Source organism: Sinocyclocheilus rhinocerous, unplaced genomic scaffold, assembly GCF_001515625.1.
Source record: "Sinocyclocheilus rhinocerous isolate Xijiao unplaced genomic scaffold, SAMN03320098_v1.1 scaffold4183, whole genome shotgun sequence".
Classification (NCBI taxonomy): Eukaryota; Metazoa; Chordata; class Actinopteri; order Cypriniformes; family Cyprinidae; genus Sinocyclocheilus; species Sinocyclocheilus rhinocerous.
Genome location: NW_015634469.1, coordinates 69,761 through 137,440, shown reverse-complemented (window position 1 = coordinate 137,440; position 67,680 = coordinate 69,761). Strand labels below are relative to the sequence as shown.

General features: G+C 36.5%; 2 protein-coding genes and 1 non-coding gene across 4 annotated transcripts in view; 2 read left to right on the top strand and 1 right to left on the bottom strand.

Moving 5' to 3' along the window:
• Positions 1-12,561, bottom strand: part of LOC107745612 (long-chain-fatty-acid--CoA ligase 3-like) — a 24,353-nt gene extending 11,792 nt beyond the window's left edge. Inside the window, exons 1-7 of one of the 2 annotated variants that reach the window (XM_016559515.1) lie at positions 12,368-12,561; positions 6,362-6,597; positions 6,100-6,250; positions 4,710-4,910; positions 3,318-3,495; positions 2,048-2,157; positions 1,797-1,935 (exon numbers count right to left, since the gene is read on the bottom strand). In XM_016559515.1, the coding sequence (XP_016415001.1) occupies positions 1,797-1,935; positions 2,048-2,157; positions 3,318-3,495; positions 4,710-4,910; positions 6,100-6,249 (778 nt within the window). In that variant the 5' untranslated portion in view covers position 6,250; positions 6,362-6,597; positions 12,368-12,561. Of the gene's footprint in view, positions 1-1,796; positions 1,936-2,047; positions 2,158-3,317; positions 3,496-4,709; positions 4,911-6,099; positions 6,251-6,361; positions 7,599-12,367 lie in introns of those variants that run through there. The other variant, XM_016559516.1, reaches the window with a different exon arrangement.
• Positions 12,562-13,393: 832 nt separating this feature from the next.
• trnag-ccc (transfer RNA glycine (anticodon CCC)) lies at positions 13,394-13,464 on the top strand. The gene has a single exon. It is a non-coding gene; the product is annotated as a tRNA-Gly (tRNA).
• Positions 13,465-29,486: 16,022 nt separating this feature from the next.
• LOC107745618 (paired box protein Pax-3-like) lies at positions 29,487-58,710 on the top strand. Its single transcript, XM_016559536.1, has 9 exons — positions 29,487-29,638; positions 30,542-30,777; positions 31,455-31,584; positions 31,877-32,020; positions 46,602-46,801; positions 47,499-47,664; positions 47,920-48,143; positions 56,343-56,588; positions 58,654-58,710. The coding sequence occupies exons 1-9, from the start codon at positions 29,554-29,556 to the stop codon at positions 58,669-58,671; spliced, it is 1,449 nt and encodes a 482-aa protein (XP_016415022.1). The 5' UTR covers positions 29,487-29,553; the 3' UTR covers positions 58,672-58,710.
• Positions 58,711-67,680: the final 8,970 nt, after the last annotated feature.

Here is a 67,680-nt window from a genome sequence, read left to right as displayed (position 1 = left end):
CAGCTTCGGGGGATGACGTAAGATGTCGGCGTTGCGCATGCGCTGGTGAGTCTCGTGAAAACCAACGTTTGTTAACAGGAGCAAAGGAAGCAAAGTTTCCTTACTTTAGCAAAGGAAAACCAGTCTCCTCTTGGCTTTTACAAATCTTCTTTACAAATCCTCGTTCTGTGCTTCTAATTAGTGACCGTTGTTTTGTTTTGATCTCTCCGCTGCGTTTCCGCGTTCATCACTTCTGAGTGGTGCATGCGCAACGCCATCCGCCCGGAACTGCTTCCGTGTAGGACTGTTGGCGCAAGCTACATTAAAGTGATTATTACGTTTGAATATGGATATTTTTCTTACAAAAACGCATCGATTCGCTACAGGAGGCCTTTGTTCACCCCCCGGAGCCGTGTGAGACACTTTTTTTTATGGATGGGAGCTTTTTATTTAACTTCTTTTGGACTGATGCACTGCAACACCCACTGAGTGCCATTAAACAGCTTGAAAGATCAAAGACAAATTTTAATATAACTCCTATTGGATTCGTCTGAAAGAAGAAAGTCATATACACCTAAGTAATTTATGGGCTAATTTTCATTTTTGGGTGAACTAACCCTTTAATATTTAAGTTAACTATACATTTTTATTTATTTTAATTTATTTTTTATAAATATATGTTCACAAAGGCTGCATTTATTCGATCAAAAATAACAGTTAAAAACAGCAATATTGTGAAATGTTATTTTAATTTGAAGTAACTGTTTACTATTTTAATATTTTAAAATGTAATCTAAATATAAATGTAATTAAATGTAAGCTCATTTTTTGTCACGTCACATTATCCTTCAGAAATCATTCTAATATTAAACTTTTCTTATTATTACCAATGTTGAAAACAGTTGTGCTGCTTAATATTTTTGTGGAAACCGTGCTAAATTATTTCTGGATTTTTTTGATGAATATAAAGTTCAAAAGAATAGCATTTATCTGAAACAGATGTGTTTAGTAACATTATAAATGTCACTTTAATGTCACTTTTGATCAATTTAATGTCTTTGCTGAATTAAGTATTAAGTTGTGTTGGCTTGGAAAGTTAAAGTGCCGAATTACTTTTATTTTTGATTCCTTCCCCTTCAACCCTCCAAAGCTCTCTCTATGGAGAGTGAAGCCTTCAGAGAGAATATGCACATATGAGGGACAAAGACATGATTATTTAAAATCGAATGCACCTAGTATCATTCATCCTGCTGTCTCAAATGTGTGAGCGCTAGACAGGCAACACATAAAAACAAAGGTCTAATGCTCCAGTGAAATGTCTAAACCTCTTATCTCAGTCTTTTTGAACGGAGAAAACCTGCTCTAATAATGATAACATCTCCCTCTCTTATCTCCAAAGGGCTTTTCTGAACACTTGCTCTTATCTGACACAAAGGCTGAGCGTGTGGGTTCTCAACACCGGTCCGCATGCCCTCAAAAGTCTTAGAAGATCCTGCTGTCTTTCTTTTTCCCAACAAACTATGTTTATGACTTTCGGTCATTATTGTGTTAGTACACTTCAAAACATAACAAAAGATGCTGTTTTTATCGTCAACGAGCAAGAGCCCATCTGTTTTTGGGAACCCGAGGCTATGTTTGGACTGTTTGGTATATGCTATAAACTAAAAGTAGTATGTGAAACCATATGCATCATGCAAATATAACTATGCGAACCGGCTTTCTGACAAGATGCGCGTTAAATATCGCATGCGATTTATCGTGCAGCCCTAGTATGCATATAAACATTTCAAACAAAGCAGCATGCCACTTAGACTTACTATTTTCAGGTTTGGCTCCCAGTTCTTGCACAGCAGCCACGTTGTGAACCATGATGCCTCTGGGGAGATCAGGCAAACTCTTGGGCTTCTTATCAACCACTATAATGTGCTTCAGTCTGGGCACATCCATCAGAATGGCCTGAGAGAGAGTGTGATTGAGAGCATGAGTGACAGCAGCTCTTGATCGTTGATGAGCCCACTGGCGTGTCATGCGTCTTATACTGTATATATGGAGTGTGTGGTGTTTTCACCTTGAGGCGGCTCTGCAGCAGGTCTTTGCTCGTGATGATGTGTGTAACCTCAGTCTCATTTAGCCCATGAGCTATAGCTGCTCCTCCCAATGTAGAGTATAGAGTCACCACTGAGACCAAGAGAAAGAAAATCATTTAGATTTTGATTTATAACTGTGCCTTTAAATATCAAAGAGTGAGTCAGAGGCAGAGGCTACACACAAATGTTCATATTTCTACATAAGGTATGTACTTCACTATAGGCTATAGTTTGAATATGCAGTAAGGCAGTATTCATATAATGAATAACAGTATAATAATAATAATATTATATATATTTTTAATTTAAATAAAAACAAATCAATAAAAATATTACCATTTCAATTAAACGGTACTGTAAAATAAAGTAGAGAATTTAATAAAAATAATGACAATAATAATAATGATATATTATTATTATTTTATTTAAATGTTAAAACCTAAACAAATCAATAAACAATTACTATTTCAATAAAATTTTACTGTAAAATAAAAAGCTGAGTATTTAATAATAACATCAAGAAACCCTGAATTCTTTAAATAATAATAATAAATTATTATTATTGTTATGATTTCAATTAAAAACATATAAATACATATATTGCTATTTCTTTGTATTGTAAAATAAAAAGTATTTAATAATAAATAAAGTTTCAATATATACAGTAAGAGTATTAATTTAATATGACTATACAATAAAAATAAATTATTAATAATATTTTTTATTATTATTTAAATGTTAAAATTAAGATCAATAAAATAAAGAAAGAAAGAAAAAAATAAACATATTACAAATTCAATCAAATTGTACTGTAAAATAAAAAGCCAAGTTTTTGATAACAATAATAATCACTTTATTTTCAGTAACAGTAAAATTACTGTTGTTCACCTTCTCTTCTGTAATTCCCAAGAGGGTAATATCAGTCTAAAAAAGCATGCACAAAAAAAAACTATCCAGATACCTTTGGCATACTATATTCATCTTTTAAATTATAGATACACATCATAGTGAGATGCACTAATTCAAATTCACTGTTAACATGTGAACTGTGATAAAACCAGAGACGTTGTGAATCAGATTTCCTGCAGCATGCATGTGTGTGTGCTTGAATCGAACAGTTCTCAATTCTTCAGTGTGATGGTAGTCTTTCATCTAGTTCTACAGCAGTTGCTGCTATTTTTGGCCTGGCATTTTCTCCTAGTCAGCATAATGCAGCAGACAATACTCTGTGTTTGTGATTTAATTGCTCACAGGGGAAGTTGTACATGAAGCAAGCCTGCGCCGCTATGATCCATTCTGCACGAGTCTCGCAGAAAATGGCGATGTTACAAAGAGGCTTCTGGCCCAGTGCAGCCAACCCGCTACCAAACCTCTGAGACAGATGGAAAGTGTCTTCATACGACAACCAGTTATAATCGCCCAGAATCACCTAGAGAGAAAGACAGAGGCAGAGCTGCATTGTATTAAAACTCCTAGCGGCTTTCACATAAGCATGTGACTTCTTTTCAGTTTCATGTAAACAGTTCTGGACAACAACAGGCCAGAGATAAAAACAGTTTACAAAGAGACGGCCACTGAACTTTCAAGAAAGTTCAAGAGAGTTTGTGGGTGAGTTCTCTCTGGATCTGGCCCCTTAGCCTTAGACAGACTCGATATATACTTGAATATTGTTTAAGTATGTGTTTAGAAAAATATGTTTTAAACCATTTCTGAGGGTATAAAAAAGGGTCTTTGTAAACACTAAAAGCCTAAATATGTTTTTAGGCATACACAATGTTTAAAGGTTTGTGGTATTAAGAAAAATAAATAAATAAAATAAAATTTATACTTTTTTTTCCCCACTAAGGACGCATTAAATTGGTCAAAAGTGACAGTAAATACATTTATAACTTTCAAAAAAGAATCCTGAAAAAAATATCAGTTTCCACAAAAATTAAGCAGTACAACCATTGATATTAATAAGAAATGTTTCTTGAGCTGCAAATCAGCATATTAGAATGATTTCTGAAGGATCATGTGACACTGAAGACTGAAGTAATGATGCTGAAAATTCAGCTTTGCATCACAGGAATAAATTATATATTTTAAAATATATTAAAACGGAAAACAGTTGTTTTAAATTGTCATAATATTTCTCATTATTATTGATTTTACAGTATTTTTGATCAAATAAATGCAGCTATGCTCATTGTCATCAAATTATAAATATTAATTCTGCTGTTTAAAACAAATAAAGAAACATAAGAATGGTTATTATGCGCACACAGTGGGAAACTCTCTATGTTCGTGCAGTGTGCACAAAACAAATCAATTCCAATCCACACTTCAAATGGATCACTTTATTTAGCGTTCATGTAAACACTACATTCAGATTCATCAATCAGAATTAATTCAGTCCGACTGAAACAAAAATTGTGCATGTAAACAGCCACTGACAGCTTGCTTTTTTATGTAATTTAAGAAGAAAGTCTCTTGACATTGACATAATATAGCAACTAATATGGATATACTGCAATTTGAAAACACTTTTTAGATTTGCAGACTGGATTCAATAAATCAGTATCACTTGCAGTGTGAACAAAGTTCCAAAGCCCTTGAGAGTATGTGACAATACGAGTCTGTGTGTGTGTGTGTGTGTCTCACCTTTTTAAAGACCTTGCCGTTAGGCTGTATCTCATCCTCCTCGCTCAGCAGCTCTCTAGTGCCCAGGCAGTCTCGTTGAGGGAAGTGTACTACAGCGTATTCAAATACTTTATCCAAAGTATTAACACCCTCATGCAGCAGGGACACCAATTTCTGCTGGCTGTTCACGGCCCGGTACGACCCTGCCGGACTCCCGCTTACCTGACGGGACAGGAGATCAGAATGAGGTCATGGGGAACGATCTGGACATATGTGACAAAGCACAGGGTGACAAAATGTGTCAGGGAACACTATTGCAAGACGGGAAAGAGTCCAAATCCAAACATACTTGTGACCTGATTGATCACATTTGTTTCTCTCAATGGTTTTTTTTTAACCAGCAATTTTATTAAGTGATGTTGATCAGTAATGAACGTGACTCAAATCCCTCCATCGCAGTTGAATTATCCTCTTTTGCATGCATTATGTGTTGAGGTACGCTACTGTTAAAAAGTTTGGGGTCAGTTCAATTTTTTTTTCTATTAAAATATTACTTTTATAATAAGTAATGGTGCATTAAATTGAAAAGTGGCAGTAAAGACATTTATGTTACAAAATATTTGTACTTCAAACGAACGCTGTTCTCTAGGACTTTCTATGTGGTGAAAAAATGTGGTTTCCATAAAAACATTAAGCAGCACAACTGTTTTCAACATTGACAATAATAAATGTTTCTTGAGCAGCAAATCAGCATATTATGATTTCTGAAGGATCATGTGACACTGAAGACTGGAGTAATGATGCTGAAAATTCAGCTTTGCATCACATGAAAAAAATACATTTTAAAATATATTACAATAGAAAAGTTGTTTTAAATTGTAATAATTTCACAATTTTACTTTATTTATTATCAAATAAATGCAGTCTTTAATGCAGTCAGAGACTTCTTTAAAAAAAATCATACTGACCCCAAACGTTTGAACAGTAGTGTATGTCAAATGAATCATTCTCTCATATATTTGAAGATCTCAAAGATCAAGAAAAAAACTTAGGAAAATTGAAAAATAAATTACAGTTCATTGCTGTTTACTATAAAAGCAGTGAATCTAACAGACAGCTGAAGGATCATGTGACCCTGAAGACTGAAGTAATGATGCTGAAAATTCAGCTTTGCATCACATGAAAAAAATACATTTTAAAATATATTACAATAGAAAACAGTTGTTTTAAATTGTAATAATATTTCACAATTTTACTTTATTTATTATCCAAATAAAGCAGTCTTTAATGCAGTCAGAGACTTCTTTAAAAAAAAATCATACTGACCCCAAACGTTTGAACAGTAGTGTATGTCAAATGAATCTGTTCTGAATGAATGTTTAGGGCTTATTACTCCTACTGTTGTACTCACAGAGCACGCTTTGACCCGTTTAGCACAGGCCTGCCTCTCGCTGGCTCCGGAGAGCAGGTACCAGGGCAGGAACGTGATGACGGAATAAACCCAGACGACTGATCGAAAGACCTGCAGCAGGAGAGGAGACATGTCCTCCTTCAACTTCATCCTGAGAGGAACGAGAGATCGGAGGATGAGAAGACAGAAAGAAAGAGAAGGTAGTGATTTACTGCCCTCAGAACCACACTAGCTTTAGCTTGGACTATTGTCCTCCACTCACTTTGTGCTGTTCTTTACTTTCCTCCAAGTATGTGATAGTATTCCTCTTCTTCTGAAGGTCTTACGGAGTTCTTCTGCGTTCTTGAAGTGTTTTAAGGTCTAGATGGTACTTGTTGGCCGTACTACTGCCTTTTGTCAAACCTGCTGGCTAAGAGGGCAACTTCTTGTTCCATTTCTTTTTCCCACTCTTGCTTCCTGCTATGACGGTGTGCAAAGCCTCCTGGGAATAAGGATGAGCTGTGGGGGAATACAAGCAGCAAAGAGTGTTCACACCATTCACTGTGCTTCATGGGAGTGAGTGGGCGCTAAAGAGTTCTTTGGTGTGATTTGCTCATTTCAGTTCCCTCATTGGTGGACATATTTTTGCAGAATCATGGGTAATGTAGTTTTTATCAGTAATTTTGTTGTTAAAAACAGTTGTTGAAATAACACGGATCGATTTAGGTTTAGGAAACGATGCTATCTAGACTCAAACTTACGCTACCCATCTCTGACAGGGTCATTGTGATTTAACTGGGCATGGCTGGCAGACAGTGAACGCCGTGAGCTCAGACGACAAACAAGACAGGCTTTGTCGCTCTGGAAGGATGAAGCTCACACTAAAACAGTGTTCTGTTTGAGAGGAGGATATGCTTATGAATACATGTGTGTGTTGAGGAGGGGAGAGATGGGGGGTGGACGAGCATATCCAGAACAGGAAATACAAACAGGGATATTTGGCCAATTTCTGAAATCCCAAAATAAAGACTGACCTGATATACCAGTGGCCCATATGATAGAATAAGCAGTGTTGAACTTAAAAATTATGTTGGAAAGAAATAGGTTAATAATTCTCAAGTGCAACCCCCCTAAACCCCTCTGGGAAGATGCACGTTTTACAGATAAACACAACACTCTTGTACAAGAAAAAGCAAAGGAGGAAACAACCCTTTCCTATTTTCTTGCTGGGAAAAATACAAGCTGCAGACTTTTTTCTTTGGTTTTGATACTTTAGAGGAAGGTCAAAATGAAAATCCAGGATATAGACGTTCTCAAATATCATCTACCCAGCAGAAACGCGCTCTCCTTGAAGCTTCGATTGTAGACTCCATCACAACAGAGGTTTAGAGGCAGTCAGAAGTTTATCAGGTCAGGTCACTTTGCATGTCTAGAAAGCAGGGTGGTCTATATACGATATATAATATAACTTAATGATAGCAAATGAGACCCTGAAATGATTACATGAACATTTGAAAAACAGAAAAATGAGCTCAAAAGAAGGTATTTGAAGAATGTTGGGAACCTGACAACATTTGAGCCCATTGACTTCTATTGTATTGTAATTGACATTTCTCAAACATCTTCTTTTATGTTCCACAGAAGAAAAGTCCTACTGGTTTACAACAACATGAGGGTGAGTTAATGAGTTTTGGGTGAACTATCTTACTAAAAATTCCAATATTGCAACACAAACTCTTTAACATTCCTCTATGTGAGGAAAAATAGACTTCTTAAACTACTTGTGGATAGTGGATTGCAAGCAGAATGTTGCTGTGATAAACATCATATGGTAAAGTCGTTGGCCTCAAGCTGTGTGAAAGGGTTGAGTATGGAGCAGCAATAACAGATAGCACATTCCCTGACTCCCAAAAAAAATCCCAGACATATTCGCCTGGAGACCAGTTGCATATGGACGTGAAAACCTTTTCCGGCCAGAGGAATGTCACAGACTAAAGAGACGTGTATTATGAAGACATGACTCTAACGTTCACATCTCTCTCCCAAGTCCACACAGACCATTTATAGAAACTATGCTGCAAAAACTAGGTCGTTCAGAAATCAGTTGTGTCATAAGCATTATTAGCACATTAACATATGAGGAGTTTGACCACTATGTAAAGGCCTATTCACTTATCAACAAATATTCTGATGGACAACCGTGTGAAATATACAGAATGAGGTTAGTCAATCATAAAAAAAAGTATCCATCTTATTTTCCATGGATCCAAAGCATCCATTTCTTATTTTTTAGAATTCATTAATGAACAGAAAGTTTGAAGAACAGCATTTATTTTTAAAAATGAGTAACATTACATGATGTTTAGTAACATTACAAATGTCTTTTCCCTGTCATTTTTGATCAATTTAATGTGTCCTTGCTGAATTAAAGTATCAATTATTTTAAAAACATTTTACTGACCCCAAACTTTGGAACAGTAGTATTATTATGAAATTACAAAATTATGATTTCAATTGGTAGGCCAGAAACTTGAAACATAACATTCATTCTCACTATGACTTATCAGTCAATAGTGAAATATATACGAGACTCGAACGCGCAACCTTGGGTTACGAGTCCGACTCTCTAACCATTAGGCCACGACTTCCCCAATATAGGGGGAATTTTGACAGGTTGTGACTTGCCGTGCCAGACATATCTCGTGTAGACAGAGTAAGTAAAGGGTGGAAAATGGCCAATTCAGAATTTAAACATGTACAAGATAAAAATACAGAGGTCCCAAAAATTTATTGGGTAGTGGACACTAAACCCGAAGAAAAATATCAGTTATCATTTAGCAACCAATGACTCCTTATAGATGTGTAGAAATTCTAAAATGTATTTTTATGCATCAAAATATTTAGCTTAAATCCACATTTACAACTCCAAAATGCTGGATGGGCATAACCAGGTAACGCCAAACCCCTTCTACCATTGAAATATGTTTAACAAATGTGTAATCATCCTCTGTACATTCACTCTAAATGGTTTCAATCCATATTTCATAAGGCCCAATACTGGTGATGGACTAGTGCATCTGAATGAGGCACAGTAGTTAGTTTTAGATGGTCATCTGAGAAGCAGTCAGTGTAGTGAAGATCTTCAGCCAAACTCAGGTATTAAATATCATCTCTCCTGAGCAACCTGATCCAAACTCACCTGCACTGTCTGCCACAACACAGAGCTGAAAGAAAGAGTGTGTTGCTCAAGGGCACAATGTGTACAGATCACCTGCATTAATTTAATACCTGTAACTTGAATGCTTTAAAATTTCGACTTAATCAAAATGGTTTCAATCCATATTTCATAAGGCCCAATACTGGTGATGGACTAGTGCATCTGAATGAGGCACAGTAGTTAGTTTTAGATGGTCATCTGAGAAGCAGTCAGTGTAGTGAAGATCTTCAGCCAAACTCAGGTATTAAATATCATCTCTCCTGAGCAACCTGATCCAAACTCACCTGCACTGTCTGCCACAACACAGAGCTGAAAGAAAGAGTGTGTGTTGCTCAAGGGCACAATGTGTACAGATCACCTGCATTAATTTAATACCTGTAACTTGAATGCTTTAAAATTTCGACTTAATCATGCTTGCTTTATTAATATTCATTATTGAACGAGTGAAAAAAATCCCACTGACTTACACCGAAGGACGGACCGAGAAATAATCAACCAGCCAGAACATGCTAGAAACTGCATATAGCAGAGTGCAAATAACCACTCAGAACGCCTTAGCTACCAAATAGCAACACCCTGGTGAACACTCAACAGCCTAGCATTGTGATGTTGAGTTTCGCACGGGCAAGAACCAACATGTTTTGTGTGTGAATAACGGAGCACACTAAAGGCCAGTGACAAATGTGCCATCTTTAACACGGAGAGGAGGAACCAGTAAAGGGGACTTAACTACTAACAACAGAGGCTTAAAGTGAAAACAAAACGTTTTTGGAAAGTGTTCTCTTCCTTTTTCCTCTTGTGATCAAACTCCCCCGCACAAAAACACAGACAACGGTTGCAGAAGTGAAGGAACAGGAATATCTTCCAGACACACCTACCAGGAATTCTAATCAGAGCCCCATCATTCATTACCCATAATCCCCTTTATACACCACTTGAAGAACCAGGGTGTGTTCGGACCTGTTCGGCTGGTCCATCACCTCGTGCTCAGGGTGTGAGAATAGAGGACATTAGTCATGCACTCCTGTACCGGGACAATCGTGAAGAATCCAGCCCATAGGGAAGGAGCAAATCAATTCACACTCAAGAACTGCTGAATACTCGAACACTCACAATCTATGATGCATTTTAAGTATGTAAATCGTGTTTCCAGTGGCAGCATAAACCATCATTGCGCGCTCTACAAACCTGAAGATCACACTGAAATCTCTTTGTAATCATGCTTGGTGCATCTTTTTCTGCTTGTAATGTGTTTCTGAAATAAATGTCATTAAATGCATCTTGCTTATGATGATTTATAGCGTTACAGGGATAGTTTTCCCAAAAAATGAAACCCTCTTGTCACCACAAACCCTCAAGACTTTGATTAATATTCAAACACACAAATTGAGAGTTTTTAAATTCTTTTATTCTCTTTATAACCAGAAAGGCTATAAAGGCATTGTAAAAACGAGCCGACTTGTTTTATAAAAAAAAAGGCCCTCTAACACTAGCATTCCCTATTCTATCTACTTGTTTTCTTTTTATTTATTATTAAAAATAAAACTTGCTACGTGTACTGCGTTAGGCTAACCGAGACTTCACAGCACTTACATATTATTGCCCTTTTGTTGGTTTTGAGTGCTTCTATTGTCCTCATTTGTAAGTCGCTTTGGATAAAAGCATCTGTTGAATGACTAAATGTGAATGTAAATAAAAGCCTAAATTAAATCTGTTTATCATACAAAGCAATTACATCGCTTCCCAAGACTTGGATTAAACCATATGCTCAGTTCATATGGATTTGTTTTATGGTGCCTTTATAACCTTTTATGTTTTGGTGCCTCGACTTTCCATTGAGGGAAAGAAACCTCTTAGGTTTCATTAAAAATATCTTAATTCACCAAAGTCTTATGGGTTTGGAACAACATGAGGGTGAGTAAATGACAGAATTTTCATATTTGTGGATGAACTATTCCTTAATGGTTCACCCAAAAATACTGTCACCATTCACTCTCTCACATCATTCATATACACGTTATTGTGTTTTGGGGTAGTCTGACAACCAGTGTTTACTTACTGACTTTCATTGCATGGAAAAGAAAATCATCTTAAATAGTAAGCTTTACCTTTCTGGTTGAAGCATTCATTTAAATTGTGGCAATATCGTGGATTGTGAGCCGTTATTAAGCACCAGTGTGTTTTGGACTTCATTAGAATGTCAAGACACAGAAGAACACGGTTGAGTAACATAAAGATTTGATGCACCTAAAAGAATAGATGGAGGCTACTCTTGAAGAAATGACAATGATTGGTGTGTTTATGACATGAATATGCTATGCATATGGATGAAAAATGTCAATAAATGTATGTTCCTATTAACATACATACATACATAAATCTAGCCCACATAAGAAACCTTCTCATTATCATACAATTTCAAGTTAAAGTCCAGTCATCTAGTGCCTAACCTGCATGGTCACCATTCAAACACACTGCATTTGCAGATACTTATTCTTAGTGCTGGCCTTCAACTGATAGCACATAATCCAGCAGGATTATCTCAACGCATGTCAACCCACTATCTTCCCTATCACCCAACAACAAACTGCAGTCCCATGCCACCAGCACACTCATCTGCGACCTCATTTAAGCAAAACATCTTCTTCATGACAAAATATGCTCATCTGCCTTTCCATAACACAGAGAATCTAAGCTGATGGGGTGTGAAATGTGTAAATGTCATGTTTGTTTATGTGAGATTGTGTGCTTAGTGTGCATGCAGGTGTATGGAGTACGAGAGATGTGTATGATCATGGCTAAAAAGCACAAAATATTTTGTATATGAATGCGTGTGTCATTGCAGGCTGGGAGCAGAAGAGGCCTGAGAGATGATCAGTATCAAGAGATTAATGCGATGTCATATATCCTACATTCCTCCGGTTGCGAGGTGTCAGAGCATGCAAACCCTCTTCATACCCGAGTAATAACACGCACGATGCTTTGCTATATGCATGTGTGTCTTTCACATGTAAATCAACGTTCTCCGCGCGCATCTGCACCACACGACCCGTACAGACAATAAACACTCACCTTATTCTTCCAAGATGACGCCGCTGATTCAGTTAGACTCGCAACATCCTATTTAAAATGTGTTATAGAAGAGCTAGACGCGGCAAATACAGAGCGATGATTGTTATTTTTTTCTGGGTCGGTGTATATTGCGATCGCTGACTCGCGCCGGCCGTCGCTCTCAGCCCGGAAGTGATGGAAGCGTTGTCATGGCAGGGGCCGGTTTCCCCGTGCTCCCATTGGCTGACGCCGGGTGGCGCGTGTTGGAGGCTGGCGTGACATCACGCTCGGGTTACCAGCGGTCATTATCGATTTGGCTGATTAATTTGATTTATATAAAATTGCATCGATATTTGTTTTATGTATTTATATTTTGCGGTCCATCGAGCCTTTGTGAAGTGAATTTGAGCGGTAGAGGGAAATGGTGATGTGTAAGAATGGACAGCGTCATTGGTTCTTTTGTTGACTCGATGAGAGCAGTGCTGCAGCGCCCCGAACAGCTGGCAGGCGGCTATTGAGGAGAAGTTCGAGTCATTTCCGCGAATTGATTCTTTTGAACAGTTCATTTCAAAGAACTGGTTCAAAAAAGCGATTCAGTTATTCATTACGTCACCTGACATCCCAGCGTGGCGTGCTCTAAAAAAGTTATACTAAAATTAATTTATATATCATGGCTGAATAATATATCGTTTTCTTCTCACCAGACGTGGCCGAAAGTGACGGTTCTCGGTTTAATGGATCAGTGAGTTGTTCACTCGAGAACGGATTCAGTCAACGAATTTTCCAGACTGGCTTTGTGAATCGGTTCAATCCACGATTGAAAAGATCTGGCTCAGAAGAATGAGTCATTCACATTAAGCGATGTCGCTAGAGCAGATTCCCATTTAACGGTTCTGTGAATGTCAGGTTCAAATATCCCCTCATGTAAATTGAAAAAGCATCCTAAATAATATTACGGAGGCGTAAGGATTTGAATGGAAGGGTGTGATTTTCTTTACGTTTCAGGTAACTTGGGAAGGGTGGGATTTTTCCCCTTTCATCACATAGGCGCCGCTGGTGTAGTGGTATCATGCAAGATTCCCATTCTTGCGACCCGGGTTCGATTCCCGGGCGGCGCATTACTTTTTAAAGTGGAGTAATTGACAAATTATAAAAAAAAAAAATCCGCTCAGTAGTGTATTTGTGTCTGCATAAGCGCAAAACGGCTTTGCTGTATGAAAAATGAATTTATAGAAGAACAAATATACCATGTCTTGACTACCTGAAAGTCATAAAACCTTCATAATAATTTGACTATTTTTTACTATTTTAGTTGGTTTTAGATGGAGTAGCCTATAGCACACTGCACCAAAAAATATGTCGTCAATAAAAAATATTTCATGTCAGTTACTGTATGTTCATGCAGAATCAGAAGTATAGTCAACGTTCTACTTTTTAAATATGCAAAAACAAACAAACAACAATACTGTTGATGACAATTAAACATGCATACCGTTTATAAGTGTATAAACCGTTAAATGGTTTATACACTTATTAAATGGTGTGTGGAATTATATGGTGCTCTGCCTCTGGCTGTCAGAAACAAACAAACCAAAACCATATAACATACACTGAATTAAATAAGAAATGAAAAATAAAAATTAATTACAAAAAAAATGTAATAGAAATTTAAGAGTATTGACAAAATACACAGTAAACACATGCACTAAAGTGTTTATTTTGTACACCATGTGGTCCAGAAGTCTGATACCACCAGTGAAAATGTTTTTTTTTTTCTTTTTCAGTCTTAAAATTCTAAAACATATTTTGTCTTTATTTCTAGGTTTAAAAAGGATTTTAAATCACAAATTTTCAGTGTGGTCTCAGACGTTTGGTCCCCACTGTATACTTACCATAAAGAGGTTGCAGATTCAGGTTTGCAAAAGGCATTTTATGACTCTGTCCTCTTCCTGTCAAATACCATTACAAAATCATAAACATTCCTCATGTGAGAAATCAAAAAAGTCATCTGTAAGCTGAACGGTGTTACGTCATCAACCAGTTTCACCACACTCTTATAATTTAGCTAAGGATCACCATTGACTGTGAAACAGGTTTGGTATATATGTGTTGGTAAAGTAGTAACAGTAGTAAAGTATTGTCTTGTCTTCATATGTCCTTTAGGTGGCACACAGCACCATCATTTGGACAAGTCTTTTAGATGGAAGGCCTTGCAGCTGTATGATCTATGGATTGAGGCCAGTAGAGGTCACTCACTTTATGATCCCTGAACCAAAGGTGTGTTTGTTTAGATTTATTTACATTTGCATATTGTAATACAACTGTGAGTTATAAGTCATTATCAAGGCATATGTTTACTTCACCGATGAATCTATGTCACTTCTGTGGAAAGGCCATAAAATGTATATTTTACTCCTGCAAGTGAGTTTGCAGTCTGATTCGAATATAAGGAGAAAAAAAAAACCATCTACTGCAAAATGATGGCAGGAAAACATGTATTTCTATTCAGTTGTCCTCGCGAGTTACGTGAAAAAACAAACACACAGCATGACAGTGTAGTCAGATTCACCTGCTCTAATGAGTGATGCCTTCTTATGTCAGATTCATGAGCAGGTCATTGATTGTTCAAAAAGACTTATGAACTATCTAGTTACCAGTTAAGTCGACGAATCCTTTACTGAATGAATTCGGAGCGGTTACTGAATCAGTCAACATCCGACTCACTGGATTCCAAGTTATTATTGAAGGAAGGTTTGTGTACTTATGTTATGACCAGCGAAGAAGAGGCTATGAAAGCCTATCATATGATAGCATTTTTCTTTTTTAAATTACAGATCAGCAGGGAAGAACCAAAAATATGCTGAAAGAAAACAAAAAGTTTTCTGAGGTGAAAGCTAAAAAATGTAGCATTTCATTTATCTATGTTGTTTGAGCGGTTTCAAATATGTTATTATTAGTAGTAGTAGAAGTAGTAGTAAAATATGTAAAATATGCTTTATTTATTCAATTTGTTGAATTATCAGAATCCACATAAGATCAGAAAAAGTATTTGCTTTATGCATAAGAGGAGCAGAAAATGTATGTTATGTAAGCCAGATGTAATGTGGGTTTTTATGCTATTGATGTTTATAGCCATATATGCACTAGTGTCTAGCTTTACTACGTGATTTAAATTAAAACTGTGACTTTAATCAATATAGCAACAATATGAGTAGTGGGAGCACAAACTCAGACTATAGAGAGAGAGGTAGGTGTAATAGGTGATAGGTGTGTTGTGATTTGTTTAATTTAAGAACAACAGAAGTCTATGGGAGGACACACTACTATTGGTGTGTGTGTGTGTGTGTGTTTGTTCTGAGCCACTTCACCTCTCATGGCCACTTAACCTTCAGTGCTCTTTCCGTATGTTCAGTGGTGTCTGTTTACACACACTCAAGCCTGAACACATGTAAGTGACCTTTCAGCTTTGTACATGCCATTTTTTTGTGTCTGCCTGTGGCTCAATATTATTGTCGATTCAATATGATTGTAAGTGTTGCCCACTAGGATGCCTCAGGACATTTATAAGAGAGAAAAAAAAGGTTCAATTAAGTACAGTAATTGTACATTTAAAATGTTAAATGTGATTTTGTATACTACCATTAAATAGTTTGGGTCAGGGTTTTTTTTTTGTGTGAAAAAAAAATTCAATTAAGTACATTAAATGTAAGTAATTGTACATTTAAAATGTTAAATTTGTTTTTTTTTATATATACTATCAGGTTTTTTGTGAAAGAAAATAATACATTTATTCAGTAAGTATGCATTAAATTGACATTAAGGACTGATAATGATAAAGATAATAATGCTACAAAAGATTTCTGTTTCAAATTTCTTTTGAACTCTCTATTCAACATTGATAATAATCAGAAATGTTTCTTGAGAAGTAAATCAGCATATTAGAATGATTTCTGAAGGATCATGTGACACTGAAGATTGGAATAATGATGCTGAAAATTCAGCTTTGTCATCACAGCAATAAATTACATTTTAAAATGTATTACAATAGAAAACAGTTATTTTAAATTGTAATAATATTTTTCAATACTACTGTTTTACTCTATTTTTGATCAAATAAATGCAGTCTTAGAAGATCTTCTTTCAACACATATAGTGCATCATTTTTCTCTTTGAGGTCTCTTTGAGGTCATCGTGTGAGACAGTCAGTTGTGTGTGATGCTAGAGGGCAGATGAAATCTTTTTAAAAACTCTTTCATCTTTTTTGTCATGTCATGTGTGTGTCAAATTTGCTGATTACTGGCTGGACGACACAAGGGAACAAACCTTCTGTTCTCAACCAGCAGCCTGAAGGTTGGTTCACACTGGTAAGATTGTGTAAGCTTTTCCACGCCAGAATCACATTCTAATCCTAACACTGAGAATTTGATCTACAAGTTTTATTCAGTTGATCATGCAAATGGCTAGATTTTTAAATTTTTGAAGAGATGTGAGCAGTGACATGTGTAAAACCTGCCGTCATGATGCTAGGGTGTATAGTGTATGGTTGCTAAGGTGTTGTTAGGGTGTTACTTACTGGTCCAATATTCTGGTCTCTGATATGTCTCAAGTCCCTACTACAATGTATGTCTTTGGGATTTTTTTGCCTTGTTTTATTTTGACCACCATTCCTAAAAATAATAGCCAAACAAGCACCACTAAAAATCCCTTGACATAATACTATAGGTATTAGTGGAGACATATAGTTATGGTGAGGTAAAGAGTCATTCAAGCACAAGTCTTGATACTCCTCTCTCACTTTTTTCCATGCACTGATACATTTTGAGATTTTGGGCTATTTAGGGCTTCCATAACATGTCTTCTTTCAGACTAGTGGAAAGAAAACCTCCAAAAATACACTTTTAAGTGTTTATTTTATTACACTTTATGAATCTGTTTCTGTATTACAATTACAATACATACCCCCGGTTTTACAGACAAGGCTTAAAGGGATAGTTCACCCAAAAATGAAAATTTGATGTTTATCTGCTTACCCCCAGGGCATCCAAGATGTAGGTGACTTTGTTTCTTCAGTAGAACACAAAATGGTACTTACTTGCGCTTATCCGGATTGTTCAAACCGACTTAAAACTAAAAGATTACGTTCTCTCGCGCGAACTCATTTGGGAGTGGTGACTTTCCACGTATTCCCAACTTCTGAGCCTGCTCGCCTGAAGTTATGGTTGATTGCTCTTCGGCTGGATATCAACACACCCTTTAACGTAAACTACGCCAGAGCGCGTACACACCTCACGCACCGGATGCCGTACGCTCGCTCAAGGCAGTTGGACATAGTGGTGTATTAGAGGTCAAAAATTATATAAATACTGTTCGGTTTCTGGCACAAACCGATCGTTTCGTGTCTTAGGACATCAATGTGTCGTCACGAGCCGCAGGGTTTAATTTGGATTTGTCTGTGCATGTTTTTTTTACTCTCATAGATTTTGTTACCATTGCCATGCATTATACGACTGATAGACTGCAACGCTTGGAGTTAAAAATCATCATATGTGTTCTACTGAAGTTTTTTCTAAGGCATAATTATAAAAATTACTTTAAAATACTAATTGAACTATGGCCTAGTCCTGGCTTAAGCTAAACCCCGTCTGTGAAACCGGGTCATAGTATTTTTAAAGGCCATCTTCTCCAAATGAGTTTTTTTCTCTGGCACTGAATCAGAAATTTCCACTTTATAGTACTTGCATACACCAAAACAGTCCAATTATCTATATTCTGAAGGTTTTTACAGAGGGATTTGATCATATATCATTTGCCTGGTTAACGTAACTAAAATTATGATTATTCTATACACATAGAACATAACTATACTCCTAAAAAAATTCATTTTTTTCCTGGCTTTTGTCAGTATTTTCTGATTTATGGAGTTATAAAAAGAGAGATTCAAAATTCCCCTTCGTAAAAACATTTAATATGCCAACAAAATAAAACAAAAATTATCCAACATTATTCAATGTTCACATTTCTGTTCTAGAAATGTATGCAAATGTGTGCATATTTAATTAGACAATGCCTCATTTGCGTATTAAAAATTTCAGAAAACTTGAAAATGTAATCAATAGGGGAGGTGAGGTGATATCTATTCAAATTTCAGCCTATTCACCTGTGGTGTTTTGCCTTAATAATATATTCCTTATTGTTGGAGGTAACCTGCAGTGAAAGTCAAGCGTACTGACTTCCAACTTGTGAGGAACTCTGAACTTTGTAACTGAACAAGCGGTTTGAGACGCACGAGGGCAGATTCCTCTGCGTTCGGGACGAGCGAGGGTGGGGAAGAATGCCTCCATTGAGACCCCGAGCTTCAGCACAGCCTCTCTTTGAGGTCCAGTTGGGCTTAAAATGTTTAAGACCAGAGAAGGATTAGAGAACAAAAAGATCCTTCTCTGTCATCAAAGAGGATCTTCTCCGGGACTCATCTAACCGCTCTCCACGCCTGCCCGCAGGTGTGAACGAAGGCGAGAGAGAGGAGCAGAGTTATAGGGAGAGAGGAGGGGTGCAGATTTCAAAGGTAATCTTTAACTCTAAGCCCGGCAGACTGGCTGAAACAGACTCCCTCCTCCCAGTCTGAGCCAGCATGTTGTCCATCCCTCCCAGTGGGTTCGCCGCTCCCCCAGTCGCCGGCATTCTTCCTGCCCTTTTGTTCCGAGGGCACTGAAGTGGCTGTATTCATGGCCGGGCCGAGCCGAGGAGAGAGGAGGATTTTGCATGACCTAGAAAGGGGGTGACTTTAACTCGAGTCTCTTCCTAAAACAACACTGCCTTGAAACAAATACCTGCTTTGTTCCAGCATCTCTTTCAGGGCAGCGGCGGGCAGGCTATTAACACAAAAAGAGGGCCGTCCAGGAGAGAGCGTCCACTGTGGTCAACCGACATGATCTCAAAACAGATATGGCTTGTGTTGGCGTATAGATGACCTTCTCTGAAAGTCTACGCATAAGGAGCACACTTTGTTTGATTAAACTCCCCTCGGATGACATGGGTCTTTTGAAGCCTGGATTGTTGATCGTTAGCTTTTGTGAAAAATTCAGAGGCATTACCAAGAGTTTTCTGGTTTTGTTTAGTTTAGCGCATACGTGAGAATAGCCTGTTATGTTTGATTGAATCAGGGATGTGCTGGACTAAGCAGCTTCTCTTTTATGCTCTTTTTGCTTTCTGTTTGTACTTGTATAGACATTTATTTATGTATTTAAAAGGACACTTACAATGTAGCTTACAATACAGATCAACTGGTAGCAACACCAAGGTTATGGGTTTAATTCCCAGGGAATATACATAATGATGCTTATAGCCCAGTTGACTTCTAATGCATCGTATCGTGCCTTTCCATGATAGAAACATACATAAGCTGTTATCAGTTTTGTTTGACATGCAATAAAAACAACTGTTATCAGGATTTGCCATAATGAAACAGATGTTGTGGCATTGCAGCTAACACTCAGGCCTTGTAGCAGGATGGTAGCTGGTCACGGGCCATCAACACTGTGCCCTTGAGCAAGACAATTAACCTCAGTTTGCTCCATGGGGATTGTGTCTATATATTACTGATCTACTTTGAAGAAAAGCTTCTGCTAAGTGACTACTTGCTTAACTTTCGCACGTGAGTTTAAAATATTCTAGCTGAGCCCCCAGCGTGAGTTTTTTTAGGCGACCGTTATTTTAGAATGTATCGCCTTATTGTTTCCATGGCGACGCGTCATAATATCTGATATTCCGATTCTGAAATATGTGCAATTAAATCTATTTGGTAGTTTAAACACTTTTATATCGATCGTGTTAGTTGATCTATAACGGGTGATGGGCGCCGCCATGTTAGCTCGTGCTGTATCCGAGCTGTGGGATTTACCGAAACACGTTAAAGTAGGTCTCCGGTAAACTGGGAGAAGAGCAGAGTAAACGTAATAGTTACCTACACAATCTGTATATGATATCAATAAAACATGTCGTCAGATTATATTTGTAAGGATCATTATTGCCGTTTCCATAGACATCAGCGTGTATTTTACAAACTATAAATGTATGGTTTTGCTAAAGCCAAAGCCAGAAAGCAGATTTAAATTCAGCAGTTGATGATGTGACGCACTGAACGTTCTAATCACACCAGTGTGATCGTACGCTTCAGGGACCAGCCAAGACTGATCAGACCGGTGTGATCGTACGTGTCAAAGGGTTAAACATTTTTTGTACATTTTGAGGTGTACAGTACAAAGACTTTTTGTCATTTTCGTGTATTTCACTATCAAGCACATGTTCTTAAAGAGTTCACCCAAAAGTAAAATTCTGTCATTACGCACCCTCACATCGTCTCAGTCATGTATGCATTTTTTTTTTTGGCTGAACATAAAATTGTTTAATTTCCCACTGACTTCCACTGTATTTTTGTCCGTACAATGGAATTCAATGGGACCCAGAGGCGTCATAGCCATTCAAAGTGAGGGGGCACGTGCCCCCTCAGATTTCTGAGCCAAGTGGATTTTAAATGCATCTTCCAAAAGACAAAAAATAGCCAAATAATATTTTTTATATTTGATACAATCACACCGGTGTGATTAGATCGTTTATTGCGGCACAGCATCAGCTGCTATTCAAATCAGCGTTCGCGGCTGGCGCTGAACCAGAGACGCACAGCGCTGCATTGTAACCAATCACACACGATTCCGTTGAGCTTATGAATGCAATGACCAATCAGAGACGTTCAGATGAGTCATCGCTGAACGCGGTGTTTTGTTCACTTACTTGCTGACTGTGCAGATGTGTACGAATGTAAGATATTAATTTCACAGTGTAAACAGCTTCAGTGATTTAAATGGGAGTTTTTGAGAGTGCCTGAACTCTGGCTAGACTGAAGTGAAAATGTTCTTTGATAATTTAAATGTTCTTTGCTCTGTCACATGACAAGCATGACGAGCCATCACCCCCGCATGACGCCCCTGATGGGACCCAAACCTGTTTGGTTACCAACTTTCTTCAAAATGGAAGTCAATGGGAACTAAAACTGTTTGGTTATCAGCTTTCTTCAAAATGGGAACCAAAACGATCTGGTTTCCAACATTTTACAAAATATCTTCTTTTGTGTTCTGCGGGAAAATGAAAGTCATACAGGTTTGGAAAGACACAAGAGTGAGTAAATGATGACAACATTTTCATTTTTGGGTGAACTATCCCTTTAAAACAGACTAATGGGTGATACAGAAATAACTTGCATGCATTATCACTAAAAACTGATTTCATGTCTAAGTGCTGCACATCCCCATGCAAAAGTTGAGCTTAAATCAATATAATCCATTAGACATTTGAAAAACACACCGCAACTTGTGATATTGACAGGAACTGCTCTCCTGTCATTGACCTTGTGAGGACCTCAATAGCTTCTTAATGGACTGTCTCTCTCTCTGTGTGTGTGTGTAAGAAAACCAGCTGACAGAATGTGCAATAAAGATTGCATGGATTAACTCTTTTATTTTTGTAATATGTATGTCATATTTGATGATTACTGGCAGAAGAACACAAACTGGTCATGCATTTTATTCTGTATCATGTTGAAGATGTAGTTCCAGTCTGAAAATGATCTGTTAACCTCTGGCATAGGAAGATGTATGGCACAGTAGCCTCAGTTCAGTTTACAATTAACTGTGTATGTTTCAGGAATCTAGATGTGAAAAGACAAGCATTGTTTAGTTGGGTGTGTGTGAGAGATGTTTGCAGTGAGAGATCATCCCAGCCCGAGGCTCTCTTTAAAACACATATAGTCCAAAACAACGCCTTTCTCTGCCCTTGTGAAGGAGCGTTGCAGGGGTAAAACACAGGACACAGAGATTCACAATCTAATATGATCCAGACATTAAGACACTGAAGTGATGTGTTTGTGCCTTTGTGCAATTGAGTGGAATGTTTTGGTCTGGAAAAGACAAATGTATTTAGACAGATGAGTCTTTTTTTTTTCTTTGTGGTGTCATTTGGAAATTAAGTAAAGACTTAGCATGAAGGTTTATTGGCCAGTTACCCTGAAACTAACAGAGAACACACACTCACACACAAACAATAGGTTATACAAGTAGGGGAAAAGCTGATATTTTTATTTAATTTATTTTTTATTATTTAATTTTATTTTATATGGGTCTTATTAAGATTTAGGTTCCGCTTAATTTTAGTAGATATTTTAAGTCAATCAATAAATCAAAGTTTTAATCAGGAACAACGTATTAAATTGATGAAAATAAAGTGACAATAAAGACTTTTACATTGTTACAAAAAAAGAGTAGTTATTTTTAACTCTCTATTCATCTATTTAAAAAAACAAAAAAAATGTATCACTGTTTCCACAAAAATATTAAGCAGCATTACTGTTTTCAACATTGATAATAATAAGAAATGTTTATTGAGCAGCATATTAGAATGATTTCTGAAGGATCATGTGACAATCAAGACTGGAGTAATGGCTGCTGAAAATTCAGCTTTGCATCACAGAAATAAATTACATTTAATAAATTGCATACACAATATGTTATACTTTTATTTTACATTTTATTTTATTTTATTTTATTTTGATTTGATCGTATCAAGGTCTTGGTCCTACTTTACAATTTATGAAGCGGGAACATACTTGTTACATTTTTTACACCTCAAGGTGGCGATGTTGACTTTGTATGTAACGAATATACTGTAGTTGTAGAAAAAACTGCTTTCGGGTGATAGCGTTATATATTAGTTTATTAAATTGTTACTGTTATATATTATAATTCCTTGTAAATGTACCCTGTTTCCTTTAACTTTAAATGCAATACAGTCCTAAATGGGTAGATTACATCAATTGAACTTTTAAGACTAGCCTATATTCTGATTAAATGAACGGAAACGGTCACGTGAGCGCAGGGTGGCAGTCAAGAGGTGTGAATCTCCCGTGTTGAGCGCGCAGGAGCTGTCCGACAGCAGAGGTGCTGAAATCACACACAGGTCGCCAGTAGCGGTTTTTGGCACGGGCGAACCGGGCAGCCCCTGTTTGCTGAGAAGGTGCCTTGCACAGAAGCTGTGTGAGAAGGGGAAAGGGGAGCGGGGCGCGGGGGACAGTTCACCTCTGGGTCTCTCCCAAATGGAACGGACATACTCCAATTATTACACTTCTTTTTTCATTAAATGTTGCTCCAAGAACACATTAATATGCAAATTAGATACAGTGTATAGTGTATATTTATTTAAGTTCTGATAACTTATACTGTCATATTTTGTGCAGAATTGTGTTCATTGTCTTTTGGCAATGTTGGAGGTGGAGATTGTGCACCTTAAAAAGTTTCCTGTTGTAATTGCAATAGTTAAATAACTGGATTCTCTTAAGTGTGTTTTTCAAATGTTCTAATGAAGGATTTGTGCAATTGAGAAATATAATTTTCTCTTTCACTTATGTTGTTATAATAAAATATAACTGTTTGTGCAGAATTTTGTGGTTTTTTTCTGCGCTCGAAGGGGGTCTCGCCCAGGGTGTAATTCAATGTAGAACCGCCACTGCAGGTCGCTAATTATCCTCACTCACAGATGCCAAAACACTAGCGCTTACCTTAACATAGCTGCTGCATGCATACATGCAATAAATAAATAATTATAACGAGCTAGTTTCAGTGCACTTCTTTACTAAAAACTTGTATATGTGCGTGTATGAAGGTGACAGCATGAGTCGTCAGTTCTGTTCATCTCAGGTAACTTTTTGGTTAACTTTTCATTCTTTGTTGATGTAGAATTTGTTTGTTGAGAGAAAATGATAAAGGACTAAAGAAAAAGAAAAGAAAAAAAAAGTGTTTAGACACTTTTACAAAGATGTTATTGCATTGGAACCAGGGTTCCACGCACACACACAACTGAAATAAAAATTAACAAATGAATGCAGCCTTGGTGAGCATAATTCCACTTTATATTTTGTCACTGACTGCAATGACATTCATACAGAGGAATGCTTTTTTGACCACTGTTTCTTATTTGTTTCATGCGCCCTCTGGTGGGCAGAAGTATATAAAACTTAAAGAGTCTTTGAGAGCGCTTGAATCTTCATATCTCTCAGACTTACCACCTGTTGAGAGAAGCGCTACTGGTTGCCGTGATCACCTGAGAGCGATAATGCCGAAGCACTGGCCCCGGGGCCAAGGTTCACCGCGGGGGCAATAAACTCCCTTTCCCCCTGCCATCATGTAAAGACATTACCGTGCCCCGCGGCCCTCACTACAAACGCTTCATTTCCAAAGGCTCTCTGCCTCTTACTGGGTCACTTTATTTACCCTGTGTCATGCAAAATTCTTAATTTCCTTTGAATCCCAGCGCTACTGTATTGCCTTGAATTACCTACATTCATTACCACCATTTAATTAGTACCATCAAACACTTCACGGTTTACAGTGGCTCAATATGACATTAGTCGAGACTGTTAAACTCATTAGCGAATACTGATAAGGGTTAAAGGTGGGATAGTTGGCATTTTTATCTGTCAGAAATTGATAGGCCTACAAAGAGCAAAAAACAAAACAAACAAAAAGTAAACAAAAAACGAAATGAACGAAACGAAATGTAATGAAAATGTTTTTATTTTAATATGAAATAATAATAATAATAATACACTTTAATTAAACAATAACACTATTAGTGTTATTGTTATTATTATTATTTTAATTAATGACTGTTTCTGTTTTTCTTTGAAAACAATGTAGTCTTATAGTTTAGTGACATGCTTCAGTGATTACTTTACCTCTCTAAAATAACAATAATAAATAAATGCATGAATCAATCAATCAATCAATCAAACAAACAAACAAACAAACAAACCGGTATCTCATCTCAAAATTGTTGGCAATTCTTGTAAGTGTTGCTGTGAGTTGAACTCTAAACGCGTTTAACATGAGAAGGAAACTGCAAACAGCCATCCCTTTATAGTTATTCTAATGAGCCGGGGAAGTAAATAAAGTCATCACAACAGCAAGACTCCATTGTGAAGAGAAGTATTATTGAGTAGTTTGTCACTTTACTGTAACGATGTGTTTCCCACAGCAGCTCGAGCTGTAAATATTTACTTAAGCATTAGACAGTGAAGTGGGAGGTTTTACATGAGTTAAATACATAGTTCGAGTTGTTTCCATAAGCTGTTTGTTATTTCATGTCACACACACACACACACACACACACACACACACACACACACACACACACACAAGATTTGTTCGGAACCCTGACAAGCTATGGCTTTTGAAGATGTAGATGTAGTTGACATTCAACTAATATTATATGTTATATTGAAATGTACAGTAGCTATAGAAAAAAACTTATGTAAATGTGAATATTTTAGGTGCACTGACTGTTAGTTACACTGTTTTTAACTTTTTTGATCACTTTTAACTTTGCATTGCATTTAAATAAAAAAATCTACATTTCCATATCTCTCAATAATAATTAAATAATAATTTAAGAAAGTTTTAGATTAGTGTCACACTGTGTCATGTTCACCCGCCTGCTGTAACTGTAGCTGTGGATTTGATGTATCCTTGTGACTGTACACCTCTTTTCTTTTATCCGTTTAATATAACTGATGATTGATATGATGTTTTTCAAAAAAATTCGAAAGTGACAATGAAAAGAGTGCAACGAACTTTACTTTAATACGTCAATAATTAAACTTTAGTTTTAGTGGGCTGATTTTTTTTTATAATGCATCATTGTAAACTTGCATTTACAAATATATTCGAGTGTGACCCCTATCCGGGTTGGAGCAAAGAGGCCCTTTTACATGTTAAGTTAGAAAACGAGAAAGGGGTTTATAAATGATAAAATTATAAATTGAAGAAATGGCCTACTGCTGAGAGTGAACATCAAACCATATCTTCAGTCACTTCGCTTCTGTTTCAGTCTTATCAGTGCGTTTCGCAGTCTCTCCTCAGAGCAGAAACGTTGTTCTTGAGTTTAATCATAATTACATTTTTTCCAGAGTTCTGAAACACATGCCGGGGTTATTTGGTTTTAGAGTCTAAACTAAACCAGGGGCGCTTACATTTCTCCAGTGTGGCGTTTGCCTCTTTATTTATGATGTCTTTTCTTCCACCGATGTAGAACATTTCTGACTTGGATTTTTCACTCCAAAATTGATTTGACACAGATATCCAATATCCCTTTAAAGATAATCAAACTGAGTCTCTCCTCATTCCGCTTATATCCCCACTCACTTTATGACCATATCGAGTTACCACGAGCCTGTTGTGAGCAATAGACATTCTTCAATCTGAAAACATTATTATAGTGTTTATTGCACTGTAAGCGAGGGAAAAGAGCTCATGTTCGCCCGAAACATTTGTACATATAGCAGGGGTTTCTGAGATATGCAACGGACATGGGGTAATGTCCTGAAAAGTCACCTTCTCCTTGTAATACCTATGTCATACCCTTGTCATTATACAAATGTATGTCCTCATTTGTCACAAAAACGCGCACACACACACACACACACACATAAACAATGCGCGACCAGGCCACATATGCGGTCAGTTGTGCCAAAAGTGGCCTATACCAACACGGCCACGAGTGCTTAATAAAAATTCACAAAAGTCTTAAAACAGTCATACAAATACTTTTTTTTTCCAGCTCACGTTGAGATAATCTTATCCTCATACGCAAAGCAGGTTGTATTATTAATACAAACAGGCAAAATAGTTTTGTCAGCAATCCGATGTGCTTTACGGTAAATTATAAATAAGTTTATTTTTATTCAAGTCATGATTATGATTCATAACACTTGATCGAGCAGACTACTTTAGGCTACATCAACGAATAGTTTTATGGCGTCCAGACACTTAGAAATTATTTTCTTAGATAGTACCTTTACTTTTTCACTTTTATATTTGTGCATGCAATATAATAACTGCTGTAACTTTTCTTGCTGTAAATTTTTAAACTTAATTGTAAAAGTAGTTGTAAAATTAGTGAAATATTATTATGAACATCATTAAATGAACATCATTTCCCCAATGGGCGATTGAGGAAAAGTTAAGTGTTCTTTGACGTATAATAATAACAACAACAATAATAATAATAATAATAACAACAACAACGATGCTAGTCATTTGCGTGGCGTTTTTCAATTTATTCTTTAGCTTACAAATGAATGCATACTGCTAAATCAACGACAACAACAAAACAGCAAACTTTTTCTTCTTCCTCCTTTTCATGTTGTTATAACGTTTAATAAATAAAATACATAATAAAAAATATAATCCAAAAATCTAAAATAATAATAATAATAATAATAATTTTAATAGGAATATGCAGTATAAGAATTGTTATTATAAATGTTTTCTGGATTTTATGGGGTTTTCGATAGATACAGTAGATAGATAGATAGATATGTCATGCATCTCACGTGGGAAATTTCCAATAATTGCAATAATATCACTTTTGATGTTTTGTCCCTCAGGCCAATCCGGCAGAAGCGGTCAGATGTCAATTAAAGTCAGCATGAGCGGCTGCGGCGCTGCTCTTGTTCTGAGGGCAGCCTGGCCTGTGGCGCGCGGGCTCCGCTGCGCTAATCCGTTTATGGAGCACCTGGGACCGCGGACGGCAATAACATGCTCTTATCCGTCGCCACCGCGAAACATGCACATCTGAGCACAGCAATGCGATAATGCCCACATCCCAGAGGACCAGAGGGCCACTTTACCCCCCGATTGAACTGTCGACGTCTCTGAATTGATAGCTCTAAAATGACAGCCAGCGTATTTGACACATTAGCCTGATGGAAATCGGTCAAAAGCGGACGAGGGCATTATCGTGATAGATTCAGACTGTTTCAGTCTGTTTTAGCAACAGTTTTTGAAGGATTTTAAAATGAATTTGAACTCATTGTATATGTTCAGAGTGGGTTCTTCTGTTTGAACAGTTGAAAGTGTGATAGTTTTTCTGTTTGATTGATCAGGGTTCTCTCTGAATGAACGGGGGCCGTTTGACTGACGTGAGTTTCTCACTGAGAAAGCAAAGGAACTTCAGTGACTTCGGGGAACAGAGGAGGAGCATCTGAATGTGAGATGGAGAGAGTGAGTGTGTGTGTGAGAGAAATGCGGAGTAATGCAAGAGAATGAGTGGGATGGATGACTATATTGAATGTCTCTGCGTTATAAATAACGCTTCTTCACAATTGTATTCGTCTCCACAGACAGCTTTTACGGCACTCTCGGCGTCATACCCTGCTGAGACCCCCGCAAGCTGCTCCTTTCATTCTGTAGAGACTCTACTGTCCACTTGCATACAATAAATACCTCTGTGCAGTGCAGCGTTTGGGTTTTTACTTGAAAGTTAGGGTTTGCAGAGGATTCGTGTTCAATAGGCTACCAATAGATAAAATACGGTTGTGGCAGGAGAAAGCAAAATGGAGAAACTCGGCAGTGTTTCCCAACTCTGTTCCTGGAAGCTTCCCAACTCGTCCCAACTCGTCTACATTGTCTGACACTTCCATCTCAGGTCTTATAGCCTCTATTAACCATTTATTTGTTTAATAAGGTGCATTTGATCAGCAAGACATCCAAATTGTCTCCTTTTGGAGGGCTTTCGGAAACACGTCTCCACGTCTCCAAACCACTGCATTGAACAAAACTGAAATGTTTTCAATTACTTGAAGAAAACATCACTATTATCTTCCAGATTGTTCTGAGCATCACCGTTTATGTCTGAGGGTGTTATCGGTGACAAACCCCCTTGAACTCCCGAGGTCACAGCGCAAGAAAGTTTAAGGATTTGGACCAATCAGAAGGCTTTCCCAAGTCTTTGGACCCTCCCTCTTTGACCAATCACAGTCGTCGATGAGTAGAAGCAGCCAACAACTCAACAACTGATAAAATGTTTCGCCTCTGATCACCGTTCCAATTCTCAACAACAAGTGTGTCAACAACAACTGAACGAAGCTCTGAGAGTTTTATCTTCCAAACTGCGTTGAGATAAACCACGACTGAAAATCTGGATATCCGTGATTCACTTCCGAGGATTGGCAGCGACGTTTTGAAGTTGACTTTTCGTTTTCAGCTGAATGAAGACTTGATACTTCAGCAATCCACTGACACTTGACGATCAGCGCTTCTTCTTTGGATAACATCAGTTTTTCTCTCAAGTGCTCCGTGCACCCGTTTCTTTCTTGCAGAGGAGTTATGACCGCATTAGCGGGGGGCATTTCCAGGATGATGCGCCCCACGCCACCCCAAAACTACCCGAGAGGAGGCTTTTCCTTGGAGGGTAAGGTGTTAGTTTCTGTGGTTACGACAGAACCGTCTGAACTTAGAAGTATCCACAAAGCTGATTCTTTATAAGACAGATTTGATCTGATGCACGTCAGTAAAGGAAGTGACATTTAAAATATTTAAATTAGATAGTAAAAAATGAACTTGCTAAGAGTGAAAACTTAGGTTTAATTATTTTGTGATGTGAATGTGATGATGTGATGTGAAATTGCAGCTCCCAACCACTTGGAATGACTTTACTATTTCAAGCTGAAACTAAAAAAACATAAAAAATTTTAACTATTAAATCTTTAATGTAGTCTAATGTACTGAAGCTTATTTAATGCAAAGCTAACATTTTGTACAAAAAAGGCTTTTCGCCATATTAAATGTTAGTTTATATATAAAATTGTACAAGCTTGTCAACTTTTATATACTTTTTAAATATATAAATACAAATGTATAATATAAAAAGTGTTCCGTCAACAGGTAACATCTTTGCAAATTATTACTATTAATTACATTTTTTTGTCAACTAGACAACATTTTAGTATTAGTAGTAGTATTTATAAATGGTTATCTTTTATTAGTAGTAGTATTAGTTTTATTGTTGTTGTGTTGTAGTTGTTTTTGCATTATAAGAATAGAACATATCTGTCATGCTTTTGATTATGTTTTCACTTTTAACAAAGCATTAAAGCAAACTTTTAGTGATGCAAGTTTGGAAAAAATACTTTGTAAAGAAAGATATAACGGCACACTTAAGTTTATGAGTTTATGTGCGGTTATATATCTTGCTTTACTAATTATTTTAATTATTTTACTAATTATTGCTTTACTATTATTTTCACTTTAGCATAAGGAAATCGTTATATAGATTGTTAGTCACTGACACAACCTTTCCCCCTTCTTGCTGCAGTCTCAACGCCGTTAGGTCAGGGCCGCGTGAACCAGCTCGGTGGAGTCTTCATAAACGGACGCCCTCTGCCCAATCACATCCGCCACAAGATAGTAGAGATGGCCCATCACGGGATACGACCGTGCGTCATCTCCCGACAGCTGCGCGTGTCGCACGGATGCGTTTCCAAAATTTTATGCAGGTACCAGGAGACCGGATCCATTCGGCCCGGTGCTATTGGTGGCAGCAAACCCAAGGTAGGACATCACCGAGGCCATTTCATGTCCTGCTGGGGCTGAATTGTATTACTGAATTGATCAGAAAGCTCATCACAGTTTCACATTTAAATATGGAGTTTTGCAAATACAGTGTGGCGTTTGACTTAACGACTAAAATATGCTTGGTGTTTTTTCTCTGTAGTGTCCATGTTTTTTTTTTTTTAAGGGTGTACACAGACTATGATGTTGCACCTTACGTTCAGCAAATAATTTCCACAATAAACAATTTTAATTGTATAGAGTCAGTGCTCTGTGTATAGAATCTATTGTTCTTATTATCCTAAAAAGTTCTTATAGGTTCTTCAGATCAGTTAATTTTGTCTCTAAAGCACCAATGCATAGCCGTTTCTTAAAGAATTAGAGAATAAAAAGTTCTAAAAAGTTAAATCCTTATTTTTAAGAGATTTTAAGACAGACTTTTTTTGCCTTGTTTAATATATCCTATGACTCAAAACAATGAATTAAACACCATAGTAATCCAGTGTTAATTAATTGTACAGAACGTCTTGTGAATAGTCACATAATCATAACTAAATGGAAACTGGCGATTTTATCTATACATTCCTGTTATAATCGTTTGTAGATATTTTGTAAGTTCTCATAAAATGGTATAAAGATATACAAATTTAATTATTATGTAACTATTGTAATGAAAGCAGAGCACAACTCCCAATGTGGAAAAGAAAATCGAAGAATACAAGAGAGAGAATCCAGGGATGTTCAGCTGGGAGATTCGGGATAAACTTCTGAAAGATGGAATCTGCGACCGAAATAACGTGCCCTCAGGTACTGAAATTTATCTGTCAATCTGTGCAGTTTAGTTGATGTTTTTAAGATATTGCTTCCAGCACCTGTTGCTTGGAGAAAAAACAAAACAAAGCAAAACAGATGGCTTGTGACTTTAAAGCAACCCTATATATATTTTTAAATATATATTTCCTATAGGCTGTAAAATCGTTTTAAATGCCTCGTGGTTACGGATTGAAATTTTATACCTACACACTTTCAAGCGTTTAAACATTCAACAAGTGGAATTCTATAATGTCAATTGATGAAGCTTTTTTTTGTCTCTCCGCAGTGAGTTCCATCAGCCGCATGCTGCGCTGTAGATTTGGTGGAAACGGAAATGAGGATGAGGATGATGATGAAGTGGAAAAAAGGGAGATCGAGGAAAACGAAAGAAGAGCCAAACACAGCATCGACGGGATTCTCGGCGACAGATGTAAGTTCCAACGAGTTTTATGTTTTTTTATGCGGAACTGAGATGAGCACCATGAGTTTACAGGTATCTACATACATTTTATTATGGATAGAAAATATTTAGGCCTATATATATGTATAGGTAATAAAATGTGTTCTACTTCTTTAATAATAATACTAATAGTAATAACATTATTATTATTATTATTATTATAAATTATTATTAATGCTAATAGGCCTATGTGTTTTGTTAAAATAATATTTTAATTATTTGGAAAAGTAGCGTAGGCCTGTACGTTAGAAATTGCGTGAATGTCACGAGCACATTTATGCTTTATTTTTTTCCTCCCCGTGTGAATATCGCTTTTAATGTTTCAGTTTGAGTCTTTTGCCACCAAATGCTAAATAGATTGATGGGAAAAATGGCCCACGTCTTCAGTAGGCTATTTTTTTTTTTTTCTTTTAGCGTTTTTTGTGTCTTTCCTTAAACTCATTGGAACTGAATTGAGGAGCATCGGAGATTAACCTCCTAAAACGAGACGTTCCTGGAGTGAAACTGGCCGAATCAGTAAATCAAACATTTGTCCAAGAATAGCGTTCACTAAAAGACGCTCCTGCGGTGCACAATCGGACACTTGAGGATGAACTTGGGAAACAAAAGCGAAAGAGTCCATGAGACTCACGCTTCAGTTTCCCCAGGACAAAGATCGGCCTAGCAGTAGCTTGGTCCTGACAAAAGACTCCAAGCTTTTCAAAATTTGGAAAGAAAGGAAGAAAAAACGGTCCAACAAAAGGCGTAGAGAGGACATTATGGACGGGCAATGAGAGATGAATTATTCACGAATGACCGTAGTCCCGGCTCAGAAGTGTTTTATAGACTTCGAGGCCTGAATAATGTGTCCATTTTTAGCTAGATCATGTCTTGGAATTTTCCCTTTCGCCCCCAAAAACGTCAACAGCAGCTGGAGGCGTTTGAGATGCTTAATTTTTACGTTTTAAGCAAATTAAAAAATAAACACCTGGTGATTAGAGTGTATGTGAATTTTCAGATCGAGACCATTAACTTTCTCCTTTAAATGTGTGGATTTATGGAATTAATACTTGTTTGATGATGTCAACTAAAAAAAACATAATATGCCTACTTTGTAGATTTTCATAAATCTAAAAAGTATTATAGCCTACATTTTCGTTAACATTTTCTTAATCACGAACCTCCCGAAGAAAAAAAGCTCGATGCCGTAAAAGCAAGATTACAATGGCGCTCGCTCACGAAAGTCGCGAATTTCGCTAAACATCGACAAAACAAAAGTAGTCTCAGATCACTTTGTTAAAAAATTTACATCACAGGTATATCATACATTTTTTGTACTTAAAATTATGCTTGTTTAAAATGCCTTATGTTAACACGACTAACATTGCTATTAGTTTTGCAGAGAGATTACGCCGCGAAAATCGCTGAATAATTAATACGCCAGATAGGCCTAGAGAAAGTAACTGCATTTTTCGGCGAAATTTAATTAGTGACACTCAAATGTAAAAACAACGTGTCAAAATATCATGAAAATTTTTAACATCCACACAGCGGATAGCCTCGAGGCAATAGCCTACCCCATTCCCCCAGTTGAAGAAGAAATTATATGTAGGCTATTAACTTGGAAATTGATACAGACAGCGCGTTTTTCTAACCCCCACCGTTCTGAAATTCTTGCGCAGAGGAGTTTGTTCTAGATGTCAAGTGGAGAGAGAAACTCTGAGCTGTGAGCGCGCTAGCCGGATCACCCCGCGTCATGCGCCGCGCTACAATTGGCGCACATTATACTCAGTCATTGCAATGAAAACCTTTTCTAGTAGATTAAATCGAGCCCTTTATTCGTCCCCACTTTCATCTCAGGACAAAAACCCGCCCCCTTCCTCTCCGCCCGGGGCGCGTATTCATTCCTCACTGCCCTTTTCCTTCTCTCTTTTCCAGCACCGCCATCACGAATACAGATCAGTTGGTAATTAGTTTAACAAACGACTGTCGATATGTTGTTGTTTGGAGATGGCTGATTGATATGAACTTTTGAAACGCACAACATTGCAAATTGCACTGTAAAAATGCTTGCTGCGTAAAAAAAAAAAAACCTTGAGTAAACCCAAAATGGGATGTCATTAGTTCAGCTCCATATTGTGGAGTAGCTAGATTGGTTTCAGCTCAGACATTGACATAATTACATTGTATTTGCTTTTTGTAACTTTTAAATATATGCTGAACAACATTCACTCTATATTTGTTCTGCTTAGTTGTTCAGCTTCCTTTTTCCAGTTAAATGAACTTCAGCATAACATTTTGTCTGGCATACGGGACTTTTTGAATCACACAGTGAGTTTTATGTTGAGCAATCTTGCTGGTTTGTTGACTTTTTCGTGCTGTTTTGCTGTTGATTATTTGTTGTGTGATGATCATCTTAAATGAGCGTTTAAATGAGTGCAAGCAAATTAGGTCAACAAAAGAGTTTTACTAAGAGCACATATTGAGACACAAAATTCATTATGGCTTATTTGTCTTTTTGTGAAAACAGTGTTTATAGATTTAATATTCAAGACTAAAATTCCTAGAGGATAATTTTTCAACGTTATGGAAACAAGCTAATAAATGAAACATTCATCTAGACCAACTTTGCAAAATACCAAATGATAGAAATAGTAATGATCCCCATAGTTTATTCATTCCACTAAAACATGCTCAAAACTCAAGGATAAGTTATTATTTATAGTGTTAAGTTCATTATGAAATTATGTGATTTTCTGGGCAGAAATTCTTGTGAGTCAAATGGACTGAAACAAACATCTTATTAAAATGAGTTATTTTTTTTAACATTGTTGCACAAATATTTTCCATTTGATTTTTAGGGCAAAAACATTAGCTGGTTTCTATGTTGTATTTGTGTACATTTAAACCTGGACTTGCAACAGAGTTACTTAGGTGTCTATATCTGCATTGAAAAAACAGAAAGAAAGAACAAAACAGTGAATGAAAGAAAGGAAGCGCGAGGGGAAAGGAGAAAGGAAAACAGCCTTTTCAAAGCCCGGTTAATGTTTTTGTTTTCCTAGAAGGATCAATCACCTCTGGCTTTTATTCACATGTAGATGTGTCTACATCATAAAACTCAACGAGTCCTGATCTCCATTGACACACTGTAAACTTCTCCTCTCTCCATTCGCTCTCATCCGTTTGTTTGCAGTGGGCTGATTCTGCACTGACTGTATTTCACTCTCTCCTCCCTGCTTGTGGGAGTTGTTGTTTTTTCCTATTCGGTGTTCAGTTAAATTCTCAAAAGGGTGTTTTCAGAATCAAGAGGGTGTTCTCTAGCCAAATATTGATTAAGTACGTGTTTGCTGAGTCTATAGTTGTCGGGTAAGAGGGGTGTGTTGGCTCTGGGCCCCTGCTCCTTCAAAACCTATTGTTGGGCCCCTTAAAGGCTTGAGATCAAAGCAAAGGCCCCTTCAGATTTATTTGTCTGGGAAAAGGCAGTGTAGAGGACCATTGCTTACTAATACTGGATTGAGAAAACACCTCAAAAGATGTTTCTTAAAACCTGTTTGCCGAGAAAGCTCAGAACAAACATTTAGATTTTTTTTTTGTAATATTTGTGACTTTTAAATTTATTATTTAGACTTTTTTGAACTCCAGTAAAAAGTGATAATTTATATGAAATCATCAGTTGTTTTTCCCCTGTATAAAAAAACTGCAATTGTTACCTTAAAGAGTTTTTTATATCTGATTTAATCCATAAAAATAGTATAAATTAGTATAATAATAAATTGGTATAAATTAATGTATGTAGGTTGGTTCAGTCATGCTAATATTTTTGACTTAAAACCATTTTTTCCCCATATCAATCCAGGCTTCTCTCCTGTTTAGGTTGAAAAAATAACGTTTATAAAGAAAACAACACATATCTATATCTAAACTTCTATATCTGTACTAATGAAACAAAAGCTAAAACGTTCCAAAGAAAGTTTTAAGAACGGCAAGGGACCGTTCTAGTGCCTGGAATGGTTCTATGTGAATCGATAAAACTTATCTCACAATGCTGTGTTTGCCTGAGCGCATCCCCTCCTTTTTCCTGTACCATTAACTTTGGGAAAACTGACTATCCTCGAGCCTCATTTAGCTAATTAAAAGTAACTAAAGTCATCAAAGAGCCACGGCCCCTCTCTCACAGATTCTCATTCACGGCAGGCGAAAAAGAAAACTCAGAAATACAAACACTCAAAGGGATCAAGTTTTTTTGAAAGGGAGTCCCGTGGAGGCCAATTGAATGAGCTTAGTGCTTTCAGACGTGCCATGGTGAACGCAGTCAACATGTAATAATTAGTTTCATTGAGCTGCATTCCAACAATCTGCTGCTTTTCTCCTGGGCTCATTGTCTCCCAGCAGGCCAATAGCCAGGAGGACAGAGAGAATCAAGCAATGACAACACATGAAAGATTCAGCTGCCTTTGTCTGAGAGAGCAAGGAGGACTTTGTTTGTGTAAATAAAATAGGGCTTTTGCCTGCTTTGCTGACTGGATACTTACTCAATAGAAAATGGGGGAGAGTGAGGAGAGAAAGCAAAAGATGCACCACAAATACAGACAGCTGTGTCACACAATAATAAACAGATATTTTTGGGACAATTTATTTGTTCCGCAACCACGAATGTACTCTGAACAGTAAAGCCAGATGTATTCATCCAAAACTAGACCACAATTGGGCAACTATAGCCATATCTGGCTCTTGGGGGTCTAGTTTTATACATTTTTTGAGTTCTGTCTCTCTGATCAATAAACAAGGGCTCTTCTCTCTGCAGGAATGTTCCTCAGTCAAGATTTCAGGGCCCTGCGGGAATGGAGATGAGCAATCATCTGCCTTTTATTCAGCTGTTCCTTGAAACCTAACAATCTTCGCCCTTCTCTTTCTGTCTCTCGATAAACACAATTCAAGTTTATCGAGGTTCATCAGGACATCAATCAAGGTTTTTAGGTGGTAATAAAGAATAAACGGTTTTGGCGAAAGACATTGTGTAGCACCGTTCTCAGAAACGGCCTAGACTGTGCATCATTTCCACATGATGTCATTCCATTCGATTTCAAAGTGGCACGCCAAGGAAGAAAACACGCATGCACGCGGTCACACCGAGCTTATCTCCCAAGTGAATGCTGCCTGTATGCTTCATTAGGTCGGCTTTATAAGCTGGCACCAGCATTGTGATCCTCAAATATTAATTCAAAGAACAATTAATGAATGCAAACCATCTTTGAAGTGGGGGGTGCGGGGTCAAACCCGGACCAGCCCCTAGCGACTGATGGACTCCTCTTCCACTCCTCTCTTCTCAAAGACGGTTTGAAGTGTCCAAAAGAAAAAGTGAGCAATAGAAGGTCAATGAGAATAGGGGCTTCTCGCCAAATAGAGCGCTCTGTTTTCTTCCAAGTGTTTGAATGAGTGAAACTCTGGCAAAGGAGCGATGAAAAGGAGGGGAAAGGAGAGGTCGAGGGTTTCAGGGGCCTTGCCATAAAGACTCACAATGAGGCAGTTAATTGAGAAGAGCTAGACGCCGTTGTCAATCACTTAACTTGAGGAACTTCACTTCTTAACTGCCAAATGATGCTGGTGAGAGAGGGAGAGAGAGCACAGAGAGTGGGAATCTGTAAGAAATTACAGCAGAATCACAACTAAAATCATGACTTTCACTCTCTATCTAGTTGTTCTGGAGGTTTTAGTGGCTGGAGCTCCAGCCTCATGACTTCCAGCTTCACACTGTAAAAAATGACCGTGAATTTAACGGTAAAAGACTGTAAAAATGCTACAGTAAAAACCTGTTAAATGGTTAACAGTAATTTCCCCTACTATATACATATGGTATTTAACTGTAAATTTAAGTTAAAACCGTAAAACCTAAAATGTTGCTACCGTATTTTTTACGGTAAAATTCCGGCAACCACAGCTTCGGGTTTTTAACCCTAAATTTTACGGAATTTTTTTAACAGTGTACAGTAGACCATTGTTAGCTCACTTTCTCTACTACATGTAACTTAGACGAGCAGAAATCATAATTTCCAACTCAAACATGCAATTTCTGATTTGTTTCAGATTTGTTTCATTTGGTTTTGAAGACTTTTTGTTGGCATCAACTGGAACTTCAAACGCGTTTCAACTGTTGTCTTCACCTGTTTACATCCTGATTTTAATGAGTAAAATTTGCAAGGAAACGCTATCGTTTTACAATACTACAACTGAAATATGCTTTACTGAGTGCCTCTTATCCATTACACGCTTAGTTGTGAAGGTTTGTGAACCTCATGTTTCATAATTCACCATTAATGCTTCAGCATAGCCTTTGAACTTTAAAATGTAAGGTTCTTTAATGTTTCGTAGAAGTGCTTTAGGTTCAACAAAGAACTGTATTCATATCAATAATTAAGTTAAGTTGACTCAATGGTATTTTGGTTGTTTTAAAATCTTTAATTGATCACTTACTGATTCCATCAGTAAATAGATTTAAAACTTAAAATAGGTTTCTTTTGGCATTAGGGTGTAAAACCCCTTTTTGGTGCATATTGGCTTCTGTTTTGAAACGCAAGATGTTTTACCCACTTAGTGTGGTTTCCAGGTTCCTATTGAATCCGAATGTATCTGAGTCAGGGCTGCATGGCTTTGCATGAGGCTGTCAGACCCTTTGGTGCATATTGGCTTCTGTTTTGAAACGCAAGATGTTTTACCCACTTAGTGTGGTTTCCAGGTTCCTATTGAATCCGAATGTATCTGAGTCAGGGCTGCATGGCTTTGCATGGGGCTGTCAGACCCTTATTCGTACCCCAGAGAGGGTAAATGTGGCTGGGCAGGGTCAAGGGGGAGTCCTGGGTCAGTGGCTGTGCAAACTCCCTCTCTGTTGGAAGTGCGGGTTAAGATAATGTGTTTGTTCAGTGTGACAGGTAACAGACTCTCTATGATGGTCAATAAAGGCTTTGAAACTAAAGACAAAGGAGAACTGATTTTAAGTGGTTGCATTATAAGTTTCAGGTGTTTTATAAGCTTTAGATGCGCTATTTAGCACATTTTGTGTTACTTAGTGCTGTTCTTTTACCACAGAAAAATATAATATATTATTTAAAAACTATGTAAAACTTCCACTTCCTAATCAGTATATTTGTCATAAAAAAAATAAAAATTACATTTAAAAATCCCTAAAACAAGATAAATTTATATGAGAAGGAAAATTGTAAAATGTTTTAATATTATTTTTAATATTAAATATGATATATTTTTTAATATCTTTCTCAATATTATATTGTTATTACTTTAGGGGTAGAAGTAACTATCAAAGATAATGTGTTATGTATGATAAGGAGTAAGGTCTACATTTTGACCAATTTGTGGATCGTGGATTTGTATTTTGTCAGATTAGCATGTGCATGATTGGTAGGAAAGCATGAGTCAAGAACATAAGTATAATGTGATGTCAGTGTAATGAGCACTCATATATTTAGGAGCATGTGGTGTGTGTTCCCGCGGTGTGATCGCTGCATGGGTGCTGCGTTTTGGCTTTGTCCCGTTGTTAGGAGCGATTCCATGCTGCAACAGGCACCTCTGTACTGTTCAGACATTATAATGAGCAAAGCATGCAGGGAACCCATAATGCCTCAGCATCCTTCCTTTATGGTCCTCGTGTCGGCCTCCAAAAATGGATCTTAACGTATTTCTTTTTAATACAACAGTTGTGAACTCAATGGCCTCTTTTTGAATTTTGATTTTAAACCATCATTCAATTTGATTATATGGTTAATATATTTATTTATTACACTACTGTTTTGGGTCAGTAAGATTTTTTTTTTGAACGAAATTAAGACTTTCATTCAGCAAGGACACATTAAATTGTACAGTGAAGGCATTTGTAATGTTACAACATTTCTGTTTCAAATAAATGCTGAATTTTCTATTCATCAAAGAATCCACAAAAATATTAAGCAGCACAACTGATTTCAACATTGATGTTTCTTGATCAGCAAATATTAGAATGATTTCTGAAGAATCATGTGACACTGAAGACTGGTGTAATGATGCTGAAAATTCAGCTTTGCATCACAGGAATAAATTACATTATAAATTATGTTAAAATAGAAAACAGTTATTTAAAATGTTAATAATATTTCAGATTTTTTAATCTGTATTTTTAATCAAATAAATGCAGCTTTTGAGAGCATAAGAGTTTTCTTTTAACATTATTAAAAACTTACTGACTCCAAACTTTTGAACGGTAGTGTATATTGATATATTGACTTATATAGTGATATAAAAAATAAATAAGGTATGAGCAATTTCATTGGCATTTTCATATAAGTTTTATAACTTTGTGCATCTAACCTATTTGCACCCACACAGGCAACACACAAAAAGAAAGCTCTTCCCCTGTTACCATAGTACTATATTTCAGTACCATGGTAACAGTTTAGTCACATTTAGCAGTTGGTTAGGCATGTATAGTTAACATCCAGAAAGTATCTCAAGAATGATACTGTCCAAAAGTGTGTCCAAGTCGCATGTTAGTCCACCTGCAAGGTTAAAAATGATCTTTCGAAGTCGTTCTTCTCCTCTTTGTCTCTCTCGCTCAGTTTCTCTCGGGGCAGCTGCTGGGGTCGTGGCTCTTTAGCGAGTTGAGTGACTCCCTGCTCCTCCCTCTTAACAAAATGCCAACCCCAGATGGAGTCGTGATCGTTCCGTTAACCATTCTTCTCCCTACATCTGCTGGGATTCTATATACTCCTTAATTCACTCACCAGTGGCTGGCTGGGGCGCAGGCTGAAAGGGCCAGAACTCCTCCACGCTGCAAATAAATGCTTCATTTGTCTCTTCTCTCTTTTGTTTTGTTTGGGGAACACATGTCACGAGCTCAATTACCCAACCATTTAACAGCCCCTGAGGAGGAGAAGACTCTCCCCTACCAGGAGCTATAAACTGCCCAGATGGTCGTCTGTGGACTCTGGTGCTCTCGCTCCAACATCCCTGTGTTTACTTTCACTTTATCTGCTCTCTTTGTTTTTGCCTGTCAAAGTGTGTGTTGCATTAGATTAACCAACCTGACTTTCCTGAAGAAAAATCACAAAGGTTCTCTTTAAAATCTCAATTGCTTCAGCACATGGAGTTTCCAGGTTCTCAGAGGAAAAACACTCCAGTAATCTCACATGTTGCAGAAGAGACCTCAAAATGTCTCAGGCTGTGCTCAGATTTGACAAAATACCAGGCAAAAAAATTCAGCATGAATGCAAATGTTTCTCATCAAATCTAATCTGATTCGTTTTATTTCTCTGTTCTTCTTCTGTGTCGATAATCGACTCATTTTTGCCTGTTGTTAGAAATCTTAGGAGATGCATCCCATACAAAGTTGATCCTTAAAGTGATAGTTCACCCAAAAACAGGAACGCTGTCATCATTTACTCACCCTCAGGTTGTTTCAAACCTGTATGACTTTCTTCTGTGGAACGTAGAAGAAGATTTTGTCCATACAATGCAAGTCAATGGGCTCCAATGTTGTTTGGTTCCCAGCTTTCTTCAAAATGTCTTATTGTGTGTTCCGCAGAAGAAAGAAAGTTTGAAATGACACGAGGGTGAGTAAATGATGTCAGAATGTTCATATTTGGGTGGAGTATCCCTTTAAAAGAAACGTTACTGAGAACTCAATCAAGTCTCTTAAGCTATATGAAATCAGCAACCTTTGAGCAATAGCTTTCCTTTGGGTTTTCAAATCCATCATTTTAAAATCAACAAACTCTCTTGAGTTTTGCACAAAGCTGCATTTGCTTTGCGTCATTTTGGCTTCTGTTTTTCAGCCTTCTCTTGTTTCTCTGTGATTATGCCTGGAATTCACCACAACCTCTTTAACGTCCATCCAAATGCTACGGACTTCTTTCAGCAGAGCACCCATCTCGCTCTCTCTCTCCTTTCTCGAGCGCACTGATAAATACTGTGTGTGTAGCTGGCAGGCTGCAGGTTTGTGGGGTTTGTCCTGCGTGTGAGAGGAATATAAATCTGATGTGTGAGCGAGAGGCACCATGCGCTGGTATCATGAATTAATGCTCACGAAATAACAAAAGGCCTACTGGTGACTCTTCCTGTGGTTAGAGGCTTCAAAAATGCAACACGTCCTCCTGCTAATGGCATATTTAAACAATTACAAAATTCATAATGAATTTTGGCTATAAGTATTGTGAAGTTGAGCAGGTGATTTTACAATGTTCTTATACTTAAAGACACTAAAGTTTCTCTTTCACATTAAAGTAAAAGCACAGTACTTAAATTGTTTTTCGAAGTTGTAAATAAAACAAAAATGATTGGAGTAGGCTTTACAAGTATATAAGAAATACTATTTCAGTCTTTCTACTTCAAAATTTCAAATTTAATTCAATGTGTTGCTTGCTGTTTCTTTGTAATTATTTGTGAAATTTGCTTGGATTTTCTGAGTGAAAATTGTTTTACCACCATTTTGCTTTTTCAGTGTACTTGAGGTGTGAAAATGCTTTGATTTGCATCAATCTGACAAAAGAAGTTCAATGAATTGTTTAAAGAAATTTGTTTTGATTTTAATTAATAACAAAAATAATTTATTTTAGTTAATACAATAAAACCCAGTGTATTATGTGTTCAATTATATACAAAATATAATTTTAGACCTATTTGCAGTTGTAGAATTCCATCATATCCAGATCGTCTCTCCAGTTACACTTTTCATATTTTTGAAAGTAATTATGAATCATACCAGAATATTCAAACCAAATCATGACAGTACACTCTAAAAATTATGGGTTGTTTCAAACCAACTTAGGGTCAAATATGGACTAACCCAACTATTGGGTTAAAATTTTTAATAAAATTTTTAACCCAAAAGTTGGGTTAGTCCATATTTGACCCAAAGTTGGGTTGAAACAACCCAGCATTTTTTAGAGTGTAATTTCAGGTTTTATTATGCTTTTTTAAAATGACATTTCAGAATTTATTTTGTCAGAGCAAATGTTTTCACCCCTAGTGCTTATATTTGTTGTTTCATACTTGTTTTAAAATGTAATTCTGTTGGATAATATCTTTACTGTTAGCGTTATGCAGATGATGTGGTCCACGTTACCCATCTTGCTTCCTCAGTCTTTTTCTCTTTCTCCTTTTCTTGGTGCATCATATCATTCCCTGTAGCTAGATTTTCAATTGTCCGTTTTAATTACAATTCTGCTGATGAAAGACAAAACCTCTGTCAAAAGTCAAAGAGATGCAGAGTAGATGAGCGTGGGGGAGAGAAGATAGATAGGTTTAGCGGTTGGTGGTGTATTGGGACAGGTATGCTGTGGGAAGTAGCCACAGTATGAGGTTCCTGTCCTAGCTCAGTCACCATTCTCACTAAACAGGCCAACAAAAGACTGCCAAATAACTCCCCAAAAGAGATGGAGTGAGAGAGAGAGAGGGAGCGCGAGAGAGAGAAAGAGCCAAATGCAACAGTGTCATTTACAGATTACAGTCTGTAGCGTTTGACTTTTTTGCAGCAATGATAGAAACTCCAAGCAGTTATGGGAAAGACTGACTTACCTATTTACATCTTTTTATTTAATTTTATCTTATTTTTTAATTTTATTTATTTACTTTTTTTTTTGTATCGTTTGGCTTTTTTTTGCAGCCAATGCATGATGGCTTTTTTTTTTTTATTTACAAATGTTTTATTGTATTTACTTTTGTATATTATTTAAATTATTTTTATATTATTTGTTTTTATATTTTATTTACTTTTATTTTATTTGTATTATTTGACTTTTTTTGCAGTGGTAGAAACTCAAGAAATTTATGTAAAGGCTGACTTATTTTAATTAATTTACTTTATTTACTACTTATTTACTTTTTATTTTATTTGAAGCATTTAACTGTTTTTTATGTTTTTTAAATACTTTTTATTTTATTTACTTTTATTTTATTTGTATCATTTGACTTTTTTGCAGTGATAATGATAGAAGCTCTGGCTTATTTACTTGTTTTCTTTTTTTATTTGTATTTTATTTATTTACTTATTTTTTTATTTTAATTTTTTTTGTATTTTTTTATTTATTTATTTATTTTATTTGACATTGTTGCAGCGGTAATGATATAAACTCAAGGGAATTATGAGAAGAAAAAAATGAAAAGTGAGATGTTTTACTTACCCAAATCATAATCGATTTGGAAACTCTCTTGCCTTCTCTTTTTCTTACAGGACTTGATTTGATGGTTTGATTTCTGGATGTTAGTTTTGGGAGAATAACATGTTTTTATGTGCTTATTTTAATTTGCAAGTCAGTTCTCTGAGGGCTTTCTTTATGAAAAAAATGATGGATGCCATATCCTCAATAACTGGATGTTCATTCCAGGTGCTGTCTACTGAAATAGTCCAGACTTTTGGGGAAAATGGCATGAAAAGAGATTTTCTGTAGCGTTAGAGAGTGGTAAAAGAACAGTCACCCTCCCTTCCTGTCTCTCTCTTTCCTTTCCAACTCTCGTGAGATGCTCGGAGAGATGCACGCTGCATTTCCTGTGTGGCTCCAGGGTGGAGATGAGAATGAAGGATTTGCTTTGCATGACTCTTCACTTTTAATTAAATCTCAAAATCTCTCTTTCTTCTTCACTCTTTCTCTTGCTTGCACTCTTTCTCTGCAGGAGAAATACACCTGCATATTAGTTGGGAAGTCCAAATTACTTTCTGTTTGTGAAAGAGGAACAAAAGGAAAAAAGATTTTACATATCAACTGTAAAACCATATTAGATGAGTTTATGTAGATTATCAAAGGACAATTCATGTGACTGGCACATTGCAGATCTAACTTTTTGCGAATACCTAACTTGTTGGTTGTTATTCTTCGTGAATTTGTACTAAAACTCAATGAAAAGTTAATTTAATGGATGGTTTTGATTGCATTTTTAATTTAAGGGTCTGTGGATGCGGTTTCGCTGGGCGAAGTCCGGGTGTCTTTTTACGTTGTGTTTTTTTTTAACCATATGGGGGTGAAAATCGAAGAGAGAGCGAACAAGAGAAAGGAGATGGCTAGTGTCAGACGAAGCAGATGTGGCGTTGGCGAGTTCTGGACGGGGGCTTTCGAGGCGTATTACTGCACAATAGCTGGCTGTCACGCTAGTTTGAGGAGCCTAATCATTTGATAGGGCCCCCCTCCTCTGGGTACAGATTCCCTGAGCTTTAGTCCACTCACACGAACATTCTCTTCTGCTGAATTAGCTATGAAAGAACCTCTCACCCGGTCCACCTTCACCCCAAATAATACCTGCATATGAGCGAGTGCTGATGTGTGTGTTTGTGTCTAAACACAGAGTGCTGGATAAGAGCAAGTGTTAGATATAATGGCCTTTAACTTTGAGGTAATGGAAACAATTCTTTTGCAGATGGTTAATAGAATTATTGGGACAAGTCATGAATGCTGTTTCACTTTTGTTATAACTGTAATGTGAATTTTGTTGTTGTTCCATTTTATAGTCGTGGCCTAATGGTTAGAGCAGGGGTTCTCAACCCTGGTCCTGGAGGGCCACTGTCCTGCAGAGTTTTGCTCCAACCTTGATCAAACTCACCTGCCTGTAGCTTACAAGCCCCTTGCGGACCTCTCGCGAGATCTCGGCAAAAAAGTCTCACGATTTATTTCCACCACATGATGCATGATGGGATACACTAAGCCTCGAATAGCGCTCCGAAACGGTATTCAAGATAGTGTGGATTTAGTGTGCGTTAAGGGCACTACACTTTGCCGTTTTTAAGACCTGGGACAGTCTTGAGCACTTACTTTCTGTCGCGCGCATGCGCTTTCAAGTGGCCAAGACCGCAAGTGTGGGTATTTGGACAAAGCATAATAATCTTGAACAGCATAATTAGCTGGTTCAGGTGTGTTGGGTATTTGGACAAAGCATAATAATCCTGAACAGCTTAATTAGCTGGTTCAGGTGTGTTTGATTAGGGTTGGAGCTAACATTTGCAGGACAGTGGCCCTCGAGGACCAGGGTTGAGAAAGCCTGGGTTAGAGAGTCGTACTTGTGTGTGCACTTTGATGGGTTAAATGCAGAGCACAAATTCCGAGTATGGGACACCATACTTGGCTACATGTCACATCACTTCACCTAGTTTTATGAATTTATTTAATTTGCTTTAGTATTATTTATTTATTTAAAAAATGTAAGTTGTTTTATGAATTAATTTGCTTTAGTTTTATTTATTTAATTTGTTTTATGAATTTAATTTGCTTTTGTATTTTTATTTTATTTTTAAATTGGCCACTTTCTTCAGTACATGGAATACAAATAGTGAATTTTTGAAGATTTTTTTTTTTATACAATGAATGCCATTGAGGACTGAGGCTGTCAAAAACAAGCACCATAGAAGTATCATAAAACGTCTGTATGACTTGTGCACTATTCCAACTCTTCTAAAGCCATACAATAGCTTTGATCAAGTCATGAACTATTCATTTAAAGTTTGTGCTTTGCTGAAACAAATGAAAATCTCTCAATACTGAAAACAGAGTTCTGGATTTATTCTTTATTTAATAATAATCTCATTTTAATGTTTACTTTATAGCAAGCCACTCAGACGAGGGCTCAGATGTGGACTCAGAACCGGGTTTGCCATTAAAGAGGAAACAGCGGCGCAGTCGGACCACGTTCACGGCCGAGCAGCTGGAGGAGCTGGAGAGAGCTTTCGAACGCACCCATTACCCTGATATTTACACCAGAGAAGAGCTCGCTCAGAGAGCTAAACTCACCGAGGCACGAGTACAGGTACATTAACACACAAACCTTTGATATCCAACTCTTTAACTTCCTGTAAAATCTGTGTTAATCATGTGACCATATCCACTTCTCTTACTGGCACTGTATCTTTGTGGAAATGATCACTCTACACACACTTTCTCGTAAGTCTAAAAACAAAAACAAAACAAAAAACGTAAATGTGGTTTACTAAATTTACCAGCATTTAGCTCTGCACCCCTTGCCCCGAAGTCACATGACACACCCGCATAAACACAGGTTTCTTTGTGCCACGTCTGACCTCTTGTTTTCACTCTAGTATTCTGTCAGAGAAAAACCCCAAAACAGAATCTTTTAATAAACTATTATTGGGTCCTTCTAACCCAATTAAACTAGAACCCATGACATGATGTCATTGCTTTTTAATGAGCACAGATGTTTCGATCACAATCAGAGCAAACAAGCTTTCGGCTACTGAACACACAAAGAGCGCCTGTGTACACTCAGATACATCACACACACAAACACATTCTTATAGGAATAATAAAAGTCCCAAATCTGATTCCCGAATAAAGTGGGGTGTTATATGAAGTCCATGCTGAAATGTGTCATGTTTTAAATTGGGCACCACCTTGTGTATAAAAACAGTCTGTAGATGTGTTCATGTGAGTAAACAGTTCTTCCGAGTGTATGAGTGTTAAATTTAAGTATATTGTTTGTCCTGCAGGTTTGGTTCAGTAATAGAAGAGCTCGATGGAGGAAGCAGGCAGGAGCCAATCAGCTCATGGCGTTTAATCACCTGATACCTGGTGGTTTCCCACCCTCTGCGATGTCGAGTCTTCAGCCCTATCAGCTGGCGGACAGCCCTTACCCTCCCTCATCTATCTCACAAGGTGAGAACTGTCAGTCAATACATTACTGTGCAAAAGTTTGGGGTTCGAATAATTCAAAAATGATTGTTAAAAAATGTAAACATTTTTTTTTAAATAATAAAAAAATGCTGTTCTTTTGAACTTTATATTCATCAAAGAATCTTGTAAAAAAACATATCATGGTTTCCACCAAAATATTAAGAATGATTTCTGAAGGATCATGTGACACTGAAGTGACACTCTTTTTCTTTCTCTTTCTCTTTCTCTTTCTCTCAGCAGTATCGGAGCAGCCCAGCACTGTGCACAGGCCCCAGCCTCTCCCCCCCACCTCAGTGCATCAGACTGGGCTTGGCAGCGGACCGGGGGCCCAGGACGGGAGTTCGGCCTACTGCCTCTCCTCTGGACGTCATGGCTTCTCTGGTTACTCGGATGGCTATGTGGCTGCTCCGGGACACGCAAACCCAGTGAATGCCACCATCAGCAACGGCCTCCCATCACAGGTCAGTATCATCTAACATCACATACAGTTTGAGCATACAGTATACGGCTGTATAAATTGACGGGTTGCCAGATGTTTCCACCTAACGATCTGTGTTATCGTTGGGACATTGTTACATGCAAAGAGGTTAGGCAATCATACAGGGTCATACAAGGAAATCTTGAAGTTATAGTCACAAGAGAAGCTTTTTTGATTCCAGTCTTAGAAAGGGTAGAAAATGGTTGTGTAAAACCAAATTATAACAGTTTGTGGTGCATAGAAATCTTGCAAATCTTTATACATGAGGTTCTGAAAAGAATAATATGTCTCCTTTAAACTGTGTGGTTTTTGCTAACCAATTATAATTCTTATGTGATTATAAATTAGGTTTTGTTTCTAATTAAAGATATCATTGATCATCTTGCAGGATAGTGCAGGTAAGGTTTGGGGTTGGCAATTTTTTAAAGTTTTTAATGCTCACCAAGGCTGCAATTATTTGATCAAAAATACTGTGAAAAATTGTGAAATATTATTAGAATTTAAAATAACTGTTTTCTATGTTAATATATTTTGAAATGTAATTTTCTTCCTGTGATGCAAACCTGAATTTTTTAGTAGGCATTACTCTAGTCTTCAGTGTCACGTCACAAAAAATTCTAATTTTTTATTATTCTAATTTGTATTAATATGTTGAAAACATTTGTGTTGCTAAATTATTTTTTTATTTCAATATTTTTTGATGAATAGAAAGTAGCATTTATTTGAGTACGTTATTAATGCCTTTACTTGCACTTTTGATCAATTTAATGCATTCTTGCTGAATAAAAGTACTGATTTATTTATTAAAAAAACAAAATCTTACTGACCCCAAACTTTTGAACAGTAATGTATACACGCTTGGAGAATGTCTCTGTTTTTACACCGACAAACAGATTGGCAATGTGAGTGAATGTGAGAATGAAGGTGTGAGGAGGGCTAGGACACATGATGGAAACGAGAAGTGAAAGACAATTATTTGTGATTACACACTCATCAGCTGTTATCTGTCGGCTCGCCTGCTGCGCACAACGTGCTAACAACCAGAAAATGAGCTCCTAACTGCCTCAAAGCATCCGGTAGTTAGACATGAGCGGCATTCTGGGTGCTGTCCTCAAACTCAGACCCCTCGGAGTGCTGCGTGATACAGATAAATGGAATGAAAGAGATGGACAGAGAGAGAATGAAATGGAAGCAGAGGAAAAAATAGAATGACTGAGAGAGAAAACTCCCCTGGGGCTATAAGACAGAAGATGGTTTTGAGAATGAGGTTCTTTCTCAAAACACACAAAAAAGCAATGAAAGCCAGTAAGATTAGATTACCAGTAAGATGGAAAACACTGCAGTCTAAACACATCCCCAATTGATCAGATATGTTATGGTACAATAACGTTTTTGTTAAAGGGACAGTGCACCCAAAAAAAAAGAAAATTCTGTCATTATTTACTCATTATCCTCATGTTGTTTCAAACTTGTACAACATTGTGATAAAACAGTAGTTCATTGTTTCCATGGTTGTCAGTCTCCGAAAAACACCTCAAAGGTATCATAATAGTGTACATACAACTTAAATCTGGGTATGTTCCTCATGTAAATCTATATATGCATGACTCCAGAAGACCACTTTTATGCTACGTTTTTTAGGCTTGAAAGCCCTTGTTCACTATGAAATGTTATTGTGACAATTCTTTAAAAATACCTTTTTTGTTTAGTGAAAAAAGAAATAGCATACAGGTTTGGAACGCTATAACATTAGTTAACATGAACTAACAATGAAAATACTTCTAAAGCATTTATTAATCTTAGTTATTGTTAATTTCAACATTTACTATTACATTATCAAAATAAAAGTTAAATAAAAATTATGATTATTTAATGGACCTATGCAAACATGAACTAACAATGAACAGTTGTATTTGTATATTAACTATCATTAACAAAAAATAATAAATACTGTAACAAAGACAGAAGATGGTTTTGAGAATGAGGTTCTTTCTCAAAACACACAAAAAAGCAATGAAAGCCAGTAAGATTAGATTACCAGTAAGATGGAAAACACTGCAGTCTAAACACATCCCCAATTGATCAGATATGTTATGGTACAATAACGTTTTTGTTAAAGGGACAGTGCACCCAAAAAAAAAGAAAATTCTGTCATTATTTACTCATTATCCTCATGTTGTTTCAAACTTGTACAACATTGTGATAAAACAGTAGTTCATTGTTTCCATGGTTGTCAGTCTCTGAAAAACACCTCAAAGGTATCATAATAGTGTACATACAACTTAAATCTGGGTATGTTCCTCATGTAAATCTATATATGCATGACTCCAGAAGACCACTTTTATGCTACGTTTTTTAGGCTTGAAAGCCCTTGTTCACTATGAAATGTTATTGTGACAATTCTTTAAAAATACCTTTTTTGTTTAGTGAAAAAAGAAATAGCATACAGGTTTGGAACGCTATAACATTAGTTAACATGAACTAACAATGAAAATACTTCTAAAGCATTTATTAATCTTAGTTATTGTTAATTTCAACATTTACTATTACATTATCAAAATAAAAGTTAAATAAAAATTATGATTATTTAGTGGACCTAAGCAAACATGAACTAACAATGAACAGTTGTATTTATATATTAACTAACATTAACAAAAAATAATAAATACTGTAACACATCTATTGCACATTGTTAATGTTAGAGTGTTACCAAAAGGTCTTTATTTTCTAAATATGCAAAAACCATAAACCATATGAAATAAAGAATCCTTTGGACCATCGCCTTGCGTACAGTAATTGAACTGCACAAAGTTATTTAACATGACGTATTAATTGAAGTGTGTCTAATTGCAGTGCCCCCATCACACACACACACACACACACACACACTCGGTCTGTTATTGCCATTAGTGTGTGTGTTTGTAACCTGGCACAGGGTCAGCTAGTGCTGTTGAGTTGTTATTGAAGGGCAGGGATTCTCGTCGTCATGACGATGCTGGAACTCTTAGCATCTGGGATTCTAATTATGGGATGCTCCGGACTCTTAATTGATTGGAATGGGAGAATTTACCCTCCATAATGCACTGTGTAATTTATGCAAATGAGTCACTTTGTTGGCTAATTGTTTGAATTATGTATTTATCTGTGGTTTAATGTATGCTGAAATAAGCTTGGGATTCAGGGTGTGCTGAGGAGGCTTGTCCCTGCAGATTGGTTTGTAATTTATTAGCGAATGAAACTGTGATTATTTATAATTACATATTTTATTTTTATCTATTAATTACAAAAATATGATAGTACAGTGATGGTATTAAATGGAAATGCCATAAAACGTTGATAAATACCAAATCCATGGAGAGAATTCTTTATTTCAAGGCTTATTCTTTTTAACCCTCTGGTATTGTTCATTTGGGGGTCACACTTGTGTTGCTTGGTCAGAAGTGACCGAACAACTGAAATGCAACTTTTTTTTCAGTAAAATCAATGTAATAGTATTTTTGTTCAATATTTTTTATTTATTTATTTTGTATTTCATTATACTAATTAATATTTATGCAACAATTATCAATTTTTTTCCCATAGAAAATAATAATAAAAAGAAATAATAATATTTTTACATTACTTTTCCTTTCATTACTTTTAATTTCATTATGGCAGTATTTCATGTTAAAATAGAGACAATGGGCCTCATTCATGAAACATTCGTAAATATAGGAGTAAATTCTGAGTAATTTGCGTGTAAAACGGACCTTCCCGAAAACTCTCCTCCGGATTCACAAACGCTTCGTAAACGTCCGATTTGATAGTTAAACATGTGTATGTTAATGAATTCCAATCATTCGTAAATAGGGCGCTCGTGCGCGCTCATTCACAATTACCATAATCCCTGCCTATAATTACAGCTACGCAAATTGCGTGTCCAGGAACGCAGTGGAATATTCTGGTCTACTTTCTCAGGTTTGGCTCCAGTATATTGCATAAATGCAAAAAAGACTAATAGGCCATATGCCTAACAATAAATATTCAAAGTGTTTTTAGCCAGCTGAAAAATGTCAGGCGCTCTTCTTAAAACGACCAGCTGGTGGCGCAGCGCTTTTCCAGCTGTCGATTTTGTTTGCTATGATGTGAAATATCCACGGAAGTACATTTTGAAGAATATTACTAAATATAAAAATGCAGTAACCAGCAATGTTAACTTCTCTATTGTTGTTCAGGTGTTGTACAAGTAGGATGATTGGTCGGTGTAGTATTTGTCCCGCCTCTTAGCGCTGCATTTTACCCAAAGCTAAACAGTTTATCAACTCTCAGCTACAAAAAAACTTGTACAATATTATGATGGCAGTGCATCAAAATTCAGTGTCATCAGTTTGCCAAAAAACTTGATATTTTAGTGTGTCACCCCTTCACCCACTTTTTTTCTGCATCATGAATGATTTGTAGATTGTACACACAACAAATTCCCAAATTTTTGCTTATTTCCCATTCATTTCCAATGGCAGTCATTTTTCACTGCGAACAACACAAGTGTGACTATTTTTTATGACCATTTAGCTGTTTCAAATCAAGTTCACGATTTTTTTTTCTTCTCTTGTGGTCACATAGTGACTGCCATAAAAGTCATTGAGTTTCATACAATTCAGATGAAGTAGCGATTTTAAACATTTAAAAAAAAAAAAATTTTTTTCTGGTCTAAAATGACCGAACAACACCAGAGGGTTAAAATCATGAAGTTAACTTTTGCATATTTAGAGAAAAAAATACATTTTGGTAACACTTTACAATAAGGACCCATTAGTTAACATTAGTTAATAATGCATTAGCTAACAATGAGCAATACTTTTGTTACAGTATTTATTAATTTTGGTACTAAATTACTGCAATGGTACATGTTAAAAAAAAAATTGTATTTTCCTTTTTTTAGTGTTTTTTACTTGTACAAGAACAATGATTGACCTATATATTGGTTCAAGGTTTTCTTTTCCCCCCATAATTTCCTGTTCATTGTCTCAAATGTACTTTTTAGTTAAAAAACTTCAGAAAGTCATAAAAAAGTTTTGTTGCAGCTGTAGCCAGTTCTCCTTTCAACAAAAAGTGCTAAAATGCACTTCATTTGTTTGTATAATATTTTTTGTGCAGAGTTTAAATTAAATAAATAGTCCAAATTTAAAAAATAATTTCAACTCATCCATCAGTTTTTGAAACATCAACAGCAAAAAAATAAATTGTAATCACATTGCTTAATGTATTTAATATGAAATATTCCATCAAAATTACATTTTATATGGATTTGAGAACATGCATTTTTGCTCTTTGACCTCTGGTGAATGTGGGCTGCTTCCTCCGGAGACCTGCGTAAACATGCATCGTCTTGGCTGGGAAAATGTTTTGTGAGGAAGCTTTTTGCTGTCTGTGGTCTCGACATGGAAGGAACATTTAAGCTTTCACCTCACATGTAGCCGGGCCCGGGCCCCCCATGGGGAGGTGAACGAGAGAGTTTAACCTCCATGTGCTTTTCATTTGTTAAGCATCACACATCAGCGTGTGACTCACACATGCGCTGCTGTACATGATATACGCTGTCAGCTCGTGTGATCCTCGAGTTATCTGCAAGGTGGGGAAAGCACCTGAAAATCTGCGAGTGCTTAGAGCTTTCAATCCATTTCTCTTCTGAACAGCTGTTGAAGATGAACCCCAAAAGGAATTTCATGACCCTTCACACTGCTTGTAAAAGCGTTAACCATACAAACACACACGGTTTCCTTGCTAAATGAGGAAACACCATAGACGCCTATCGTTTTATATTAAAGGAATATTCCAGGTTCAATACAAATTAAGTTCATTTTATAGCACAAAAACTAATTTTCACTAATCCCACCCCCCCAAAAAAAAATCCAGTTTATGGATAGAAGTGAATGTGGACAATTTTTGGAGAAAGCAGAAAATGTTGAAATTATAAAAGCATTCACATTAACTTTTCTATTAGAACTTGTGCATTATTTCATTTTCATTCAATTTTATAGTCATTTTACAGTTTTAGGCATGGCATTGTAATAGAAATGAGGATGAGTAAATAATGACAGAATGTTAACATTTCATAAGTAAACCTCTGTATTTTTCTAAATATGCAAAGTTCATTTGATGATTTAAAAAAGCATAAACCTTATAAAATAAAGATGCTTACAATTGAAGTGAATGGGGCCGATTTGTGGATTTAAAAGCAAAAATGTTTAAATTCTTAAAATGATGTATAATGTGTGACCGTGAATTTAACGACCTAAAACGTTGCTACCGTATTTTTTACGGTAAAATTCCGGCAACCACAGCTGCCGGTTTTTTACCGTAAATTTTACGGATTTTTTTTTTACGGTGTATAATTTTAAACACATTATACATACAAAATTATATAAATTGTGTATAATTTTATAAAAACACTTACATTACCTTTTCTATTTAGTTTTTGTGTGTTATTTCATTTTAATTCATTTTAATAGTCATTTTAGAGTTTTAGGTGTTGATACAACTGAATATAACTTTGGGCAGAAACGGCTATTAAGCATTTTTTCCATGCTAAAATCATGTTAATACACATTGGTTATGTTTTGTGGCTATACTATTGAAGCAGTAATTTCAGATTTAAGACTGGCATCCTTCATTTCCATTGTAAGTGCATCACTGTAACAGAGATTTTTTATTTTTCAAAAAAATAAAATATTATTATTGAATTGTTTGTCCAATTGAGGACCTCTCCAGATGTCCCCACAGGGAGGTTTTTGTCAGATTTAGCTCGTGTCTGAGGACAAATTTGCCCCTAAAGAAAATCTAAGCAAACCCACCTACATATTTAATGTGCAGTACTTTCTCTGCAACTGATATTTATCTTCTCAGAGCATATGTCGCACTTATTCCATGTTTTGTTTATTCTATTGTTTTTTAACATCAGATCTTGATAGAAAACCCCATAAAACCAGCTTTTTTCTTTCTGTGTTTTCTTACTCTGGTTTTTTTCATCTGGCTACTCTCTCTTCTCAAACACACAACTCTACACTCAGAATTGTTTTCAGGAAAATGTTAACTGGGCAAAGAAATACAGCGCCTTTCGACTGACTCCACCCCCTCTTTGGTTGCACCGGGTAACGGTTTAAAAGGAACCATGTGTCCAGCAGGATGGGGAATAATTTGACTCTCATAGATGGAGTAAGTGGGCCGGCCGGTTGTTCAGTGGGTCGGTGTGCAGGAGATTTTTTCTGGGCCGGGCTGGTTTTGATTAATGATTAGCAGAGGGAGGGAACTGATCTGTATTTGGCCCATCAAGCGCCATCCGAGAGCTCACAGACACTGATAGCACACTCGCGTCTCGCTTCCATCTGTCTGTCACTTGTGTGAATTAGACACGGGCGGCCAGAGACGCTGTGTGAGAGCTGGAGAGATCTCCACTCGCTGTCAACAAATCATTTCAGATGCGTGTTACACACTGGTGATTGATAACAGGGAGGGCTGAATTAAAAACTTTAGCGTTGTCATTATGTTCAGTTTGGTATGTTGAATTCATTTCACATCACAGAGTTTAAAACAAAAGCACATTTTCATTGTTTTATTTGGCGAAGATGAAGAATTCTGATAGATCTGAGATCTTAAGTTAATCCATGTGTATTAAAAATACTTTTACAAATGATTTTACTCTTTCTTAAGTAAATTTGAGAAGTTCTGAATACTAATGGACCGTGCTGTGAGAAGATGTGAAAAGTATATATGCCTTAAAATTATGCATATACCTGCATGACTAAACATTTAATAAAACGGCTTGTTTAGTTATTTTTGTACTTCAACTCTAACTAAACAAAAATAAGAATGATTGAAATACAAATGAGAAATAAAATAAATTTTTATGTGTTATTTCAGTGTCTTTAAACATATTATTGAAAATGTTTTTTATTTTAGTTTTAGTTAAGGATAATAACCCTGGTTTGTCACATAAAACTGATTTGTAAGCATGTAGATAATTAAATGTGGTTTTCTGATCTCACTCTGTTATCAAAATTTGGTCATGCACCTGTATTAGCTGACCAGCATAAACCAGCTTGAACAGCAGGGAAATCCATTGGTCTGGGCTAGTCTTTTCAGCAATTTACTTGTTAAAAAAGTAGCTCATTCTAAAGTGTTGTGTTCTTTTTTTTTTCCTCAGGTGATGGGGCTGTTGAATCCTGGTGGAGTGCCACACCAGCCGCAGAGTGATTTTGCCCTCTCTCCGTTGACGGGCGGTTTGGAGCCCAGTACAGGCATGGCTCCCAGCTGCCACTCCTCTCAGAGACTGGAGGCTCTGCCAGGCCTGCCCAGCTCCCAGTCCTACTGCCCCTCCAGCTACACTTCACCCGGGTACAGCGTGGACCACGTGGCGTCTTACCAGTACAGCCAGTATGGGCAGAGTAAGGTGAATACCAGCACTGTTTGTACTGTAGTGAGAGAGAGAGCCACACGTTTATGTTCTAAAAACATTTCAGTTTGGTGTAGAAACATAAAAAGTTCCGTTTTTGGATTTGATGTGTAGCTGTGTTCTTTTATAGATACTATTATCACTTTGAATTGTTTTTATATTTTCTGTTTTCACTTAAATTTTATTTAAAGTTTCAGTCATTTCAGTCGTTTTCATGATTTTTTTTATATGTCTATATCTTTAATCATTTTTTAATTCTTTATTAATTAATCTTTATTAATTCAGTTGTATTTATTTTAGTACATCAAGTAAAAAAAATGTAAATAAGAAATGTTGCCTTTGCAACTAGCTGAAATAAAATAAGTAGTTTTATATTTTAATTTGCGGATTAATCGAAAAGAAAAAATGTAGTTCAGTTCATCGGTTTTTGATTGGATGAAGGCAAATCTGAATGCAGTCAATTGTAAGAAAGGGGCGTTTTGATTTATGCATACAAAATTTGAGAAGTCCTGCATATGTCACCAGAGAGAAGTCTGTCATTTTACTGTACGGTCGAGTTATGACATTGTGATTAAAAATTACAAGGTCAAAAAATAAATAAATAAAAATATATGTATGGATGAATCATTCACAATTAGATCAATAAAATGCATTTAGAAAATAGATAAGTGAATTTCCATTTCATGATGACTTTAATTAATCTCTTTACTAAAGAGCAATTCATTTTAATGAATGTTTTGTTTGCGCAACCACACAAGACTTTTTAAACAACAGTTCAAAAGTGCATTAGCTGTTGTTTAATCTTACTTTTACTACTAGTCACATCCATCCCTTTTTCGTTTAATTATATTTTTATCTTTTACACTTTTTGACACTTTTATTGATGCATGCCATATGATTTTGATGAACTGCATCACCACAGCTCGACATAACCGTGCTAACCGCTACAGTTCAGCCAGGAAACTTTTGAAAAAATTGCATTGATTCTGTAGAGAAACACGATCATCTGAACGTCAACTGAGATTATTTTCAGTGAAGTATTCGTCTTTTAATCTGAGACGTAATCATGAGTTTACATTAGTTCATTGTAATCCGCTGGGCCGCCACACAGGTAAACACTGCCGTGGTTTATGATGCTTAACCCATGCCCTTTCACGACCCTGTGAGATGAGCTATATCTCATCAGCTCCAGACATCCGTCAGCCAGCCATGTAATGAGCTCTGGGTAACAAAGATATCGTTCATGATCCACTCAAACACGCAGTGAAATGAGAGGAGCAGAGGACTTGCACACCAGGCCTGCATGTCGAGTGCCCAGTCCAGGACTGCATCTTGATATCATTAATTTGCTGGGGTCCGCACCCTTTAAGCACAGAGCTGGGGGTCCGTGGAGGAGTTAGTGGGGGTCTCGTATAGGAGTAGAATGGCCCATGGCGGGCAGATATCAGAAACATGTGTTTCAGACGGGTCAGATCTGTAGTTGCTGTTGATCATTGACTCTGATCCATACAGAACTGAATATAGGACAGCTCTCTTTTCATTCCCCCTCTCTCAATCTCTCTTAATTTCTCCCTCTGTCTGTCTTTTTAGTGGAATTGGCACGCACTGGCTCGCTCAATTATGTACTGTGTTTTGTTGGATCTTTCGCTTTTGCATATTTTGATTTCTTTTTCTTTCTCTTGGCAAAGGCTATGTCGATATAGTCATATACTTATGTCAGTGGTTGCCACTAGGAGCCCACCAGGAGGCATCAGTAGACTTCCAAGACCTTAATATAATGTAATAAATGTAATGAGTTTTTTTTGTGTGTTAAATTTAATTAAATTAAATTTTATTTTTTTTTATTTTTTTTATTAATTTTAGTTTATTCAGTTGTAGTTATTTTAGTACTTAAACTAAACGAAAATGAGAAAAGTTGTCTTGGCACCTAACTGAAATAAAATAAGTTTTATTTTATTTCCGTTAATATTTATTTAATTTCTAGTAATGCAGATGTTGTTTCACAAGTTGTTTTATTTTTAGCTAAAGATAATAGCCCTGACCTTAAATGAATGTCTTTCAGGTGCCTTTCATCATCTGAAACCCAGCATTGACTGAATGAAGACAGACAGGAAGGAGATGAAGAGATCTATGGATGACCGTAAACTCTTGCACTTGAGCTCTCCTTCACCTCTTGAATGTTTGACCAAAATGACCATCCTTCCTCAAACTCCCGCTCGAGGAGCACTGAGAGGAGAGGCCAGCGGTGACGGCGGTCCTCTCTAACGCCTGTGGGTCCAAAGTGCAACTGAGTTGTTTTTACGAGGGGGATATTGTGGGTGGGGTTGGGTTGGGTTTAGGACCAGGACTGAAGACGGGTTTTAGACAATTTAGACCTGGACGAAACAGCCTCTCCATATATCCATCCCATTCTGGAGCAGGCACGTTCTGATGACACTTACCACCTCTTTCCTGAAGAGTGACAAGCCATGGGACACGAGGAGGACAAAGGGAAAGGACAAATAAACAACTCAAAGACTGTGCTTATAAACAGCATTGAATGGCAGGGAAGAGTGTGGCGTCATACTCTGATATCAGCTGTCCACTGACGGACGCACTTTAGTGGCTGGTTTGTGACACACAACTTGACGGTGACTCTTTGGTTGAGACACATTTTGTTGATATATTTAAGAAATAAGGGCTCGGAAAAGACAGATGTGCCAACTTTCCTTATTTCTCATTCATAAATAAATGTATAAATAGACAAGAACATGCTCACATTCGGCACAACGCTCTCAGGTCCTCTTCATACAGAGAAAGAGGCTGACCTAAACGGAATGCACTCAAGTGTCCGATGGCATTTCACCGGCTTAAACGATGGAGTGTGACCCTCGGTAGTGCGGATAGACTATGTAACACAGACCCCTTTATTACCAGTCATCTGAGCACACACAAAATACCTTATTATGAGACAGAAGTGATGTTCAGAATGGAATACTATTGTACTGCTTAATGCATACTGTATACTACAGTATATGTGACCGTGGACCACCAAAACCAGTCATACGGGTCAATTTCTCGAAACTGAGATTTATACATCATCAATAAATAAGCTTTCCATTGATGTATGGTTTGTTAGGATAGGACAATATTTGGCTGAGATATAACTATTTGAAAATCTGGAATCTGACGGTGCAAAAAAAAAAAATCTAAATACTGAGAAAATCACCTTTAAAGTTGTCCAAATGAAGTTCTTAGCAATGCATATTACTAATTAAAAATTAAGTTTTGATATATTTACGGTAGGAAATTTACAAAATATCTTCATGGAACATGATCTTTACTTAATATCCTAATGATTTTTGGCATAAAAGAAAAATCGATCATTTTGACCCATACAATGTTTCTTTGGTTATTGCTAAAAATATACCCAAGCGACTTAAGACTGGTTTTGTGGTCCAGGGTCACATATGCTAAAATAATGCAATGAATTTCAAATTGTAATATGCTACCTTGTAAATGCTGTTGCATTTTTTAATCTAATTTAGTGTAAAACCATCTTTGATTTGGCAGATGACGTGTCAAGAAACCAAAAATAAAATACTTAGTTTATTGGTTACAGTGGAATAGGAAAAGTCAAGTCGAATGCATTGCATTGTGGGATATAATATTGTGTAGAAGGTCGACTATTTAGTTTTGCATGCAGACAAATTGCAGACAATATACACAGTGCATACTGAAACATTAGTAGTATGGTAGTATGCTATTCTGAACATTCAGAGAGACACAGGCCACAAACGAACCCAAGGAAAGTGCAATACACACTCAATACCTCAAAAAACACTCATCTGTTCTCACTTGCTCACGAAATCATCTGTCCTTAAACTTAAATTGTTTTTCATGCAAAGAAAAGATGCCAGATGATGAAGCATTTCATAATGTGGATGGATGTCACCTTTATTTTTACGGCTGAAGTTCTTTGTTCTGTCTCTGTAACACAATGTTCATGTCCTATTTTTTAGCTTGTTGTTTTTATACCTTCATGTTTTTTTGGTTCTTGACTGCATCTAATTGTTGATGGATAATGTGTAAAATGCAGCACTATTTACTATTTATAAGAAAAAATAAATAAATTGCTTTCAAGGTTATTGTTTAGTGATGTTAATTTTTTTTTACCTTTAAAAAAAAAACAATGGATTCTTTCATCAGTCTTTATATTTCCCGTCTTTGTTGCTTTCTCTTTCCTCTTTCCTTTTTTAATAATCCTTCTACATTTGCTTGTGGGAATAAACAACAAATTGCATTATTTTTCTGGATCATGTTTAACATTTTCAAAATCATTCTGCACCTGTATAAAATAATAAACCATGTATGAAATGCTGTTTTAGGAGAATTAGCATGACGGTTCACAATAACGATCAGATTTATTCAGCCTTTAGCTTCACAGAGCACTTTTATTCATTTAGAAATATAGTCAGTTTCATAAAAACTCTCTTTCATGACAAAGTCCTTCTCTCCAGGGAGCTCTTAATGGGGTTAATGACTAAAGCAGAGCGCTGTAAACCATCCAAACACAACAGAGAACAAGAACAAAGTCATTTTTTCTTTTTCTCTCATAAATGCATCAGGTGTTTTCAGCTGGTCTTTTTCTTGTGTATTAATGTGTGCAATTGAGTGTATATTTTTGACAAGTATAGGTTCATGTTTAGTATAGTGAAATATAGTACATTTTAAAATGCCCCAAATGTGTTTCTTAACCCTTTTTGCCTCGTGTACCAGGCTTAAGTGTGAAAACGATCATAAATGTGTTCCTTAGAAATCATTCATACAAATTGTCAAAATGTAGACATATTTTGATTTCTTTCCTTAAAAGGTAACTGAATGTTTTACACAGCAATTTAAAAAAGCACGATTATTATTGATTAATTTTATCCACTTTATTTTTAATTTCTATTTTGTCCATGTGTTTTTATTTTAATGTCATAATTTTTGTTATATAGGCTTTGTTAAAGCAGTTAAATCTTTCCAAGTACCCCCTGGAGCCTGCTTAAAGATCCCCTGGGGTTTGCTGGTTTAAACCATCTTTTGGACATTACATTTAATGTAGCACACCTTTATGTCTTTACATTTGCTTTTCACATCCCCAAAATCTGGATGTCTATGGAAATGTCCCTCTCTTTTGCTCGCTTTTCCAGCATGGAGCCTAGTGTCAGACACAATAACATATACTGGAGACAACTTAACCTCTGACCCCTTGCACTCTTTGAAATCAGTAGACAATCACAGCATAGCTGACAGGGCAGGAGTTACTCCCCACTCCCCCACGTCATTCTGAGACAGACGGCTGAAAGAGGATTCTCAAAATCATTCTGCACCTGTATAAAATAATAAACCATGTATGAAATGCTGTTTTAGGAGAATTAGCATGACGGTTCACAATAACGATCAGATTTATTCAGCCTTTAGCTTCACAGAGCACTTTTATTCATTTAGAAATATAGTCAGTTTCATAAAAACTCTCTTTCATGACAAAGTCCTTCTCTCCAGGGAGCTCTTAATGGGGTTAATGACTAAAGCAGAGCGCTGTAAACCATCCAAACACAACAGAGAACAAGAACAAAGTCATTTTTTCTTTTTCTCTCATAAATGCATCAGGTGTTTTCAGCTGGTCTTTTTCTTGTGTATTAATGTGTGCAATTGAGTGTATATTTTTGACAAGTATAGGTTCATGTTTAGTATAGTGAAATATAGTACATTTTAAAATGCCCCAAATGTGTTTCTTAACCCTTTTTGCCTCGTGTACCAGGCTTAAGTGTGAAAACGATCATAAATGTGTTCCTTAGAAATCATTCATACAAATTGTCAAAATGTAGACATATTTTGATTTCTTTCCTTAAAAGGTAACTGAATGTTTTACACAGCAATTTAAAAAAGCACGATTATTATTGATTAATTTTATCCACTTTATTTTTAATTTCTATTTTGTCCATGTGTTTTTATTTTAATGTCATAATTTTTGTTATATAGGCTTTGTTAAAGCAGTTAAATCTTTCCAAGTACCCCCTGGAGCCTGCTTAAAGATCCCCTGGGGTTTGCTGGTTTAAACCATCTTTTGGACATTACATTTAATGTAGCACACCTTTATGTCTTTACATTTGCTTTTCACATCCCCAAAATCTGGATGTCTATGGAAATGTCCCTCTCTTTTGCTCGCTTTTCCAGCATGGAGCCTAGTGTCAGACACAATAACATATACTGGAGACAACTTAACCTCTGACCCCTTGCACTCTTTGAAATCAGTAGACAATCACAGCATAGCTGACAGGGCAGGAGTTACTCCCCACTCCCCCACGTCATTCTGAGACAGACGGCTGAAAGAGGAGAGAAACTGGGGAAAAAAAAAAAAAAACAACAGGGAGAAAAACATGAAAGACACGAGACTGTTTCTCGCAGTAACAGATGACATGGAATTTGGTTCGTTCTCATGCGCAAACATGGGAGAGCAAATCATTCAAAAGTTCAACTTTTGAACAGCTCAGTCCAGACCTACTTATCACTCAGATATCTACAGAAGTCATTCTGAATTGGTGGATCATGACACAAAAATGGGTCGCAGGTCCGTTCTTATGGGTCACAGACAACGGGGAAAAAGACAAAGCTAAATACAAGTGAGAAAATTCAACTAACCATGCAATTGTTTAGCGAATAAATAACTAAAGGGAGTAGAAAACACATCCAATCAAACTCTATGGTGTAAATTTATCTGTCACTTGGAAGAGACTACAAACAAAATCAGACAGATGCCAACACGGATAGGTTGTGTGACGTCCTCATGCTCCAATCCCATGAAATACACAAAGTAAAAATAACACAGATTACATTAAATATGAGTTCATTTGCAGTGATGATAAACGTACTTTATGCCAACCACAAAGTGCTTTGTGCTGTGATTTATTGTTCATGATAATAATAACAAATGTCAGTATTTATTTTTAACCCTGTAAAGACTGACTTACTAAATAATAGTAAGTCAGTCTTTACAAAAAAAAATACATTTTTGAAATGGAAAACTTTTTTTTTGCTTTTTTGTTTTTGCTAATTTTTTTTTTTACAGAAAACTAAATTTTTTGAAATGAAACACTTTATTCAAACCTTCAGATAGGAAAAAAAGGATGGTTTTTTTTTTTTTGCAGGTTTGCAGGTTGTTTTTGCATGTTTATCCTATTTGAGACATCAGGTTTCAATGGCTCAATTAGTGTGATATATTGAGAATACATTCAGAGGCCCAAACTGAGCAAAAATCTGCAATTTTGTGCAGTTGCTTATATTTATTTGACCAAGAAGGGCTGATGAAATTCCAATAACTTGCAATGTAAATCAGTGAGATCTTTATAAGAGTATATCACACACACACACACACACACACACACACACAGAATAGAAAAACAGGTACACACACACACACACACGTTTTTATTGTAGGGGGCAAAACATTCAATGCAGTGCAATACAATGATGATTGAGAGATTAACTAATAAACATTCCTCAAAAGCCTGATGGATCATATTTGATGCTTGAATTTTAACATTTTTTTTTTTTTCTAAAAAACAAACAAACAACAACAACAAAAAATGCATAATCGGCAAAACATTCAATGCAGTGCAATACAATGATGATTGAGAGATTAACTAATAAACATTCCTCAAAAGCCTGATGGATCATATTTGATGCTTGAATTTTAACATGTTTTTTTTTCTTCTAAAAAACAAACAAACAACAACAACAAAAAATGCATAATGAAGTAAAGCTAAGTTGCTTCAGTACAGTTATTGGTAATCTTGAAATATTGCTAACGATATAAAAGTTATTATGTTTACTTTATAAAACTAAAAGATTTCACAGTAAAAACACATGTGAACCAAGACCTGAAGGAGGTTGTTTTTTAAACTAAAAGGCATTTTATAAACTTGACAGAAGGCATGTAGTAGATTGCGTACAACAGGTTTTTTCTGCAAAGTTTTGATCATGTTAATCATTTAGAAGCTTTAGAAATTTGTGTATCAAATGTGATACAGTAGGCACTTTGGCACTGTGTTGGGATTCCACTTTATGTCTGATTTTAAACACAACCAGGACCTCTGAGCTATATTGTTGGGAACATTATTTTTTTTAAATTTACAAATTGTTTTGTGTTATGGTTTTATGCAGATGCTTTATCTCAAGCTATTTACATTGCATTCAAGGCGCATTTTATTTAAAGTCTTTAAATCATTTCATGCATTTCCTGGGATTCAAACTCATGACCTCATTTCTAACACCATCAGTTTAACTGATAGTAAACATTAAAGTAATTTATATTTCACCTAGACTGCTGTTGTCAGCCTTAGTAGAGCATTAAGGATCCTGTATGTTGAGCAGCAGTGGTGTTCAGTGGCGGTGCAGGGCTTTATCACAGCATAAATGATAAAGAGTGCTTATCATGGCCGTGAGAGAACAACTGCATGCCAGACAGCATTCCTTTCCAAAAGCGTCTCGCTTGCTATCATTTCTCTCTCTCTCTTTCTTTGGTCAGACTGCATGTTGTTCACAAAACAGACAGAAACCCTCATAATCATCAGAGCAAGTCCAACTCACCATGCACTGGATGAACTTCAGCAAAATCCTCTTGAAGTCTCACTGACATGAAGTATAAGGAGCAAAACGAGCTGTATTTGATAATTGGGTGACTCAGCGTGTCCAGGACTGAAGCTTCAACGTTTGAACGTTACAGTTAAGTTGAGTGACAAAAGAAATCAGAAGCCTTTTTAAAGCTTCTTACTTAAAAATAAAAGAACTTCAGTCATACATTGACATTCTGGAATAAAGGCCTCCATCAGAGAGCAACTTCTGAACGGCACGGATAATCTATCCCATAGCGCTCCAGCAGCTCCATATCTGCCCTTTACATCAGTATCAGCAAGTCTTTGTGAAAATATCAGTGATGTTCATGGACATAAAGCGAATGCTCTGAACTCTGTATGCTCTGTTTTTTTCACAGCTCAAGGTCAAGGAATCGTCTTTTTGACAAACAGATGAAATTTGGTGAAGTTACAGCATCTGTTTCCTCTTGAGAGACTGAAACCTTGAATCTGACCTCAGTATTAGTATCAACATGCCCCTAGGTGGCGCTACAACGAACCACACATTGCTTCTCGCCCTGCTGGCCAGGTGCCGACAGGCCATTCTGAAGGAAATTGAGACGAACCATCAGGATTCCCAAGATAACACGAACACTACAGCCCCGACCTCCACGGATCTCGCCACAACAAGCAGGAGATCCAACGACAACGCCTACTACTACATCCTGTTTGTGATGTGCTTCTACTCCTTCCTGGTTCTGACTCTGTTTAAAGGTTTTGTTCAGTATGATGAAAGCAAGAAGGATCCGTACAAAGAGTTTATGACCTCCACTGACCCCTCAAAGCAAAAATGCAACGCAGGCCCAGCCGCTGACAAAATCGACTTTGAGGAGGAAAACAGCATCTGAGACAAGACACACGTCAGTATACTAGTACCAGAGATTTCTCATGCATCATTAAAGGAGATTCTACACAAAACACATTTAACCGAAGAATCTAAGAACATGGGGGATTTTACACACACACACACACACACACACATATTTGTGACCCTGGACCACAAAACCAATCTTAAGTCGCTGGGGTATATTTGTAGCAATAGCCAAAAATACATTGTATGGGTCAAAATTATAGATTTTTCTTTTATGCCAAAAATATATATATATATATATATATATATATATATGCTATTGTAAGTTTGTGGTGAGAAAGTTTTTTTTTTTTTTACAGAATTTAATTGAATTGAATAAATTTTTATTCAGCAAGAATGCATTCAATTAATCAAAAGTGACAGTAAAGATTTCTACATTATTACAAAACATCCTATTTCAAATAAATGCCGTTCTTTTAAACTTTAAATTCATAAACATGAAAAAAATGTATCATGGTTTCCAATAAATATTAAGCAGTACAACCATTATCATTAGAAATCTTTTGAGCAGCAACTCTGCATATTAATGATTTCTGAAGGATCATGTGACACTGAAGACTAAATGAATGACTACTGATAATTCAGCATTGCCTTACAGGAAAAAAAACCATTTTAAAATATATTACAACAGAAATAATGTTTAAATTGTAATATTATTCAACAATATTATACATCTAAGCGTATTATATGTTATATAAGCAGATCTGTAACAAAGTCAAATAAAAAGTCTATATCAGAAGGCCAAACATATTTCTGTTGACATAAAAAAAAATATATTGCTTGTAAAATTCATTGAAGATGTTATTGAAAATGTAAACACTGAGTGTAAACACTGGATTTGAATAAAACCAGTTAATTTAGATGTCTTTTGGGTTATTTGGCAACACATTATTTAAGAGTGTAAAAAAAGTTTATATGCTCTAAATGCATTTGAATATTGAAACTATTAATTTTTAAAGTCAACTTCCAATAGTATGTCAATAGCCTTATTAATTTGCAACTTACTGTGTTGTGTTCGTTGGCGACCATTTTAATTGCAAGAGCAGCAGTTTCTCTCTCAGTGACCCCTGTGAGCAAAGTTACCAGCAATTGCAAGGTGAATTGACAAATTAACAAACGCAGCCCTATAATTACATTTGTTTTGACAAAATCAGTATTAGGAAGTAAGGTTATACGATGTGTGCTCGAAGGTTTTTTTTTTTATGTGGAGAGGTTAGATTTAATCAAGCAGAAGGCAGAAGGCAGGGATGCGGTGCAGGGGACCGCCGTGTACGGGATTTGATCCGTGCAGAAAGCGGCGAAAAATGCGCGCGGAGAGCGCTCGTCTAATTTCAACCTCTTGCTGACCCCGTGTGATCTTACATCTTCGACCCAGAGCGGCGAGGACGCATGGAACCTTAGACTTTATCGGTGCTGTGAATTAACGTCAATTGCATCTAGCAAGGATGGCCGGGGATGCCTTTAATGAGAACATACGCTTTTCATTTTGACGACATTCTGCCGGCCAGATCATGAAAGCCAGATTGAGAGAGAGAGAGAGAGAGAGAGAGAGAGAGAGAGA

Bases quoted from the DNA above. Each gene is read 5' to 3' on its own strand.
- LOC107745618 (XM_016559536.1), top strand. From the start codon at position 29,554: ATGACCGCATTAGCGGGGGGCATTTCCAGGATGATGCGCCCCACGCCA. The intron at 29,639-30,541 runs GTAAGGTGTTAG...TTCTTGCTGCAG, and splicing joins AGGAGGCTTTTCCTTGGAGG to TCTCAACGCCGTTAGGTCAG. The intron at 48,144-56,342 runs GTCAGTATCATC...TTTTTTCCTCAG, and splicing joins GCAACGGCCTCCCATCACAG to GTGATGGGGCTGTTGAATCC.